This window comes from Betta splendens, chromosome 7 (assembly GCF_900634795.4).
Source record: "Betta splendens chromosome 7, fBetSpl5.4, whole genome shotgun sequence".
In the NCBI taxonomy this organism is placed as follows: domain Eukaryota; kingdom Metazoa; phylum Chordata; class Actinopteri; order Anabantiformes; family Osphronemidae; genus Betta; species Betta splendens.
In genome coordinates this window covers 6,571,734-6,643,168 of record NC_040887.2, presented here as the reverse complement: position 1 = coordinate 6,643,168, position 71,435 = coordinate 6,571,734, and the positions used below count along the sequence as shown (strand labels likewise).

At 50.3% G+C, this 71,435-nt stretch overlaps 2 protein-coding genes across 15 annotated transcripts in view; both read right to left on the bottom strand.

The window, feature by feature from the left end:
- cntn3a.1 (contactin 3a, tandem duplicate 1) overlaps window positions 1–1,659 on the bottom strand; it is a 48,024-nt gene extending 46,365 nt beyond the window's left edge. The window contains exon 1 of one of the 2 annotated variants that reach the window (XM_029155106.3): window positions 1,043–1,659. The gene's annotated coding sequence lies outside the window, so the exon portion shown is untranslated. The remainder of the gene's footprint in view (window positions 1–1,042) is intronic. The other variant, XM_029155105.3, reaches the window with a different exon arrangement.
- Window positions 1,660–34,196: 32,537 nt separating this feature from the next.
- LOC114858885 (neural cell adhesion molecule L1-like protein) lies at window positions 34,197–65,870 on the bottom strand. Of its 13 annotated transcripts, none has more exons than XM_055510333.1 (29): window positions 55,927–56,111; window positions 54,442–54,579; window positions 54,227–54,335; window positions 53,974–54,155; window positions 53,772–53,894; window positions 52,498–52,674; window positions 52,065–52,191; window positions 51,802–51,983; window positions 51,592–51,726; window positions 51,162–51,302; window positions 50,826–50,937; window positions 50,108–50,274; window positions 49,812–49,971; window positions 49,509–49,633; window positions 49,333–49,437; window positions 48,232–48,429; window positions 47,931–48,001; window positions 46,603–46,825; window positions 45,633–45,748; window positions 44,871–45,075; window positions 44,038–44,160; window positions 42,393–42,581; window positions 40,307–40,375; window positions 39,325–39,438; window positions 39,043–39,204; window positions 38,685–38,819; window positions 37,933–38,005; window positions 37,757–37,814; window positions 34,625–34,764 (listed from the first exon to the last, which is right to left on the bottom strand). In XM_055510333.1, exons 2-28 carry the CDS (start codon window positions 54,521–54,523, stop codon window positions 37,757–37,759), a joined length of 3,663 nt encoding a protein of 1,220 aa, XP_055366308.1. In that variant the 5' UTR covers window positions 54,524–54,579; window positions 55,927–56,111; the 3' UTR covers window positions 34,625–34,764. The 13 variants fall into 13 exon arrangements, with proteins under 13 accessions (XP_029012382.1, XP_029012380.1, XP_055366304.1 ...); XM_055510334.1 differs by having other exon boundaries at window positions 34,629–34,767; XM_029156549.3 differs by lacking the exons at window positions 37,757–37,814; window positions 55,927–56,111 and adding an exon at window positions 65,363–65,870 and having other exon boundaries at window positions 34,197–34,767; window positions 54,442–54,597.
- Window positions 65,871–71,435: the final 5,565 nt, after the last annotated feature.

The window sequence follows — 71,435 nt, the reverse complement described above, 5'->3', positions numbered from 1 at the left end:
GGGCACGTCTCTGAGGAGTCGCAGGAGGAGGAGGAGGAGGAGGTCAGAACATGAACTGCACAGCTCCCCTCTGAGCTTCATGAAGTATAAAGAGAAGATGTGATCCAAAATTGGAGTTTTGTGCGGCAGCTATACAGAATACAACCAATCCTACTTGCATACATTATAATGCACATATTCCTGACTGCACCAATTATCTTCAGGTTCTGTTACCCCCCCTTTCTTATTCAAACCAAGCTCTGCTCAGTGGGATGCTCAGCACATGTTCTCTCCTCCTCCTCGTTTCTGGAGACAGTGACATCATCACAAACTGGTCCAGTCGTCATAAGCACATCTCCCCAAAGAGAAGTGGAGTAGGCCACTGTAGCTCCGCTGATCCAGCCACTTGCATAAAGTAAGAGGAGCAACTGCACCCCAGGGCGGTGTAGTGGAGGGAATTGAGCCGCAGCTCGAACAGAGGACGTCCACCTGGTCCGGGATCAGCACCGAAACACACATGCGACACAAGCCCTAGTGCAAATACTGTGCTGCAGGGATCATTAGCATCTATATGGAGCACACGCCTGCGGCCCCGGTGTTTCATCAGCTCCCTCTCAAACATATGGACACTTGACTTTACGAGAATAACTATTTCCAAAGCAGCAGCACGCGCCGGGGCTCCAGGCGCGGTGACTGGCAATCAAGCCCAGAGCTCGGCGCAATCACAGAGAGGAAGAAATGACCGAGCCCAATCCCCCCGTGGACCGCCGACGACAAATGAGTCCTGCCAGGGGTTTTAAATGAGCAGCCGCTGATAGATAGACAGACAGACAGATAGAGGAACCGCGCGACCGGAACCTGACAACGGCACCGTCTCTAATGAGTTGGAGAAATTGCACAACTCCGCTCGGAAGTTGACAACTGGAAATGTTAAATCCATACAGTAGTTGTTAAATTCCCCACAGAGACATTAATATAAGGGTTACAATACGCAATAATTGCTAATATGGAGTAACGGTTCACACTGAACGGAAAAGAAAACCTATTTAATCTTCCTGATTACCTGAGCGCGAGCGCTGCGGTGTTCGCTGATGTTTAGCCCTTCTCCGATATCCATGTTACGCCGCGCATCTCCTCGCGCCCTCGGCGGAGCGGCTCCTTCACCGAGTCGACGGCGGCGACTCTCAACTTCTGCTCCGAGCGCCGACGTCGCTCTCGCGGGTTCGGGTCCAAACTCTCCCGTGTGCCCCCTCCCGCGCGTCAAGGCGGACTGCGGTGACTGCCGACGGTCCCTCGGCGCGGTCCGGTGCGTTCAGAGTCCGAGCAGCAGCCCGCCGTTCCGCTCCGCGCGCACTCCAGGCTCCCGCGCAGGCGTTTGGAGCAGTGCGACCATCCCGCTCGCGCCGCTGCCGGGCTCGAGCTGAGCTGAGCTGAGCTGAGCTGAGCTGAGCTGAGCTGAGCCAACCCACGGAGGCGAGCGCTCACAAAAGGGTCTGTGGCGTGACGGTGTTTTCAAATTCGCTCTATAAATTCACCTCGTCAGGGGCGTTCACGGTCCGGCTGGCGTCGGTGTTCCGTCTGAGCGTCCGTCTCGTTCACAGGATGAAGACCAGTTGCCCGCGCGCGCGGCGGAAATGGCACATGGGACATTAGAGACGGATAGTTTAGTTGTTTTTTCCTTCCTCGCGCTGCAAGTTTACACAACGTCACGTCCCGAACTGATACGAGACTAAAATCATCGTCTCGAGAGGATTTTTATTTCTTTATTTCTACGTCTGCCCTGCATTAAATAGGCCTACGTTTGTTTTTATCACGTATTAAAAATACTCATGATAAAAAGTAGACCCAGTTTATTGACTTCATGTTTTTTTATTAAATTGTAAAGCTTCTTTTTCCAGTTCATGCTATGGATGACGTCACGTAATTACCCTCACGAAAACACCTGTTTAGATCTTCCATTCAACATTCGATATATGTACGTGTGTGTGTGTGTGTATATATATATATATATATATATATTGCAATAATCTGCATATGTTAAATCACAAGGTGGAGTCCTACAGGTTTATAGGACATTAAACACAGATAATGTGATGCCACAACACAACATGAATGTGACTGTGATGTTGTGACGGCGCTTTAGAAACGTTGCCAGCCCTAACAGAGGGCAAACAGGACGAGGTGGGGGCCACACTGGTCCCCACAGGTTCCAGTCCAGGGACAGCTAAGCTGCTGTGCAGGGCTCCTAAGCTCCCAAGCCATAGGCGAACCAAGCTCCAAAGACATAAAGGCCTGTAGGGGTCTTGGTGTAAGTGACGCTTCCTCTTCTCGTACCTCTCACTGTCGTGGGTCAGCTCTCGTGTTCTCTTCTGAGGAGAACATCTGGTTTATTCTCCAGGTTTCCACGTCTGTTTCCTGGCACTTTGTTAAGGCCACAGGTACAGTACGGGCAGCTGTGTTGAGCTTCCCTCCTTCCTTTTGCGTGTCCAATAACTTCCACTAACCTCCTCTTGGCCCCCGAGCTTTTCCTCCATGGAGGATACTGCTCGTTATGACTAATGGTCATCTTAGAGCCATGGATTTCTGGGATCACTGTTGCTGTGGTGTTTATCCACTAGTTGGTCTCAGTGAGGGTGGTAGGGATAGTTTATAACTGCATGCACACACAAACACACTGCTGGAAAAGATGTTTCTTAGGTATACTTGTAATGTGACTCAGGTTTTTGGCTCAGCAAATTAAAAAAACTTTTTGTACACTGGCTGACTTTGATTAGCTTTGATTTAAAATCCCACTGCACAGTATGACTGTGTCCTCAGTGAAATTCCCAGCTCACAAAACTAAAACAGAACCTGTTATGCTGCGCTCCCCCGCCTCGTAATCCACTCATAACGTTGAGTGGGATTTGAGGGAATCTCCGTCTTTTTGAGCCAATGGGAGAGTGATAATTACAGAGGAAATTAATGAATGCCCTGCTGAGCCTTGGAAAAGCAGAAGGAAAAGAAGAATATTTGGATTAACCCACTGAAAGAACATTTAGTATTCCTAAGCCACCCGTGCGCTGGGCTAATAAAGGGAGATCAAAGCTCCGAGGAACACTTAATAGTATAGTCACACTAAATACTAATATCTGCAACTGGGCTTGAATATTTCATCAATTCTTTAATTCTCCAAACTAGAGGGAACATTTCTCATCATTTTACTGTTATGATTTCTTCCCAAGAAAAAAAAAACAACCTGAATTCGCAGCCTCCGCCCTCCCAGGGGCCGAATGCAGCGTGCAGCATCGTCCCCCATCAGACAATGAGCTGCTGATTTGGGAGCTTTTTGTTTGAACCCGTGAGTTGCGCGCGCGTCCACGGGCGGCGAGGGAGCCGCCGAAACGAGCCGCTTGATGTCAGCGGTGCCAGGAGACGGAAAGACAAACATTTCCGAGGCTGCCTCCGTGCAGGAGGAGGCGGCTGGTTGGCTGCGGAGGCGCCCGCGTTCCTCTGGATGCGGGCGACACAGCGGAATTCAAATCAACCGTCGGATGTGACAAACACCATGTTAATTACCTGCAGGCTCGTTCTCTTTACCTTCGTTGTCACGTCTGCGGCGTGTTGTTGGGAAAACTCATCATTAACCAAAAATCTACAGTATGTAGCCAAAATACAGCACCGTACCTGGCCCTCCACTCAATAAGCCCCATGTTCTCCACGCACAATTCATCCCAGCTGTGTTTTTGCTTCAGTGTTTTTCTTTCATGTGTTCAGTCCGTGTTTTGGGGGAAACTGGTTTAATTGGTGCTTGTGAGAAGCATCGGAGATGAAGGGGGGGATTTCAGACTGCACCTGCACTGAGCAAAGTTTACGGCACAGATGGCAGCCTGAGTGTGCATTGACTGAGCCGGGGTAATCATGCTTGGCCTTGTCTCTGCGTGGTGCCATTCTGCTTTAATCAAATAGTGCACAGTCGACAGTTCAGCCGCCCCAGTCTGTTAGTCCAGGAAGACATAAAGCTTGACGTGGGGCCGGTGCCTATAGTGTACGCTCCGCTGCTGACCCACAAAACGGTGGGAGCCATCGAGCTACGACGGGAGCAGCAGACGCCGCCTGATCTGTTATTCTGTCCTTTGAGGGGACAATGGTTCATGTTCGTTTATTGCCGCTGATAACAACCGGCTAAACCCTGGAACCCAATTAGCAATGAACCGGGCTAATCCATTGCGCTCTAAGTGTGTCTGCGGAGATAAACCTCGACTTCCAGGTTCCCCATTGCTCTAAAACCGGCAAATTCAGTTTACCAGTCCAGGGCAATTTATAACGATGGGCTCTTATCTACCAAAGAGAATAATACAAGAGATGAACATCCCCAAACTAAATGGAGGCACGGAGAACAATACACACTGTTCCAAAGAATGATTGGAAGACTCAAATCACGCATCAGCTCTTAATGAGTCACTTATTCATGTTGAAACCCTTTACATACATTAGTTCATTTGTTTACAAACCGAATGACATAGCGGTTGTCAGCGAACAACCAACTCAGGAGCCGATCAGAGGCTCATCCCGGTCGCTCGCAATTCATTACAGCACCTCCACTGGTCCCTGTGTTGTGTGTGTGGCTGCCACACACACAACTGTGTGCACACCTGACAACATCTGGCCGCGCTCCCGATAAGCCGGCGAATGGCGTCCTGAGGGATTTGCTCCCGGACTTGAAGCACCGGTATCAGCCGGGTGTCAGTTTGTGGTCTCAGCGCCGATACGCGGTTGCATCATCATAAACGCCTCATCACGTCCCGCCTCCACTGTTTCGCCTCACGTGTTTGTGCGTGATTTTATGCTAGGGAGGAGAAGCACACGCGTCCGGTGTCACGCCTGTGCTCGCTTCTCGGGGGTTGTGGGGGGTTGTGACAGGTAGCTGCCTTCCGTCTGTCACGGAGCCCCGTATCGGCCCACGCAGCGAGGGCGCTGTATGCGGCAGCAGCACGCGGCTGTGGAGCCTACGGGCCCAAAAGTGACAAGGATGAAAACTATAGGGCTCAGTCTTCGTGACTAAGGTGCACGAATCGAAGGGCAAAAATGAAAACACTGCATGTCGGGAAATAGATAAAATACATGCTTGGGAATAGAATAGTTACTAATAACTTGTTAAATGACATCTACCTTCTGATGTTAGTTTGGAACCGTAAACACAGGGCCTTCGCCATGGGCTCCATAGGTCAAACTGTGTGTGGCCGACATCACAGGACCTCAAGCGGCCGACTTCCCTCTCTCACCGGCAGCCGTCACTCGCTGCGCTAATCACCGTCTTGCCAGAGCGTTTAACCTTGAGCCGACCCGTCTCCTCGCTTCCAAAAGCCGAGCTCCTGAACCATAAAATAGCCGCGCTTGTGTCTTTGAGCGAGGTCACAACCGGGACCGCTTCCGCATTAGTCACGTATTGTCATGTCGACTGTGCCGAGCGTTCGCCGGGAATCAAGAGCGGTTATTTTGAATAGCTCTCGTTCAGGCTCTCGTATCTAAACAGCGGCAGGCAGAGTCGGTGCAACCGCGGGATGATGCAAATGTGGCAAACCGGCCCCGGAATTTTACACGTTCAAAGCAAAACCTACATGAAGAAGTTTCTTCCAAATATTGATTCATCTCTCTCTGTACATGTTTGTGCATCTGTGCAAACGAAGTCTTCTCTGAAGGCCGTCACACACTTTGGAGAGAGACTCTGAAATGCATCACACGGATTTATAAGATGCCCACTCTCCTGAGCTTTGAGTAGGTAGTTCAGAAATACCCCAGATTTAAAGTGACGGCTTCAGAGGAGACAGACGACGACCTCAGCGTTTGTCACAAAGGCGAATTACCACTACTGTCTGTGTTCAGTACTGTACGTGTGGCGATATGCTCGGCCTTGGATGATCTTCAGAAGCGATTTTAGTGTAAATACAATGATGAATTATAATGCTGAATTAAAAACGGTTGCCATGACGCCTACAAAGCACACGTAAGCACTATGCATGTGTAATCCATGCATACAGGGGCCACAATCACATGCAAAGTGTATGTATTCTCACCCCATTGTGCTGAAAGGGGCCTGGTTGTCTCTCCTGTTTCATAAGTACAACATTGTCAGAACCTGTCTAGTGGGAGCAAGACAATCCTAAACACCCGGAACTGCAGTACTCCTGCTCTGAGATTTAGGGAATCATATATTTTAGCTTTCATATGCTCCGTCTCCAGCACCTCTGCAGTGGCAGCAGTTGTGACTGTCTCTCTCCCGTCTAATGAATAATGCACACTAAGACACCCTGAGTTATCCAAAACCAAGCCGCTCTTATCCCTGTTTGAGTGCATTGATTTCCAAGCTCTCACCAGCATCTGCAGAGGCTCAAAGGGCTGCTTCTGTGTGTGGGGCGCCGGGATAAAAGAACAACAACAAGGCGAGCATCAAGAGCGTCGTGCACTTGTGGAAAGTCTGGAGTTCACTACGTGGTGCTCGGATGAAAGCGGAGGCCACATCATCGCACTCCGTGTAATATCCATAATTACAAGTTTAGCTGAACCCACGCGAGGGTGACCGTGTCAGCGCCGCTGCTATCATCTTCGAAGCAGATGACTGACATTTAGCTCCAAGGAGGCTTATTTGATTCCAAGGTGAGAGTTTGCACTAAATCCTTGGTAATTATCTGCCGGTACGAGGAGAGAGCTTTTAATGAGCTGCAGACGAGGAGACTGAAACAATCTCAGCTCTGCGGTTCAAATCAATTCTCATGTCTCACTCATCACTCAGCGACAATATGCAACACCTATGTAGCGAACGTAGCAGGAGGCTCCTAACAGTTTGCATCGTTCAAACCAAGTGTCGGTGTCGCACGAGAAATTATATTTAAAGGACGCACAAGGAGAAGCCACCTCCTTCCTGAAATGTTGCCTGAAGAACTTTTGATAGTCCTCATACGATTTCCACCAACACTCTACAACAGAATTCCGAGGCGTTCCACTCCTCCATCTGTCCCATATGTAATAATATCAGATTAAACCAATATTAATCTTCTACTGACCAAAAGGGACTCATGGAGTTTGATAGAGAGGCTATTTGAATGAGTGCAGCACAAGATATTCTCCGGGAGACGGCCTACGGCCCCATCACCAGGCCCAAAATCTCAGTGGCACCGTGAAAAGTTAACTCGGAATATTATCTCCCCTGGCCGCTCACCCTTAAATGCTGCGAATATTAAAATGCCACAAAGCAAAGTACAGTACAGTATGTGCCATCATCTCAGCTCTGTAGTCAAATTGTCGGAATCTGTAAAATGATGAGTGGGCTCCAGTAACGCCTTGTAATTCCACTCAAGGGAGCATTTGTCACGGTGTTGCAAAACGTATAGGGATCAATATTTAATCTGCACCAAATATTGGACAATGCACAAAACAGGCTGAGATACTAAATGCTAGACGGTGGCAGCGCCAGGCTACACGACCGATTGGAAATAAAGTTTGCCCTTAAACGCGTCATTGTAGCATCAAGTGGCTTTGGAGAATAGGAGAATAGAGTTGCTCAGACGCCAGCAGCCGCTGCGCGATGCAGAACAATAAGTTTACCCTTGACAGCCACTGGATCCCTCATTGTCAGCTGATGAATAAGCGTTTGCGGTGGGGGGGGGGGGGGGGGGGGGGGGGGGGGGGGGGGGGGGGAATGCGCCGCGCGGCTGGAACCGAGCCTCGCGCTCGCAGACAGCACCGCGCCGCACCCAGACGTGCTGTCTTGTCGAAGGTGACCTCGGCGTCGGGCGGGACAATAAGTTTGCGTGCCGTGGCGGCTGGCGTGGCGGTCGGGGGGGGGGGTCAGGGTGGTGTGTGTGTGTGTGGGGGGGGTCTAATTCATGCCTGCACCGCGCGTGTGTGGGCGTGTTTACAGCTCCAGCTCCGTCTTAGGCTTGTTCTAATAGGCTTTGCTTCAGTGAGTGCAGGGCTTACAGGTGTACTATATGAACGCACACACACACACACACACACACACACACGGCCACATTAGCTTTCAGGTGTCATCTCAGCCTTCTTCTTTGCATGCTGCTTAGTTTGTCCCTGCCGTGTTCACACTATTCATCAAAGAGGACTTTATCTTTAATTCAGACACTTTTCAGAAAACTCGTGATATATTGTTGGCTATTTCGTTGAATTTATCACATTTAGCCCTGTAATATAATGTATTAATCAGACCTGCACACATGAATCTCTCCAGCAGCTGAAGACATGGGCACCTGGCAGTCCACCTGCCACAAACGTGTCACACACCTCTTGGACTCGATAACAGAGCGGCCGCACGATCCCAGAGCTCAGAGCCAGCGACACCCTGCAGGGTTCCATCTGTGACCACAGGTGCATCTGCTCCTCAGCACCGGGCCCACAAAAGACCCGCCGATCCAAATTCTGCCCACCGTGGCTGCATTCCATATATTGTATGTACATTAGTGGAAAAAGGAAGGCGCTGGAGCCATTGCCAGGCCGCTCACTTAAGGAAACGGGTCTGGTGAGAGACGGACAGCCGGTGTCACAGTCGGACCGTGCCAAAGCCACGAAAGGTCAGATTCACCACATGCTTCTCAACCTACGCCATTTCACTGATGCACCTTCAAAACCCAAATTAGACCCAGAAACAAAGAGAAGCAGGGCAATACTCAAAATCGAGTGTATGGCCTGAATTTTAGGACTAGAAATGAAAAAAACATGTAACTGTCAGTTTTGAATAATCAATGAAGTGATAAGTTGGAATATTTATAAACCCTGCCCAAATATAAAGAAGGTCCCAGAGCGTCAATACTTGAAACAGTCGCTCTCCGAGCACAGTTGTGTCTTAATGAACGCTCCAGCCCCAACAGTCTCTGTGACAGTGCGTCTCTAATAGTCCGCAGATTAACATTTCATGCATGTTAGAGGCCTTAAATTATGAATAATTGGACTTCGCATGAAGCAGAGCACCAAATACCAGAGCACCCAGAGACAGCTGCACGATTAATATTTTCATTTTAGTTTTTGTAAAACATGTAAGTAGTTGGTCGTCTGCTGCAAGAAAGTGTTTACTGCTGTCGTCAAAAACTAAAATCTGATTAGTGTGTGTTTTTTTTTAGATGAAAAAAATTAATTCAGTATTAAAAATATGTGTCTATTATACAGAAAGCAAAGCCTAGCAGTAATAGGAATAATAATAACTTCAGATCCAGGATTTTAGATAAGTAGAACATTTCAGGCTACATTTATGCTTTTCCTGAGTCAAAAGACCTTCAGCTCCTCACATTTTTAATTTTTGCTTAACAAAGGGGATTCGGTCGTTTTCGCCTCGTGCCGATCGTCAACCACAATTTGGCTAACTTGCAACGAAAAGGCTGCATGATGTCAGTCTTCTTCATCCCCCAGAGCCTCGCAGCTAATGCATAATATCCTGGAAGGAGGGAGGACGGTGAGGCGGCTTGGGCGCGTGATTCACTGGAGTGGACAGTCAAACGGCGAGCGTGCAAACACGGGTCAGCACAAAGATCCAGTCAGGAGCAGAGCCCCCCCCCCCCCACCACCACCCCCCGGGGCTACAGCATGCAGCTAAAGGTGGGGCGCTCATTGGGGAGCGTTCTAATGATGTTTGTCACTGCCGATGATGCTGCTCGAGTAGAGAACAAGAGGGGCGCACGTGGCTCCGCGCTCAATGGAGCAGAAGAATGGCTGAGGGAGGGGGGGTGAGGAGGGGGAGGGGTTGGGAGGCGTTGGTTGCCATGCTAAGCTGGACAGAAATGGAGGAGGCCGGCGTGCGGCGGCCCGAGCGCTAGCATCCTGCTGTTGACCTCATTATAGGAGCATCAGCTAATGGCTTAATGGCACCCAATTAAACAGATGCTGCTGGCGACCGGGTGGTGCATCCGCTACGCTAGCACGCTAGCGCCGAGGCGAGGGCACCGGGTGGGTGGCGTCCTGGCAGACGGTCCCCTCACGTCTACCGTTCAGCCGCAGACACAGTCAAAACAGCGCAGCGTGACAGGGCGAGGCGCCCGCGACCTCGCTTTTGACCCCGTTCAGGCGTGTAAACTGTGAGCTGACCCAGTCCGCGAGTTCCGCGGCCCCAAGGCACGTTTTTTGGCGTCAGCGGCTCGGCCTCGCGCCCTGTAAACGAGCAGTACTTCATCTGAGCCAGCGTGAATTCTCCGACCGCCACCCTTTAACCCGCACCCGCTACAAACGCCCACTCTGCGTTGGCCCGTTCTCCGGCGCCGTGCCTGGCTGGTGCTGGTGCTTCACGTGACCAAGGTGCCGCCATGTTAATCAGCAAATCCTGCAGCTCGACCGGTTTGGAGCGAGGCCGGCGTTTGGAGCCTGTTCACTGGAACCGCTAAGCTGAAAGCGCCACGTTAGCTTTGTGCTTCAATTAGATCCTTCCTGGCCCAAAGTTTCAAGCAAAACTCAATAAAAAAAGAAAAACCCAAACTGTTTCCAAGAGGAAAAATCATGAGGAAAAAGGTCGAAAAAAGCAGCCGGCGTGTGCCGCGATCGAAATGTTAAGAAATGTTAAGGAAATAAAATTGGAAAGCGAACTTGATGTTTTCAGTCCCCGGAGTGTGAAAAAGCGGAATAATTTGTCACATATGATTGTGGCGCTGGTGAGAACACGGCGCCTGGAGATCTGTTGTGCCGCTGTGAAGAGACTGCACCTGGTCACTTGAATTGGCCGGGCTTCGAGTGGGATCAAACGCCGGAGCAGAACAACATCAGAGGAGGCGGCGGGAGCGCCGCTCGGCCAATGACGGGCCGGCGCCTCCGCACGAGAGCGGGCGCGTACCGCTTCGTGCCACAGAAATGAATCGCAATCACGCCTCGGCAGCTGTTCCGGTGTCATTTGGGTTTATTTCTCTCGAACATCTCCAAGTAACAGCTCCATTAGTTTCCAAATCAAAAGCTGTTGGACACATGTTGTTTTGCAGTGCGGCAGCGATCGACCAGTATTACTCTGCAAAACGACTCTGTCGCAGTGGAACGGGACGTGTCCACCAGCTTCCATCTGTTCTTCTGTATCGCTGGAATCAGCGAAGCCCAGCTTAAATATAATTCCACTCTAATCATTGTTTGTCCTCCCGCCAGCGCTAAGTTGGAGTGTGAACATTCATTACATAAGGTGACGCACACTTATTAGGTTGAAATGGGGCGATTCTCGTCGGCAGCCAGTAAAGGTAATTGCCTCTTCTGAACTGAAGGCTTGGATCAAGCAGCTCCAAACGGAAACGGATCCGACTCATCTTCGGCAGATTGCTCCGCGCTGAAGTACAACTGCGAGACAGTGGGAAACATCTGGTCATTACGACACGAGAGGCAACAAGAAGGCAAAGACGTTTTAGCACAAACTTAGCAGAAAGTGCATCTAGACCACGTGTGGAATAAGTGCAACACGCCCACAGGCAGCTTTCAGTAGAATTACAGATAATGCTCCAGGGCCGTGGGTAAGTAAGTGAGGGTGAGGGACACACAGCGATGAAGGCTAAATAATAAAAACGTGGACGCTGACTCCCATCAGGCACAGAAATGGGCTGCTGGTGTTTCTCGGCTATTTGACGGCCCTGACCTTCGAGGCCGACGCTTTCACTCTGCCGCGAACGCCGCTCCATTTCCTGTAGGCGCTGATGGCAGCCATTGAATGTAAACAACACACGGGGAGTAGGGTTTTATCTGAGGCGCGGTGGAGCCGTCAGGCGGCACAAAGAGGCGTCATTCTGACCTCACTCTGGGTTTGGTGAACCTCCACATTAATGCAAACACACTATAAACAACACTAAGATTCCTCCGTGGAGTCTAATTATTGCTCGCTAAAAGCTTGTGACAGCGGACCAGTTCAGGCCTGTGGCTGGTGGCAATTTAAAACCATGTGGATAGATGCGTGACAATCAATACGTCCCCGTAGTGCTTAGAAATAACGCCTGTGGAGACGCTGAAGCAGCCTGCTCACAAACAAGGACTGGAAAATAGAACAGAGGCTGAGCGCTGGGCCTCAAACCAAAGGCCAGGAAACAGGAAGCACCGGTAATGGTCCCGAAGGAAAAGGGGCGTGGCCACGAGGAACACGCACTCTATAGTCTGCACCCATGTCCTGTCTAACGCTTGTCCTGCATCTTCTCCGCCCACACACACACACACACACACACACACACACACACACACACACACACACACACACACACACACACACACACGTCTCCTCTCTCAGGTCGCCGGGATGTTTTGTCGGGACGCGCTTGTCAGTTTCCTCAGCGCTCCGCTCGACCTTCCCCCGCGACTGTCCGCTCTGTTTACGCCGCTCGCTCGTTAATCACCTGCTTGTCTTCCCGGCTCTGCGTCCGCTCGCCTCGCGTCGTGTTGAATGTTCACTGCTTTCAACAGGACTCAGCTCGGTTTAGCATGAACCGGGTGGTGCTGCATATGTACAGGTAGAGCGGGTTTAGCCTGGTTCTACCCAGGCTTCACTGATCCTCACAAGCTCCTGTTTGATTATTTACGTGACAACATCCTCAGAACTGAGCTGCAAAATGAACAAAACCCCTCTTTCCACATTCGTGTTCACTGAGAAACAGGCAGAGTGACAGGATGCACTTGTCTGCGCTCACACACTGCATAACTGTATAACAGAGGCTCCTCTAATGTGCTTCGCATAGATTTCGGCGTTCTCCCAGCGCAGCCTTGGCAGCGTCGGAGTGTCAGCTTCCTGACACGCGGCTTTGATACTCGCAGACCCTCATGGGCGGCGCTGACGGAGTCCTCCTGCAGAGCAGAACAAACAAAGCGGCAAACGCATCGCAGATGTCAGCGGTGACATAATGAGGACAATGAGGGGAGCGTGTCGTACAAGTGAACTCCTGAACGGCCCTGGACGGGTCGGAGGCGGACGGGTCGGAGGCGGACGGGTCGCTGCCTTGAAAATCCATCCGCTGACCTCTGGAGGAGGAAATTAAACACATTATCAGCGCTGATGCACTGTTGGTTACGTAAGATCCAATAATTTGAAGCTTTAGCTCTTCGGAGCGGAGCCTGAGTCATGACAGCGAGGTGGAGATGGTGCACGTTTAGGTGCTGGGTCAGTGGCTCCGTCTCCGCGGCACCGCTCACGTCTGCGCTGATGCTCTGTCTTGGCTCATTCCGGCCCCTGAGAAACGTCTTCATTCAATCCACAAAGATCGGTCTAAAAGTAATCTTCTGCGTGAAATCAGCGTTTGCCCAAATGTTCTGTCACCTGTGAGAAATGAAATACCAGAAAACAAGTGCACCTGCCAGAAGCCCCCATTTAAAGGTAATTGCCTCAAATTATAAAATTTTCCTCTCCAAGTGTAGACAAAGGTTAATACTCACTCGCCGTATCATTACATTGCGAACACATGTCGACTCGAGCCTCATCAAACCGGAGCCAGGAAGTGGCATTTAGTTCAATTTCCTATTAGAAAGTGACTAAACACAAAGTAGTTCCTGCTCAGCTCAGATGCTTCCTGCACCGATTTACAGATAATTCAACTAACGCTCATTAAGATTTATGGCGTAATAATGACCGTGCAGTAACAATGAGCACAGATCTGGTCATAATAGAAGCAATTGTTTGGGTGGAAATAAAGGCGGCGCCCACGCAGTGCCACCCGGGTGCCATCATGATTCACTCACCAAATCACAGCCGTGCCCCCCCCACAAACACACACACACACACACACACACACACACACACACACACACACACACACACACACACACACACACACACACACACACACACACACACACACACACAGATCAGCCTTCCAACCGTTTCCTATACAAACAGGGCTCTGGCTCAAAGCTGCTGCTGCTGAGAGTTAACATTTACTGTAGCTTCACAAGGTGCAGGCATCACCAAGACAAAGGTGTGAACGCTTCAATGGAGGTTGTGACACAAACACAACCCAGCGAACGCCTGGATCGCGGTTCGGCGAGCACGTAAAGGCTGCTAGTGAAACTTACCAGATCGCTCCGCGAACTGTGATGGGAGCAATTAAGTCGGTGAGAACACTGCTGAGATTTTACCGTTTTTTCAAAAGTAGGTTTTAAAGTTGTGAAGAACTGAAATCTATTTTCAGTTTATTTCTCCTCATGCAGATGAAACACTGCTGAAGCTGTTGTTACACGGAAGTAAAAGCAGTAATAGTCTTACATAACGTGTTAAGATTTTAGAATTAATGCAATTACCACCATTTATTTTGGACTTAACCAATTAACAAACACATTTGTTACTTTTACCTATTTTCTCTCTGCACAATATTAAAAAAAATAAGTGCCACCACTCTTCAAAAAGTAGGTAGTTTGTCATGGCTCTGGTGAGTCAGCGATAAGATGAGACTGGATGTGACATAAACAGAAAAATAAAACACTCACACTCACACTTCAGCCACAAGTATTTTGCAGCTTTACTGTTTGTCAGTCTTCAGCGTTCATCGGCTTTTGAAGGCAGCGGGTTCCACGAGGCAGAAGACGGTGGACTGTGTTTGGGGTTAGAGCTCAAGAAGGCAGCGTTTCATGTGTGTGTGGGGGGTGGGGGGGTGGGGGGGGGGGGGGGGGGGGGGGGGGCAACGGGAAAGGACAGCAAAGGCACAGAAGTTAAATATTTAAGAGTGTAAATTTACTAAAATAGTGTAGTGTAATAGTGTAAACTAATGGCTACTAGTTGCATGACTTTTACAGTATGTTACTGCTTGTAAATTGACAGCTCTGTGCTGAGACGTCACAGATAAGATATGATATTAAATTACTGAGTCAACAGTGTGCTACTGATTTCACAGTAAAATTCTTAGTACAGTATTAAACCACAATTAAATCCTGTGAAGTGGCAATATTGTAATTTATTGTGAAATATCACTGTTAAATACTGTAAAACCCTATTTAATATTTTAATATTAAATATTATACTGTGTACGCTTCATGTTTTGACCAGGATGCTTTGGGTTTCTGGCATGAGGTAAAGCAGGTCCAGGTCCAGGTGACGCCCTCGAGCGGTGGCCAAGCCTTTGTTTACGCCTCGACATGCGCTCACTTATCCTTAAACACTCCCACAAGTGTTCCAGATGCAAAAAAAATTAAATGATCAACATAAAACATCACAATAATGAATATAAACCTTATTTATGCTGCTCATTACCGCGCTCGGGCTTTATTAAGAATGTGTCTGCACGCGAGCATAATTTCTGATTTAGTAGCCGGCTTTAACCCAGCCTTCATCCACAATCGCCGTCATTAAAACCCCCAACCAGCCCACATGAGACCACTTGATTGGATTGAAGCGGTGATGTCAGTTTGGGTTTTAGGGAGGATGTCTTGACTTTGTGCGGGGCAAATTGATGTCAGCATCAGTGGGAGCGGGGTGGGACGGCGGTGGTGGTGGTGGAGCGGGGGTGGGGTGGTCTCCTGATGCATACTAAAGTGCCAGTGAGTGGACTGGCATCTATTATTTATCCCCCCTACCCACCATTAAGCCTGTAATGAGCTGGTTTAATTCACTGGGCAAACAGGCTTACAGCAGTCATGTATCAATAAATGTTAATTATCCTGGCTCCTGGTCGCGTCTCAAAGTGCCCCAACGCTGCAGTCCTGGCCTGATTGCTCCAGCATGGAATCCAATATGTTAGATGTCAATGCGGCATCAAATGAGGAATGTGGTGTGTGTTGTTTAGACAATTAGGTCTGCCGTCTCTAGCGTAATGGAGCAAACCCCCGTAGAGCTGGAGCGACGCTAGCTCATATGGATTCTCTGTCATCGAGGCAATTGATCTCAAAATGGATCGGTATCAGATCATTGTCTTATTGCACTGAATCGTGGATCGGGCCCTTCACGTCCCGTTCCGTTTATCCGAGTAAAATCGCTGGGAAAATGAGACAAAAGCTAAATAAATGAACTTTTGTTTCCATTTCCTTTCTCCCTCAGTTTACTTATAATACAGCATCGATTCGAATAAATCACACACATGCATGGCTTCATCTGCACCCAGTCGACCGTTCAGAGTGACTAATTCAGGGGTTTTTACCGGTGGAGCCTCTCAGTACTTCAGTCCCTCTTAAAAGCTGATTAAAAGGCCGCAAAAAGCCACCGAAACAATCCCGGTGTGATAACTCTGCTGCTGAGCCCTAAGAGCCATTATACTTATGTGCAGCTCTCGTCCAGGGTCGGATCGCTACCGAGCCGGACATAAGGGTTTAAAGCAGCAGCTCACAACTCAACATAAGGCCCAACTCCAATAGTCACAATCAGCGCTGAAGGGAGCCGTGCCTTCGTTTAGACCGGGATGCATTCACTGCAGAAGGTGAGCTCCATTTCCCAGAATGCATCAGTCACGTCCTTCAAGGCTGGGTCTCATTTTGGTTCTGTCTGCACAACAACAGCACAGAGACACAACGACAACCTAATATGTGGAAACAAATAAGTCCAACGAGAGGACTCAGCTACGGAGTAATTTAAGGTTTACACCTTGGAGAACCTTCGCTTTATTCGGCGGCGGCTGTTCACTTTAAAAAGAACAATGCCTTCTCCCTGACGTCTGCGGAGGAGACTAGTAGACCATCACTTCTGAAGCGCAATGCGATTTACCTGCGCCCGCCCTACCTCTGTCAATTTGAATCAGCGAGGGAGGCTGTGAAAAAGGCACGCGGTTCCTTCTGGACAGCATTTCCACTGAGACAGCATCACAGCGCACAGGAGCAGCACTTTACTTTAATCTGCCCCACACACACACACACACGCACACACACACACACACACACACACACACACACACACACACACACACACACACACACACACACATGCATATGCGATTTCCTTAACACTCCATTTGGGTCCGGCTTCTCTGCTCCACCACGCTTTTCTCCCAGTTCAAGCCCGGTTCGGGCCTCTGATCCTCACTGCGGTCGATCCGGTGACAGAGATGCGACATGATTAATGGACAACAGAGGAGCCTAATGGGGGCGAGTGCGAAAAAGCCACAAACATCACGTTAGGAGAATTAAAAATGAAGGCGTAAAGTAAATAAAGAGGTGGAAAGTCGAGACAGGTGGAAAAATCTCTTAAGTGTATTTAACACATGTGGTTTAATACACATAGATGCACTAAATAACTGACTTTAACACTAATGAATGATGTTTCTGATACTGTACATTGATTTTAGTGCTGATTCTATGGACTCTCAGTTGAAGCTGGAGGAAGATCATAATTACCAGTATCAAATATAACACAGCGGAACTTATTGATCTCGCATTGGGGAAAATGTCTCCCTGGGGGTGCTAGTGTGAGATGTCTTGCTCAGGGGCACTACTAGTTGTGTTATCTAGTTAACTAAGATACCTTCTGCATCACAACCAAGCACTGGGCCGCATGAAAACGTGTTTCCCGGACAGGGGACGTCTCAGATATTGTACAGTATGAACAGATATTACACTGGATCTTAGCCAAATTGCTGTTATGGGTAGATTCCAACCCAGTGTCAGCTTCCTCGTCCACAGATGCGCTGCTTCTCGTCAGGGCGCTAGAAGCCGCTGGGAGCACAATCCAGTTGGTACTTAATTCATAGCGATCCCAGGGCAGTCAATCGCGCCTACCTTCCTGTCTGACTCCATCGTCCCATTAAGAAACGCCTCCTCCTTCCTGTTACCTGATCGGTAAATGACATTTTCCAGCCCCAAAATTGAGATGAAACATCTCCACAAACATGGCTCTGTTTTTCCCCCGGTGTCGTCTCAACGAGCCGAGGAACATCATTCAAATCAGACCCATTTGCCGTCGCCTCCAGCCCACAAATGTATACCTTTACCGGAGGATGATTCCTCTGAAAGATTGCAAAATAATATATTTTTAGCTTTGTCTCCTGAAAACAAGCCAACGCACCAGCAGCGGGTATAATAATAGAGCTGGAGTTGCAGGTAATTTCAGTGCCTACCTGTGGATGCTGTTGACTTGTAGCTGCTGTTGAATTAATATGTACGTGCGTGCGTGTGTGTGTGTGTGTGTGTGTGTGTGTGTGTGTGTGTGTGTGTGTGTGTGTGTGTGTGTGTGTGTTATATGACAGAGAGAAAGAGACAGGGGAGACAAAATGTTCCCCTCTAGCCTTTGTAATTATCTGCCAATTTTCTCCCCGTCAGTTGCCTTTATCATCCCTTTCAGATCTCACCTAAGGGTCGGAGGCTGTCACTCGGTGGCACCTCCATCTCTCAGCGTGTGCCGGATGAAATGCAGGAGTCCTTGCATTGACCTCTGCCTGCCAGCCCCCCGCGTCTGTCTCGCCTTATTTGTTTCCTCGTAACAGGAGACGTTTGGAGATAAGGATAATTATCAATCAGCGATCTGAGCGGCTATTTATGCATCTGCTGAGACTGTGTGTGGGTGGGGGGGAGGGTGGATGGGGGGCTTTCTGACACCAGCTCAAGATGGCATCGCAGTCTCTTTGTCTGCACAACAAAAAACCAATGGCTGCATATTTCCATGTCATACGCTGGTACATAATCAAAAACATCAAACTATGCAGATCCTTCACTTATGACATTTCATCCCAGCTCGCAAGGTTCACGCCTCAAATCGTGGAGAAACTTGACATTTCGCAGACAGACCCCAGGGTTAAACTGATGTCAGCGGCCTTACGTCCGTGAGCTACGCCAGCGCTTGCCCCAGCATTTTATGACACGGGGAGTAATCCCCCATCTGATGTGACATTTGGATGAGAAAGAGAGAGAGGGGAAAAAACACATACAAGGGCAGAATTAAGAGCATTATTACTGGATGGAGCGCAGCCTTTTATGGCTGGAGTCATACATGAGGAGGTAATCCCACTGTAAGCCTTAATTGTTTGGCCTTCCTCATTTTGAAATGTCACAACTGAACATTTCCCGTCGGCCGACGGGGACGGAGCATAATTAGAAAATATGCTCAAGTTCGGCTCAGCACAGCGGCACGATGATGCCTCTCGAGGTTTTCTGTATTATCCGTTTTCTAAGACGAGTCCAGGAAACAGCTTCATCTGAAGGTAACATGAGATACATCTTTTTTGGCGTATGTCAAAATTTGTGTGATGCTGAAGGACACACCCGGTGGGATGGAACGGATTCTTAGGCCACTACTTATTCTACTAAGTACTTATTAAAGGTCCTTGCCTGAAATCCACTTTTTGGCCATTCTGGTACATTTAAATAACTCGCTGGTTCATGTTAACATGCTCTGGATGTGTTAAACGTGCACCTGCTACTTATTTTACATTTTGCTACTTTAGTCAATCTTGTTTAAGAACAATTTGTGTCATATACAAATTATTGCTTATGTCAGTGGTAAACAGGCCAAACAAAGTATTATATATAAAGGTTCTGTGTGGGCTCAGGTTCTCTACAGTGTCAGACTCTGCAGCCAGAACCGTGAGGTCCATTCACTGCTGCCTGTGACGTTTCAGCCGCTGATGGGCTGCTAAAGCGCTGTTAGCGCGCCGTTAGCTTTTAGAGCGCCATTCGTAGTTAGCTTTAGCCAAACAACAACAAGCTGGATGCTGTGACCTGTGCCCCCTATGATGTCATAAGAGGTGCCACTGACTCCTATAACAGCGTTCTACAGGGCTTTTTGGCATAAGAACTTACAGACACCTTATTACAACATCAAGATCCAATTCTTTAGCATTATTTAGCATGAAAAAAGAATGTGCGGAAACTATTATCTCATTTTTTCCACAAAACAAAAACATATTTTTGCTCCTTTGATTAAGAAGTAAATCATAAAAATAGTGATGTTCTTCTTAGGAGGCAATGACACACAAATAAGGTCAGACTGGAGTTTTTGTATTTTTACACTCAACAAATCCCACTTGAGCAGCGCTTGACAACAGAGGGGAGAGAAAACTCCGCTTCACACAGAACCAGGCTCCGGCTCCACGGGGCGATGGCCTCATTTCTCGTCCGGTACCAAATCTCGCTCCACGTCGGGTAGCGTGGGAGGAGCTCAACGCTGGCTAACGCGTTTGAGTTATTCGGCGAAAACTACTTTGCACACGTCTCGCATCTTAATGGGAACCGTTAATGAAACGCGCGCAAGGTGCCGCGGTTCTGACAGCTTCGCTTTGTGACTGCCCGACTTGAGCCTCCTCGGTCTCCTGGCTTCCTCCAGGAGCCAGCGGACGGGTTATTAAAGGGCCCTTTCTCCGAGACGAGGCAGCGGGGAGCTGACAGCCCGCATTACACCAGGTAGGTGTAGTCCACGTCCACCTACACCATGTCAGGGAGGGTGACAATTAACTCACTCCACATGACAGATCGCTGTTTTTAATTTACTGTTTACGCCGAGACTGTCGGAGGCCGAGAACTCTCCGCGGCGCCAACTTTTACTTCAGAGGGACTTTCGAGAGGTCAACAAAGCCTCTTCTTTCAGTTCGTTAGAGCTTTAAAAATACCTTTATTAGTCATTTACAAAACTAACTGTAGCAAGAAAAACAGTAGCTTTTTATTGGCTTTGCCTTTGCTACTCTGCGTTTTCATGGCTTTTAAAAGTGTTCTCTTAATGGGGGTTTATTATTTAATCAGAGCACAAATTAAAGCAAGTGGCGACATTCCCTCGTTACGTTCATGCCTATAAATGCTAATAAACTCATGTACCATTTTATTCCACCTATTCTTTACGGCGTCGCTGCTCAGAGCAGAAATAGCCAAATGCTAATGTCTGTGAGTTTGGCCCTTTAGGTGAATCATGCATTATATATTAGAGCATGAAACATTAATGCAGGGCGAACACTTGTGGGTCTATTCCAACATGACAGAACAACCTGTTGTGCTGCTGCAGCGCGACAACGATCCCTTTTGTCTCTATATTGTGTCGCCGCCATCTGTGTTTACATCTGGAACTCCGAGCTCCCAAAAGCGGAGCTGTCGAACATTATCTCATCTTTATTTAGCGGGGCTAATATCAGCTGGTGTTGACATTCCCTTCTCTCATTACACTGTTATCACAACCTCACAACCTTTGAATTAATTAGCCGCTGCGAGTCAATTAGAGAACGCGGCCCGCCTGTCAAAACACCCTTCAAAACTCGAAAGAGTTGGGAATAATTACTTCGGAGGGTCAATGTCGGAAACTTTAATTTGTTGTGAATTGTTAGCGCCGCTCAGTCCGTGCACAGCTTCCGACAAATAAGAAGTGATGCGTTTAACATAAACACCAAATCAAGCGCGTCTCGGTGACGCAGAGTCGGGTTAGAAAGCGATGGCGGGCCCGGCCCAGTCGCTCCCCTACACTGTGACAGAGCTGCAGAACAAATGCTGCGACACCCGCAGTGGTGGTGCTGATCTGCATGCTGATGCATATTAAGCACAGTCTCCTGCTTTTAACATGCACGCGAGGCTTCACAGAGAGCTCCCGCTACGAGCTGCAGCTTCTCTTGCAGTTAACGTTCACCCAGGGGACTTCATCTCAGGTGTCCAGCTGTTTTTTTCACAAGGCGCACATCAATTACCCAATTTCTTTTGCTGCTAATAAAAAATTTAAGTGAGAGCTTTCTTTTGAAGAATTTTCTTTTCACTCCAAGCCAGCCACGCTATTTACTGCACGCCGCGGCTTCAGAGAGACTCCTTGAAAATGCTGAAAGATGGTATCATTTAGAAATACAACTGTGTCAAGGACATGTTTCCTTTGGGGTTCGCCCTGTTTTTGCAGCTTTTTCTCCCGAAATGTAAAAGCGCCTTTTAACTTGGTCGCTGGTGAGAGTCGGCATCACGGGGGACGTCTGCAGTGGACCTGCACCAGCTGGACTGGACTGTGCATAAAATCCCTTTGGTTTAAAAATACAGATACTGTAAGTGACACCGTTGGGGAGGAAAATGGTACTAAAAAAAGTACAAGTCATATAACAAAGTCCACAGACGCTGAGCAGAGCTCCTCCCAGATGTGCCGGGGCCACAGAGGGGCTGTTTGGGGTTTCAGGTCATGCTTGCGGTGGATTTTTCTGGCTGCTACAGTCGCTGAGAACATGTCTCAGCTGCCAGGAGGTGGGTAAAGAATGGAGCTCTCGGTCCTACAGCAGCATAAAACAACTATTTATATCGCTGCCGCCTTCACGGCCCGATTTATGATTCTTTTAACCTGTCTCCACCAAAGGCAGAGCCGCCTGAAGACCCGACGTTGTAAAGATACTTCAGACTCAGGTACAGATAGAAACACAAACAGTCTGTCTCTGAGTGGGCATCACTGGACCGGGTCTCGCTGGAGCCAAAACCTGGTTCATTATTGATATAATATTCATCAATGATATGTTGTGAGCATCTGAAATGTCAGTGGGGAGTCTGTAATCTTTAAAGTCTCAGAAAGTCACATTGTAAGAGAGATTAGCAAAGCAAAGAGTGATTAGATGAACAAAGCAAACAGCTGAATTCGCATCAACATCAGTCAAATGGATCCTGGTACAAACCGTTTCATGCAGCATTAATAATAAGGATGCGTTTCTATAATCCATTCTATTATGTTGCACTTCACACCTACTTCACCTTTGAAACTGGTCTCTTTTCGTGAGATTTCAATATTAGAGCCTTCAATTGTTTATTTTCCTTCATCTTTCTTTCCTCAGCTGCCTGATGGAAACTTTTATCCCCACTTACAGCCTCGACTGATTGTGTGATTATGTTTTCTGTCTAGTTCGATCCATTCAATTGGGTTTTCACCTGCCGCAATGCTTCTCAACGCTCCACCACGCCATGCAAATGAGCTGCCGGGACTTCCTCACGTCAGGAGTCACTGAGAGATACTGATACAATGCGATAGCTATAATAAATCTTGACCTGTTCCCCATCCGTCCAAACACGGGCTCCGCGTCTTCCTCCTCCTCCCGACGCGTCCTTTTGTTGTGAATCATAGCTTTGGAGACGTGGAATTCAATCTAAAGCCGACTGTGGGCTTTTGTTTGAGTGAATTCAGCAGCTCCACGCACTCACTGCGCATACATATGCAGGTGCATATCTGTGCTCACGCCTCACGCTGCTCCTAATCGCATAAATTGTGGTATGAGATTCATATCCATATTGTACCCACCCCGCTGCAAATGGCTCCTTTGTACAAACAGCCAGTCTTTCTCCTGGAATATAGATCTAAACGGGACCGACGCAAAAAAAGCACCTTGATGAAAAAATGGCTCAGGAAACGGGATGGATTCACTGGCGAATTTGAATACGTGTGGAGGGGAATGACACAGGTTAATAACAGGGATAAATCATATCTTTCTCACAGCTTGAGGCGGTGGCTTGTCGATCCTTCTGTGTCGTTAGTCATCCGCTCTCAAAGACCTGACAAAAATACAAACGCGTAAATAGAGGAGGAAGAAATCTCTGGCAGCGATTCTGACCTTGCTTCTCACAAAAAATCAAACGCACAAAGTGACTCGGATTCAAAAGCAGAAAGAGCAAAGGCATTTTGCTTATATTCTCATGCCAGTTTTTCTGAACTCAAGAACTTTTTTTTTGAACTACAGTATTTGAAAATCGCAGTACTATTAATGAATACGGAGCACTGTGTATTCAACAAAAAGTTTTTTTGTCTTCTTCATGAGATAGTTCTATTTTTGTGAGAGGAAAAGAACAAAAGCTTCTTTTTCTTTCAGCTCAGACGGCTGAAAATGTGAAACATTCTGCGGGAAGCGAGGTGCCGCTGTGTAATTATACTACACAAATACATCTTACTGTACTGTATCTCTTCCTCGGGTTCGAAAGTCAGCTGCTACGTAGGTCAATACTTGACTCCCCCTATTAATTTTTCATGACCCGGGACTCGCAGGTAGCGGATTTCACAGCTCATCGGCGCAAATATTGTGTTTCCAGCAGGAGTTGGAGCTGGAAACACAATAGCTCCGAGGAGACGTGATCTCCTCTGGGGCAAAACCCGGGTTCATAATGATAATATTCAGTGGCTTTTCTGGGTCTTGAGGTCGGACTTTGTGTTCTCACGTTGGTAGGGATCTGCAAAACCAATTCCCACAGCAGTTGACGGCGAGTGATTTACAGCACGGCCAATAATCCCCGAGCAGCCGCGTTCCAGCATGTAGCACGACGCGCTTCCTGTGGACGCTATCTGCGCGTGTGAGTGATTTTTCTATAACTACGAACCCCCGTTGCTGGAGTTGACTTGATTCGCTGTCGGACGTAGCCGCTTATAGGCTGCCAGGGCTTCCGTGGGGCCGGCAGTGAGGCGGGAGAAAACGTCCCAGGCCGCGTGTCGATGTCACAGAGATGATCCGCGGCAAAGCAAACGCGCCGCAAACACCACAGCCAATTAACTGAAGGTCACGGAACATCGCGTCAAGGACACGTGCCCGTTCGTGCCTGGATTATTATTATGCATGCACACATTGGGGGCGGCAGCAGCCACCAACCATAGGGTTGCTGGTTCAATTCCTGCCAGAGTGTCCTTGGGCAGGACTGTGAACCCCAAGTAGCAGCTCTGGCACCAGTAAATGTGTCTGTGTATGAGTGGATGTGGATGGACCATTTTCCATTATGACTGGCTGCATTAACACTGGTTGTGGTACAGTTATAACGGAGCTAATCCGCAGGTTCTGATCAAACCAGAAAACTTCTGGACAAATCAAATGCATGAAGGACAAATAAAAAGCATTTTCTTGCCCATACAGAGAAAGTTCCATCTAAGAGCAGGTCTGCGGAGCGTGTTAACTGACACATGCTTTTCTCCCGATGTTCCACCCGGGCAAAACAGAAATGTCAAGCACATTGATTGGAGCTAAGGAGAAGAATGGAGATCAGGCACAGAAACGCAGCACAAACTTTTAACAAGCAGGATAAGATGTGGCTGCAGAGTGATGCTGGAGCCATCGCGCCTGCAAGACAGGCTTTCAGTCACACACACGCGCGCGCGCGTACTGAAATTCACTGTTTCCATAGCAACACATCTTTGATTTTTGTGTTGAAAATGTGACTTTTTTTGACACATTAAATAAAATGTCATGAATGCCTCATTCAGCTGAAAGGAGCGGGTGATTTTTTTTTTTTTTGGAGTTGTTGCCTTCGTGAATGTTCGAAAAAGGATCACAATGAGCTCTTTGGGTTTTTATTCTTTTACTTGGCGTCGTGGAGAAATGTGATAGAGTGACTGACTTTAAATGGCCTCCCCTAGACGTGAGATGTGCTACTCGGCGGCCGCGCCTGTCTCTTTGTTCATTTGTTCCTCCCCGACATCCACACATTAGCTGCAAGTATAGTTTACACTTCCCGCGCTTAATTCATCCTATTTCCCACCTGTGCTGGCGGCTCACGGTACAAACACAGCTTCCTGTTGCCACATCCCCCAAAAGCTGACGGCGCCTAGAAGAAGGGCTGACTCCCGGCCAAACCCTGGTAACGACCCGCAGGCTGCGCTCTGGGCCCGGGACCTCCACCATGTGTGCTTACATTAAGAGGGCCTGGCTCAGCAGATGTTCCCTCTTGTGTTTGCACAGCACAAATATGGTATATTGTGTGAGGACTGCCAGCAACACAGTCTGCAAACAATTTACCAGCGCTCGCTTGTCAGTTAACCCTTTAACAGCCGGCTTCTCTGGAGTATTGATCCTCCGCCTCGTGTTAATCATTCTGAAGGCCACGTAATCTATTAGGTTTGACTCTTGCTGTCAGACACCAGCAAAATGCAATAAATTGAATAATCGTTTACATTTATATTGTATTTTTTTTTTGTTTGGAAAACAGAATCCAGCATTTACTTTAGTCGCCTACTGACTCATTTATACTCACTGTGCTGAGGAACGCTTTGATGAGTGATTCACTTCCTTCATTTCTTTTTTTATACACTGCCGGAAGTGACGGAAGTGCAGACGTTCAGGGCCCGGCTCTGGTTTGGCTGCTCTGGTTTTACTGGGGGATCATGATGTAATGTGTTCATTAGCGAACAGAGCTGCGCTGGGTGGATTTTATTACCTGTGAAAGGAGTATTGACCATCGTTCTCTCTGCTCATTGTGCAGTCGATACGCAGCGCCTGCTCGCGGTCGTACAATGCGTCCACGTTTACCTCACACACGCACGTCTGGTGTCGGGTTGCTTAAAGCCTGGCAACAATCCAAACGTCAACTATTCTGATAGCGTCCATGCTTTATGATTCAAAGCTTGTGGACACAGTCAGCATCCGCAGCTGGTTCACGTGTGATGAATTCTATTCAGCGATGTTGGATTAAACAAATACGACAAACAGAGCAAAGCTGCTTTTAAACATCCTGAATGTCGAGGAGGAGGCGACCGAGGTCATTTGGGGCGAAGGATCCGTCCCTCACACTGATAAGACCTCCTGACACGATGATGCTCACAGCTACGGGGCCACGGCATCGGAGGCTGGATGAGGAGCAGGATGGAGCGGGACCTTAGGACGCCTGAGACGCCTTCAAGGCCTCCAGCCTGAACACAGCACCACTAACTAACACCGCTGTGCGCCTCAACGCAGGCCGTGCACGGAGGGACGTGAGCAAAGCTCAAGATGCCAGCTCAGTGGACACACGGCAGGAGTCATCACTGGCTGCCAGCTCCAATTAGCATAATGAATGTAAAACACACACACACACACACACACACACACACACACACACACACACACACACACACACACACACACACACACACACACACACACACACACACACACACACACACACACACACTACTGGGGAAAATAGCTAACCCAGTACAATAAAAGCACAGTCAAAGCATTTCACAAGTTAGGTTTGATCTGAGAGGGTGAAGTGTGATTCCCTCGTAATAATTCTATCATGTTGCCGCCATCTTGAATTTGATTCGCGCTCACAGATGGAAGTAATGATGATGGAAGCGTCGCATCTCTCGCTGAGATATTACCTCTGGGCTCTGTGGGACACACCTGCGATCGCCTCGCCGCTGCGTTTTAAGGCGCAAAGAATCCCAGCGCTGCGCGGCTTCTACGGCGCCGCTGAATAATGCATCTGCGAAATTACGGCTGCCGCGATGGGCCGCGTCCGTTGTGTGGAAGCGCCCCGCTCTCCTCTGCAATTGATCGCGGCCCGTAATTCCCCTCGTCTGGAACGTCACAGAGAAGAGTGCGACGAGAGATTCTGCCTCGTCACCGTTTGAACAAAAAAAGAAACAGTATCTGTGGTGACACTGCAAACAGAGACTGCAAAGTCTACCAGAGCTTAGAAAAGCCCAAAATAACCGAAGCCAGGCCACTTCCTGTTTCCCTATACACCAATCAACCAGGTGCAACTGTTTCATCCACACTTCAAAGGTGGAAAAGTGTATTTATTCCTAATACCTGAAGACATTCATGAGAACTTTCAACAAACAGGATGAAAACCTTTACATCAGCCTGTGATTTAGCCGAACTGGTTTTATTCCCGTCATTCCCACCTTCCATTCACACAGGAGGCTTGTGAGGCCGCTCGCGCCTGTAGCGCTAACGACGCGGCTGTGCCCCGACCGGTCGCCGTGGCGACGCCGCATCACGTCCACCGGTCAAGCTCAAAGCCTCCCTGCGCGGCTGCGGCTTCACATTAAACAGCCGCTCGACGGGGGTCCCGTTCTTCTGAACGCAGACCATAATGCACCTCTGCTAAAGCAGCCAACAGCCCGATTCAGCAAATATTTGACAGCAGATTAGTTAGTTGTTGTATTTTCTTCTTTCTTTCTTGGTGGCACGCGGGGGCGGACCGGAACACGAGGAAGCAGCCCCAGAGAGTTGTGTGATGAAGCGCTGCGGGTGACACCTCCATCTCCTCAACGAGGTAACCAACAGAACTGCGGTTCTGATGGTGGAAAGCGGCTGTCTAACACGCCGCGGGTACTAAAATGGAGCAGGACTGAGGCGTCATCATCATAACAAGGTGCTCAAACCCGCTGTATCTGCACTCAGCTTCACACTGCACGTGCGCGGAGGATGCCCCACTCTCGTCGCCCCGGACGTTCTGAAAAGTTTTCCGTGTGCTCTGCAGAACAGCGGAGCGCATCGCGGCGCGGCGCAGACAACGCATCTCTGTGGTTTTACGACCCGCCGCGTTGTTTTCCTGATTATACGCCACTCAGCGGCGTGGACGCGATCCAAGGCCCGTATATACCGTCCGGGGAGGGAGGAACACATGGCCCCTTCAATAAAAGATAATAGAAGTGACAATAAGATTTACCATCTCCATTCATCTTCTTCATTACTGTCCTCAAAATATTGGGAATAAGCAAAATCCCAGGAGCCTCGCTGTCCCACCAGGTCCACTGGAAAAAAAAAACAGCAGCTGGTAATTCATTACATTTAATAGGATGCTACGCTGCAGTTGTGCTTTAAGGCAACTACTTATTCGCTCCTTGGTGAGATGTGGGGGAAATTGTATACAGCCAAATCCATGAAAAAGACATCTTCTGTGACATATGCATGTTGTACGATGAACCCGATGTACTGCAGCCTGTGCAATAAAATACGGATAAATCCTTCCTCTACTGTATTTTTGCTGTGTGCAGAGCCAGGGAGCGATGCGGCCGCGGTAGCCCTCCTTCTTTCCTGCAGCACTCAGCAGCAGACAGGAGGAAATTGGTCTCTGCGGACAAAGAGCAACATTAATACACCGCTACTGGAAAAAAAGGGTAGAGTACAGCGAAGTTACTGCCCAGAGACGCGGCCCGCGTCGAGGCGCCCGCGAGAGAGCAGCGGCCGCGAGGGGTCGGGAGGTCAGACCTGGCAACCCTCCCGTCGCCCGCTGCGGTTCGTTGTTTGGCGCGAGCGTCGCGTTCATTACATGTTTGCACACAGTCCCCGTCCGCGTCGCGGCTCGCGAGGACCCCGAGGATCAAATGTGCAAATGCATTCATGCCCGCGCGGCGTGTGACTTATAGAACAGACCGCGTCTCGCGCTTGGATTTCTATAGAGCCAAATTAGACCCCATCACAGCTGAATAAGTATGATGGGGACGGGCGGTGAGAGGCTTTCTCGTAATTGCGCGCGTCAAGGGGAGATTTCTCTCAGGCAGAAAATGTGGAGTCAAGACGAAGGGTGAAGTGCGAATAAACGAGGTAGGCAGCGCCTTGATGGATTCCAGAGGAGGATGACTGACCACTAATTGAGGCGGAGGCACCCTGTTGTGTCTCACTCACGCGCCGCCGAGACAAAGGAAGGTTCATACGGGAGATATAAGGCGCGAGGGGTGTAATAGAGGCAAATGGAATGAGGGGATTGGAGCGAAGGGTGCCGAGGACGCGGCTCCTCGGGGGAGCGCGCGACCGCCGGAGTGTGGAAAGTTAGAAGAAGTTCCGAGCCCAGACACGTTAGCGCGTGAGCGTGACGCTAACCTTTTATCATGAATCTGACGTCACGGGTGCGGTTTGTGCAACGCTTACAGTGCAATGCACGAACGTGTGGCCAATGACAAGCGTTGGAACCGTCACCCAACAACTGCCTAATTGCTGCTGACGGGGGTCTCACGCTTTGCAGGGGGACTCGGGCGAAGAGTCTGGAAAAGGAAGGAAACGCGCACGGGGTCGTTGTGCGTTTATTACAATCAGCTGGAGCTTTTAGCGGCGCCTTGAGGCGACGTCACGTGATTATAATAAAGACCGTAATAAAGGAAGACAGTAAGAGACGAAACACCCCACTGGACACGTAATAGCCATCTGTGCTCATTGCTCCAGTGTGTGTGTGTGTGTGTGTGTGCGTGTGTGTGCAGTAATGGCACACGGCAGCACACGGATCAGGGTTTTTTTCACGTATATCGCAGGACAGGGCCATTAGAGTAATCAGTCTGCGTTGAGTGGAAACGAAAGAACCGAACACGCGGCCTTTCATGTCAGTTTGCCGTCAGGATTTAAGAGTCGATTGTGTGATTATTTCTGGCCAAATGACGCCTTTTTGCTCCCGTCGACTTGCCATTTTCCTCCATTAGGCTTCGCTCGCCTCTCGCAAAACAAATTGTGATGTGAAAAGAAACAACACAAATTGAGGAGAGGAAAGAAGGACAAAAAAAAAGCCTAGCGTGTTTTACATGAGCACGGCGCAAAAAGAAGCGCGTTTTTGACCTGACGACGATCCGTCGCTGAGCGCGCGGCCGTTTAACAAACGCATCAAACGGCGGGAGGCGGTCGGCGCGTCCCGCCGTGCGTCCGACCGTTTGAAATCCAGACAGTTCATGACATATTTATTGGAGCTGCCGTTGTCTGGGCGCCGTGCGTTCCGTTCACCGCTCTGAATAGAATAACCTGATTATTCAGACGCGACTCTGCGCCAGTCTTCCACACAAATTATGGAATTACCCTCCGTCTAAAAGTGGCAAATCGCATCAGATTCCTACCTGCGTGGATTCACCTTAGACATTTTCCCAAATGGAGCACCTAATATTAGTGAGGCACGATTGTGATTTTGTGTGTGTGTGTGTGTGTGTGTGTGTGTGTGTGTGTGTGTGTGTGTGTGTGTGTGTGTGTGTGGATGCGCCTGTCTTCCTAATTCAGCCTGATTGTAAACTAACACGTGCATTTGATGGATGAGAGACAGATGAATACAACAAACACTTAACAAACAATGGTCACAGTGAACATCAAAATAATTAGAGGAACACATCACATTGGTGGAGCTTTTCCAACGTCCACCTTATTAAAAATAATTTATTGATTCCAGTGGGTTATTGCACCAAAGGGGTCCACTCTGACCCACTTCTCCGTCTGCTTGATCGTTTCTCAAACTTCGAGCCGAGTCAGGTTTCCGGTCCGGCCTCTGCTCAGTCCAGTTCCTAAATTATTTGAGGCGCGCGCCAGGATCAAGGGCCCTAATACATCTTATGCAGCCCCTGTGTGTTATGCAAATGGGTGTGTTTTAATGAAGGCGTCATGAATAATTCAGGAACAATGTTCCACAAGAAAATGCACCTCGGGAGCGAATTCATAGAAAAAAAACTGAATCGCTTCGCAGGAAAATATAAATGGACGTTGACGCGTCTCCCTCCCTCGTGTTTGACACCCAGGGACGCGCGTCGCCGGCCTATTAGCGGCTGACGGCCGGCTGAAATAACCCGTTTAATTAGTGTGTAACGCGCAGGTGATGCGCTCGCTCAGCGGCCACTCAGCCTTCTGTGCTGTAGACGGGAGCCTCAACTCGGCGGGTTTGAAGCGCAACCTGTCTCTTTGGGGGGTTGTTTGTACCGCGTCTGATTGCTGCCTACAAAGGCGAGGAAGGGAGAATAAAGGAACACACACTGCTGCACTTTGGGTTTCTGACATTTGTTAAAATAGACCAATCGAATTGTTATTAACAAGCATTTTGATGCTCTAAAAATACCATTAAAGCGGCGCCGCGGGAGGGCAGGGGGAGTGCGGGGCGCCCGCTTTGTGGACGCGCATGCGATCGTATAGGCTGCGGCTTGTGCCAAGTTGTTGCTCTGACGCCCCTGGGCTAAGAAAGGAAGGTGAGAATTATTCACCGCCCACACAGCACTTACAAATCTCTCCTCTAATCCTCCACTAGTCTGGATGAAATACTTGGCCGGCTCCGACTCGGGGTGTGTTGACCTGAAGGGGCCCAGACTGCAGCCTTTAATGATGCACCTACGTGCGTTGCTTCGGATCGGTCGTTGCATCGAGCCCCAGTTTTGCTGAGGCGGAGTGCGCACCCCCCCCCCCCCCCCCCCCCCCCCCACCCCCATATGCGTGAGAGATGACTGTCCTGTTGTCCACTCAGTGTCTCTTGCTCCGTCATCGTACTAACAGGACATGTGTCAGTAGTTCCTGCTGCACACACACACACACACACACACACACACACACACACACACACACACACACACACGCAGCAACACCTCAATAGCTGCCTGGCATTTGAGAGTGTTCGGGCTCTTGCATTTAAAGCAGTTTAGCTGTGAAATAATAGCGCTCTAAAAGCATTCTCTGTATGCAGAATCGTCCCGTCCCATTTGCATTCTAGTGAGACAAATTAAATCTTAGCAGAAGGCGAGTACAACACCGTGTTGGGATGACAAAAGCCAGGGAAACAGAGGAGGACAAAGCCTGGGACCTAGATTAGATGAGAGCTCTTCTGGGTGTTAATGTCTGTTTGAGATACGGATGCCGTTACATTTGTTTGAGGTTTCTCTCTTTTTTTTTAAGTGGAACGGATAAAAAAGTTGCAGTGAAAGACTGAAGGTGACAGAAATAAAAAAGAGGCATTTCCAATAACAGCCTGTGGACTGCGCGTCTAGACGTTAACGCCTTGCTCAGCAGCTGTGTCTTTGTTAGTTTGCCTCAGGTTTCATTTAAAAGGTAAGAGCAGGCATTTATCGCACGCCCACCTCGAAAAAACACAGACAAAGGTTGAAGGTCGGGGGAAGAACGTGGAGAATAAAACACTGCGGCTCTGTGTGGAAGTCACGAGGCCTCTCTCCGAGCATCGTTCTCTTCAACCGGCAGCTTCCATCGTCTGCGCCCACCGTTAACCCCTTCCTGTCACACAGCGCCCGCTGCCCCTTTTAAGCAGGGCCTCGTCGTTGGATTGATTCCTGTCCCCATTCCATCGTTAACACCACGAACCTCAGGGCTCTGATCAACTGGAAATGAGGCGTCTATGAGCTGAACGTTAAATGTTCAAAACAGCAGGTAACGTTCTAAAACGGGGCTGTTATGAGTTTTAAAGGGTCACCGCCGCGTCCTCTTTGGTGGAGCATAAAGAAGCTGCCTATGTGACACTCGCCGGAGCTTTGACTAGAGTAATCTTTTGTTGTTGTTTAGAGGCTTTAACGTTCTACGGAGAAAGCAATTTTAAAACGGATGAGGCCGTAATCCCTGACAATACAGGGATTATCTCCTTAAATGACCTTTATCTTGCCACCAGGCATGGAGCACTTTTCAACCCCACCGGCCAGAGTCTGGTTCGATTACAGCTCCAATGCCCAGTCATAATCAGCGGGACGTCCGCGGCGTAAACAGCCGCAACAAGGTCAAGATGGAAGTTCAGAGAGAGGCCCGCGGGCCGGGGACAGGCCAGGCGCTCGGGCCGAGGCTGGAGACGCGAGGGTTCAGTTCAGGTGCAAATAGAAAATCTGAATCTCAGTTCTGGGTCAGTTGAGTTTGGAAAACCAAATAGGAGATTTTTTTAAGTGGCCCAAATCAATGGTTCTTTAGGGGGTTCCACAGAACGATGGACGGGTTCATCATGTCCCACGTTCGTCTGCAACGTTTTGGTTCCGACTGTCGGAGCCGATCCAGAACGAGCCACTACGACGCTGAGGACGCATCACGGCTTCGCTCCGTATGATCACCTCCGTCCTGGCGGGTTTGATGCAAACATTGTTTACTACTGTTTTCTCTTGTTTACTATTTGTGAGGATTTATGTCTTTAATCTCTTCTGAGGCTCTCATAAAACATGCAGCTCCGTCGTTTATGGTCCTCAGGTTTGCGTTTCCATGCACCACATAAATTCTTGCTTATGAAGCGCAGTTCGCTTGGACTTCCTCTAACTGCAGGGTTTTGGAGATTTTTTTATGTTTAAAGCTAAAGCTGTGAATCTTAAAGTTTTTTTTTTTTTTTACAAATCATCTGAAAATGAAACTTTAAGTGCTTTGGAGACAGTGTGCAACTATATCAGTTTTATTACATGTTTAAGTGACATTCCTGAATAGGTCGAACCTCAGCTTCTGGTATTGGTGAAGAACGGACGCATTGTTCATTCCCTGTGTGTGCTGCACAGACAAGTGTTTCCAGAGCTCGGCAGCCTGTGACCTTAGAGAACAGCCGGTCTAATCCACCATGTCTGTATCACTTTACTGTCACCTTATCCTTTGTGGGTCAATTTTGCTGTATGGCTTTTTCAAAGCTGCAAGTAGAAATCACAACATACTCATGTTGTGTTCGCTGGACGTGATGCTACCAAACGCGAGGCTCCTCGCGAGAAGCGGAGTGGAAAAATCAAGTGAATCATTGCACCGCGGCAAAAAAAAAGACAGAGCCCGGCGTCAGGATCTCCAAATATTACACAGCCCGGCCCTGATTATTTGTATAGCGGGATGTGGAGTGATTCACCATGATACGCTGCACACGGTCCAAAACCGTATAAATAGCTGGATGACAAATAGTGGAGCTGAAAACCCTCCAGGGTCTAAACAGGGGGACGTTCTAAGGTGAACGTTCTAAGTGCAGTGATGTCTGTGTTGCGTTCTTCAATAAAAAGCAATAAAATGGTCACGATACATATTTCATATAACTAGATATAAAGGAGGATCATTTTAATAATAAACAATCGTCAAATATTTATACATCAGTATACAGAAGCAATGTAATAAAAATAGTAGTAAAATAATTTTATGACTTGGTATCAAGTGATTTTTCAGTAAGTATTCAATAAATTGTGTTTCTTGCACTTTATTTAATTATTGATGTGATGTTTTTTTACCTTTGTAGAAAATCAATTTATCAACGTATCAACATAAAGACTGACTCATACAAAACACTTTATTGTCATTAAAAAAGCTCATCTCCTAAAGTATGTACAAACGCTGGGCTCCAGTCTGTGCACTGTAAAAACTAAATTTGCTCCATATGAGACTCAGGCGACGGCCTCACGCTGTGTCCTGCTGCGCGGGTCCGCTGGGCTCGCTGGCGGAACCCCTGCGCATGCGTCCGCAGTACTGGCCGATGAACGAGCCGTCCTCGTCGTACTCGCCCCCGCCCTCGGCGTAGTCGGCCATGCTGTCCCTGCTGACGCCGTCTCCGATGATGTCGTCCTCGCTCAGGGAACCCAGGCTGCCGCCCTTCAGCGGCCTCTCCTCGCTGTCGCTGCTGCTGTCGACAACCACACAGAGTAACGGTGGGGGGGGGGGGGGTCAGAGGTGCAACGCACAAACGAGCACGCCGGGCACGTCCGAGCAGCACGCGCAACGCTAACGGGGCTGTTCATGACACAAAGCACTCAGATTATCAGACGTCACTCACAGACAGAAGGAAGAACGAGGACTATTGAAGGCAACGCATGCTAACATACCCACACACTCTCCCAATCACAAAGCCACTTCCTATGGTTTCAATGCATCAGCACGGGCGCGGATGCGGCGGCTGCACAGCAGGGGGGGGGCGCACTGGAGGCGGGGAGGGCTAGCAACAATCACTTCGCTAATTGCTAATTGCCGAGGCTCCAGGACCAAAGGCAATTTCAAATCTCTTTAGAGGCGGCGATGGAAATTGCCCGAGTGCGGCGAGAGAAAGAAGACGAGTGGGAGGCGCGCGCGTGTTTGTGTTTGCGTGCGTCTGTGTTTGCGAGGGGGGGGGGGGGGGGGGCGCTAGGCGAGGGCGAGGTGAGGTGAGGTGAACCGAGAAAGGCAGCAGGAATAGGGGTGGCAGAGGTGGGGCATATGCAATCCCAGACAAACAGCCTGTCGTTCCCCGTGTTCCCAGGAGGCCTCACGCAGGAGGAGGAGATTAGATGCCAATTTAGGGCCGGGCAAGCGGCCAGGCTGCAGGTGCCCGGCTGCAAGACGCGGGGTCACCTCCAAACACGCGGGAGACTTTCCCTCCCTGTCCTCTCGGCTAATTCGCTAAACCCTCCGTGTTGGGCCCCACCCCCGCCTCCGCCGGCTTAGCATTCCTCACACGCAGCGTCTGCGCTCGTCGCCGGCGCTCAGGTGGCTGCCGGATGATAGCGCCGTTTGAGGCGCACGGTAGCTGACACCGCGAGCGGCGCTTCAGCGCCGACACCGGGTTCGAGCCGAGATTACGGATCGCGTCTCCCTTTCGCTGGGATTTTAATAACCAGCCTTATCTGCCCCCCCCCCCGTTTTGGAGGGGGCCGCTTGCCATGCGAGTCACGTCCGGGCCGCATTTCAACTCTTATCAAGCCTCCTTTCTCTGACGACTCCAGCGCCGCAGATAAGTGGCCGTTATCTGAGCGTGGCGTTCCGCCGCTGCCGCCGCCCTCCCACCGCGTCTTTGAACGCGCCGATGAAATGGGGCTAAGTGCTTTCGAGCTCGGGCTCATTCGAGACCTCGCTCCAGATCGAGCTCAATCCCAGGTGTTGCAGCGAGAAGGTGTTGCCTTAAATTTCACACGCAGCTGCGAGATGCAGTAACATCAGCAGGTAAAAGGTGCTGTAATGGAATGTGTCTTGCCGGTGACCCGTGGATTTTTTTCCCCTTCCTATTTGCACGTGAAGCTGTTTCCATTCTACTTTAAAGATGCATGAAGGAAAACCTCCCCACATCTGCCGTCGTCTCTGAAACTGCACAAAACACACGAGAAGATGAGAGCCGCGATAAGAACCGGGCTGAGAAAAGGCTGCACCGCCCCGCTCCGGCTTCACTGGATGCAGTGGACGGGGGACGCGGGGGGTGGAGGGGTGGAGGGGTCGTCTCCGAAGAGAAATCGTCTGAAGCATAATTACCACTTGTCAGCTCCCCCGGACACGTGGCAGACCGGTGGGTGGTCCGCTGCCTTGGGAGATTCAAAGGGCACCAGAGAGCCCTGTATCCAGCTCTAAAGCCAGAACAACAACATCACGGCGCGGCTAAGGGCACTCTGGGGGGACAGCAGTCAGAACTGCCCCATAAAAACAGCCCACGAGAGGCATTCTGAGCAGAGCGCTGCAGCCAGACATCAACACCAACTCCCTCGCTCGCTCGCTCACACGCCGGCTGACAAGCTCCAAAGTTTCCAAGTTATCAGAAACTGATCAAAGTCAGTGGATAAAAACCTTAAATTATAAGAGGAATTTGAGTCTAAAGCACCTGGTTAGCAGCGACTGAGTCACTAATATTAATAGACAACCTCATCAATAAACACACTGAGTCATTTACATGTGCGGGACGTTAAATACTGAGTCATTACGGCTTTAAGCTATATAATCTATTAACAGGATTGCAGACACTAGATGTTTTTTTCCCTCTGTTTAACAGAATTATAGTCTTGGCAAAAGCCACAAAACGCAATTGGCAGCAAGCGCACAACTGTGAGTAATGATGCTCTGAATAATATGAATACGAGCAGAATCTAAACAGACAAAAGAGGCTATTTTAGGTGATTTCTGTTGCGTGCGGCGCAAACAAACGAGCCTTTGTCACAGAGTTGCTGCGGCGCTGTCAAGCGGAATAAGATTCGGTTGATTTTTCCTAAACTGTCATCGCGGCGGCGAAACGAGGCAAACAATGGGAGAATTCGGCAGTTATTATAAAAGAACAGCTGCGGGCTCCGGGGCAACGGCGATGCCCCGGCGCGCTCGCCCGATTGTCATATCCAGGTTATGATTGTTTCATTGAGTACAGGCTAGTTCCCATCAGCAATTACCGCTCCGTCTATAATCAGCCTGGAACATCTGCGGCGGGAGATTCCTCCGCTGCCAACAGACGCGCGGCCTCCGCCGAGGAGGAATTTCCACTTTGGGCGTCTGTGTTTGAACAGAAGCCTGTCGGCATCCTGAGGTGAGCGGAGGCAGCGGCGACCGAAAATAACTTCTGCGACGTCCTCCCACACCAGAGGTTATCTGAGCCGGAGCGCATCCGGAGGCCTAAATAGCTAATAGTATTAGTCGCTGTCGTCTAAGAAGGGACTGGCTCCAAATAGTCATTCTGACCCCGTAAACACACGCGTCTTGCTCGAGCGGAGGTGTTTCCCGGTTCGTAAATGTAAATTTGACTTCATGCGTTGAAAATCAGCCTTTTGAGCCGTATTCTGAGAGAACGTGCAGATATGCAGCACACTGCTTACACACACTGGGAGCAGGCACACGCACACAGCGGCGCGCTAACGAGGAGCTAGCTAAGCTATCTGCGCTGCTGCGATTACCTAGCCCGTTACGTGGCCTCCAGGCTCTTCCTGGGGAGGCTCGCCAGTGCTCGGCTTGCTTCGAGACGGGAGAGAGAGGCGTTACTGTGACATGTGCTGTTTCTCATCATGGCAAGCGTTGCCGCACAATGCATTCGAGAGAGATGTGGAAATTTGGCCAGCGCCGCTTGCCTCACCTGTATTTACAAAAGGTGTCATCATCCGCGCGCTGCGTTTCCGCGTCGGTGTGGAGGTCCTCCTTCTCCTTGACTGTGGGGGCACAGGACGGACACATCTGTCACGTTCAGGGAACTCTAAATGCTAATGGCGTCCACATTGCTCCAGAAGGAAATAACACCGGCAGCATTTTGTTGGTTTTTCAACCTCAGTGATTTCCTGTCAAGCGACGCTTGGAAACTGGAGAAAGGACCAACATTCAACATTTGTACTTGAAGCGAAGCAATAAGTGATCTGAAGTTTTACATCACCTGCGAAGGAGGAGGATGTGTATCCACAGCTGAAAAGCTTTTGAAAGTATGACTTTGTGAACGTTATATGAAATCCATAAACTGAAAGCCTCTGCGCAGAGTGCTGCACGTCAGGTCTTTGTGTACACACGCTTTAAAAATACCGGCTGCTTTTGAGAGACAAAAGATGGGTTTTCATAAAAAAAGAGAAGAGTCGGATGGGCAACGGGGGAATCCAAAGCATCTGATGAAATATTCAACGCTTCGTGTCAAAAACCTACTGCAGGCGAGGTGGCGGAGTTGTGGAGAGGAGGAAGGGTGAGTTGGTTAAAGGGAGCAAAAGCGAGGAGACGCCAAGCAGGTGGGAGGCGAGGTAGGTTTCACCAAATCAGACTCATTCATCATATACATCTACTGTTAATGTTTTATTTGGCCGACCCTGGTTGAACCCTGAGTGACCTTTCCTCGAGGAGAGCGCGTACCTGCATACTTGCCGCCTTGCTTGGTCTTCACGAAACAGGCGATGACGGCGATGAGGGTGAGCAACGCCACGGCGCACATGGTCCCAATGAACCACCCCTGAGTGGAAAAGCCCCCGCCCCTCCGTCCTACAACACCTGAGGAAGAGCACAACAGAAAGGCCACGTTGGCGCTGGCTGATTTCAGAATGACAGTCCCCTCGAGCGCTGCCTGGGCGACTTTATCTCTGCCTCGGAGCAGGAAAACACGACGCATTCCCGCCCTGTGTGTTGGCTTCCCTTCAAAATAAGAGACCACAAAGCTGTGAAGACAGTAATAACCGTATCAGGTTGGACCTCGGCGACCTCCGTCGTCGCTCACCTTCGTCTTGAGTCTGGATAACGCCCTCGAAAAGGCTAGCGTTCTCCAGCAGCCTCTGGGAGAGGAGGCGCACGGTGTACGCCGTCCCCGGCGCCAGCCCGTCCAGTACGTGGAAATTTCGAGACGCGTTTACAGCCTGTGAAATCTGCCAGATACCGTCACCTACACAGCCAAGCACAAGAGGCGCACAAACAGCGCGTGAGGGAGCCACGCCGACACAAACGTGTGCATTTCCCACCTAAACACTACGCCGCCCTAAATGTGGGGGGCGACTTGGCTTACGGTCATTCCTAAAAGCCACGTAAAGTGGTGGCTGCCGCCGCCCGCCGCCGCCCGTCCAGCTGATTTTGGCAAAGGTGTCACTCACATGAGAGCTTATGTTCAACAGGGCCGGAACTGATGAAGAGAGAGAGAGAGAGAGAGAGAGAGAGAGGGGAGGAAAAAGAGAAATCAGGACGAAAGGGAAACACAGACAGGCGCAGAAGAGGCAGGAAAAGCGGATTAGTGGAGGCAAATAGGACCCCCCCCACCCCCGGCCCCCCCGGGCCCCAGAACAGAACAGAACCACGCAGCGCAGCGAGCAGGAACCCTTCAAGACGACAGTTCAAAAGCCAACGCCGGGGCCCGCACTTAATTGAGTGGAGCTGGATTTGAGCTCATAAAGGGTAGATATAGAGATCGTGGGTGGGAGTGACATCCAGTCTTCACTCTGTCTTAAGCAAAGCTGGCATTTCCCGAAGCCCCCCCACCCCCTCCCTCCACTGTGAGCAGATATCATAAAACGTCGCCGCGTGTTCAATCCCATTGTCAGCTGAATGTTCAGGTGCGTCAGAGATGAGATCACAGGGATGTCATACATGTATCGCCGCCTGTGCACGTGTGAGCCGTGCACCTAGAGGAGAACGAGTGGCAGGGGCTGCGATAGAGCCGGGGGGGGGGGGGGGGGGGGGGGTGGGGGGCTTTTTTTGAAAAAGAAGTTTCAGATGTTAGAGCTCCGCGGCTCCGTCGCCTCTAATATTCGGTACGGGGGCGAGGAGGCGTCACAGGTTGCGACTAGAATAATGAAAGTCACCGTGCGAGAACGGCACGGCTCAGAGGGGGTTCTGCTGGTTCCGTCTCAGCCGAGCCGGCGTTCAGGCGGCGGCTGACGCTAGAACGGCTGACGCTAGCAGCCGCTACGCTAGCAGCGGCTACGCTAGCACGCCCACGGTGCCACTCTGTATCTACAGTATCTACAGGAGCGGCTGCAGGCGGCGATACCTACGCGTGTGAACGGGGGCCTCAGACGGAGCCGGAGCCGGTGCCGGAGCCGGTGCCGGAGCCAAGGACAGATCTCCAGAGGGATGAAAGGAAAATGAAATACAGCCAAAGATTATGGAGATAAGGAAAGGCAGCTTTAAAGTTTAGAGCGCGCGCACACACACACACACACACACACACACACACACACACACACACACACACACACACACACAGTATGCAGCAGTACTGTACTACAAAGTGATTAAAGAACAAACACAAATTAAAAGCACCAAAGCTAAAAACTGACTGAAAGCTCAGTGAGTGGAACCACGTCGTCTTCATTTCTATCAGACCGTTCGCTGTTGTTGGATTCACATCCCTCATCGCGTCCTCGCTCGTGCGGGTCTGTAAAGACGCTTCCTGTCTGGTTTTAGCGGCACCAGCCTGTTATCGGCCTCTGATCGCTGCATCCTGATCTGATGAGAGTGATTTATTACATCTCCCGCTAAACTTTCTCAAACAGCCGAGTTCAAGCAATTAGCGGATTTGCGGGTGAAACCGCCCCGGGTGTTGGAGCGACGCGCCGGGGAGCAAATGATTTAATCTCCGGAGGAGCCGCTGGTTATTTTTGTGACTTTGGAGGTATCTGCTCCTCGGCGCCGCCTCTCTAGTTCGCAGCCCGATTTATGTCGGCTGCTTTGTTATCTCATGAGACCCGACGGAGGGAAAAACAGACATTGTCGGCTGCCTGTCACACTCTGCGGTGGCTGTTAACGCTTCCCCTCAGTTTTCCTGCCGCTCCTTCTCAGAGGGTGCTGTACCCCCTCGCTCCGTGTTCTGTTGCCTCCTGCAGGTGCTCTCGTTGCATTACGGGCCTTTGAAACAAAGCCGTGCAGACTCACACACACACACACACACACACACACACACACATGCATTACTGCTGACAGCTACAGTGTTTTATTCTGGTGTGTCAACCTGTGATTTTTATGTAAAAAAATAAATAAAAGGGAAAACAGACTAACATAAAAAGCACATTGAGCCACAAAGGTGAAATCGAAAATAAAAACCACTTCAGTTCGTGCCTAATGACTGACATGAATTCACTCCATCACTCCCCATTAACGCCTGTAATTCACGGAGCGCCTGCTCGGTGCTGCCGGCGTCCATAAATCCCCGCGCTGCGTCGCGGCTCACGCGCCCCGAGGACCGCGCTCCGAAGCAGCAGCGTTTCATCTCCGTTCGGACGTATTTACACACAATGCCTCTAATGGCTCCCGGGCCGGACTTCCACCTACGAGGAGCGCGGCATCTGAAAGGAGCTGCGAAAGCCGCAGAGGAGCAACCGCCGTCATCCCAACACCCAGAGACGCTTATTAGGAGGTTCCAGGAACTTTGAACCGTCATTAAATTCTAGCACTTGTTCCCGCTGGAATCAACACCTGTAATAGATAATGCTTCATGTGACATATACATATATATTTAACCTTAAACAGGAGAACAGCAGCATAGGAGACGCAGTAGTTTTGACCTCAGAATCCATTAGCTCATTCACTGTGAGACCAGCTCCGCGGCCGTTACCGACGTCGCCCCTAGCAACAGCCCGACCGACGCCCGGTGTCATTAGCGAGGCCGCGTGACGGAACCTCGCTCGACTGGAACCGGAGAACGTCTGGAGCCGCTGGAAGCCGACGCGGCGCTGCGCTACAGGTGGAGGTGTGCTTCACAACGAGAGAGCACTGGACGACGACCTCTGAGGCCGTCAGGTAAACGCAGTTCACTGCATTAAGCCAAACTGAACCAGCTTCTTTAAATCCACCACTGGACACAATCCTAATTTTGATATTAGCAGTTCTCCTGTGGATGTTTAGACCTCACACGCTTCCCGGAGTTTGTTTTCACATTTCTATGCAGATCACACATATTTCGACGTTTCTGTAGAAGCCAACCAAAAAGGCTTTGTTCAGATCCAGCAAATCCGCAATAAATAAACTAGGTGTTAAATTCCCAACTCCAAACAGCAGTGAATCCTCCAACCACGGTTAGTCGCACATCAGCACGGCCTGTCGCGTCAACACCACTGCACGTCTGCCATCCCATCTACTCACCAGCGGCTTCTGGGGCGGCGGTGCTGCTCTCCTGGGCCCGCGCGGGTCCGCAGCCGGCCCGCGTGCAGGCGCTGAGGTGGAACCGGTACAGGCTGCCCCCCTTCAAGCCCCCGAGCTGCCACTGGGTGGTGTCGTTCCCAGAGATGTTCCTCACCTGGGAATCGACCGTCTCCCGCGTGCTCTCATTAACTATAGATGAAGCAGGGAAAAATGTCAGGTCAGCGCGCGAGGCGTGAGTGAGCCTTCGGCGGATGCACGCCGATAAAGTCGTCGCCGCGGGTCGGCGCCGCGCCTTAATGGAACAGGGCTATAATAAGGGTCAATGGCCAAGGGAAGGGGAGATGAAGAGATGCCATGGCAGCTCATGCAGAAAGTGGATGTAGCAGATACGTGTGGTGACAGGTGAGCTGAGGAGGAATACATTAGGACGAGAGGCGAGCGGAGATGAAAGGAACGATGGAGAACTGAAGGGGGGGGGGGGGGTAAACAAGCGGCAATGGGTGCAAAGACAAGGAGGAAGGAAAGCGCAAGAAGGAGTAAAGTGAATAAAAGGAGAGGGGGGGGCGGAAATGAAACAAAGAAACGGGTGAAAAAGCAGAAATGTGAAGAGCAGCAAACACAAGCAGCATAAACTATCACCCAACATGCATTATAGATCAAAGCGCATTATCCGCGCGGGCTGTAGAAGCAGCCCCCCCCTCCTACTCCTCCCCCCGAAGCCTTTGTTGGTGTCATTATTGTGATGCAGGTGAGACCGGAGCGTGCGCCGCACCTGCTGCGCCAAATTTCCATTTGCGCATTAAAAAAAAAAAAAAAAAAAAGAAAAACGACGCGCCACGCCTCTTAACGCGGGGAGGCGCATCGCTCATTGGCTAATTACGCAGCTGTTGCGCGACTCGACGGGCCGCGCGGACCGCGCTCATGGCGGGGCGCGTGTCTTATTCAAGGAATTCACAGAAGACGCGCGCGGCTCCTCTTCGAGATGAATCGATTCCACTGTAAATCCTTCGACGCCCACGGGCTGCATTGTGTGGGAATATCTGTGTAAAGCCTGACATCTGATATGGGAAAAGGCAGAAAGGAAAGAGGGAGCGCGCGCGCGCGTCGCAGCGCTGGACCAGACTCCGTGGGTGCGGGCGGAGGCGGCAGAGGGCCGTCTCTGCCTTCACATTTCACACAAAAGCCTTGAGAAATGTCAGGCAACGAGAGCGTGGGCTTTGAAAACACAGAGAGCGTAATGAAAGCCCCATCCACGCGCTCGTTCGGCCGGAGTGCGCGCGGGGTGAGATTTTTACACGCTGAGTGACGAACGCCAGGGAGTTCGGTAGGGATGTCACACGCGTCACAGGCGGCGGTGACTTTAATGACCCCGGTTGGAGCGGAACGCGGAGCCCGGGACGGTGCGAGATGAGACGCGCCGAGGGACGCGTCGAATCGAAAGCTGAGGCGTCCTGCGCGGTTCTGTGTTCAACAGCACCACCTAGTGGCCGACGTGAGAACGCAGGCGGGGTCAGGCCGTGCTTCCAGACGCCAAAGGCCCAGGGTGGTGCCATGAGGGGACCTCCCCTCCACCACTGCTTCACCCGCAACAAGAAATACGTATTAATGGAAAAATTTAAAAAAACAACAGAATAGTCATACATACTGAGGTGGTACTGCAGCCGGTAGCCGGTGAGGATGCCGTTGGCCACCAGCGGCGGCCCCCACACCAGCAGGACGGAGTCCGTCTGGGCGTTGGAGGCGGTCAGAATGGGCACCGGTCCAGGAGCTGCGGGAACAACAGGGGCGTCAACAGCTTATTACAGCTTTTTACACGGGGTTTAATCAGTCACTCTGCATTTCTGTCCCTCGTGTCGATTGGTTTTGATTTTGTCCACGTATATTCCCTTATTTGTTACAGTGATAAAAACAATATGTGACAGATTGTGTTTTTAAGGCACAGTCGCTGAGCAGACACTCGCAGATGTTCCCATGAAAAGCTTCGTCGGGCTACTTTGATGATTCCTTCTTCCTCTATGAGTCCTCAGTAAACATTGTGTACTGTAGCTACCGGCGCTATTTAAAGCCTCCCTCCAGGCACGTTGTGAGACGCCAGTACGAATTAGAACTTCAGTCCAATATGGTTTTTATTTCCCCACAAAAGGTTCAATTACCCTTTTATCTCATCTAGTCCTTCTCTATCCTATAAATATGCAAATGTTTTTCATTTCCCAACTTCCACCGCTGGACATATTATCTGCTGCTCCTCTCCGCGTATATGTGCAATGGCAATTTTAATTTCCCACGCGACGTCCCTGGGTCTCACGTCGCAAATGCTTTTTTGAAACAGCGGCGATGTCATGAAATCACCTCGCACACCGGCGCCTTCAAAGCTCCCTCAGCCTAATCGCGCAAGAGATGCAACAAGTGTCAAAGGGCACTTTCATTCTGAAGGAACGGTTCAGTGCACGTGCTCTGGGTGCGTTTCCTTGCGTTCACCTCCTTCCGGCATGTCGAAGGTGACCGGGTCGCTGCTGGGTCCGTTCCCCTTCTTGTTGTAAACGTTGACCGCCAGCGTGTACTGGGAGAACGGCTGCAGCCCGGGCACGACGGCGTGACTCCGCCTCCCGGGGAAGGGCAGCGAGTGGCGCTCGGCCAACGGCTGCCGGGGATCCAGCAGGCTGCGCCTCCTGATCCACTGAACCTGTTGGAGGCAGGCATCACCTATTAGCTGTGAACAGAGGTATCACTCTGCAGTTATGGCTCGATGGCTTTTTCTCTCACACCGTCGCACTGTCACCGGCTCAGACGACACCTTGACAGAGTGAACGTATGAAAAAAAAAGGCACGACTTGATTTTACCTTTCTCTTTTTAAACGCTCCATTTTCACGAGTCTAGGATCGCATGACTCGCGCCCTACGTCCTCGTTACCAAATGACATGATTAACGCGACGTTGCAGTCCTGCTGAGACCGAGGCTGTTTGCAGTGACACTCACAGGCTCACACGGGACAAAACGGAGGAAGTCACTGTCTTTGGTTATGTCACGCTTCGAACCGCGCACCAGGTGACGCACAGTTCTTCGCTCTGAGTCAACCTCGAAGCAGTTTTAGCACCGAAAGCGATTACTTACAGAGCACAAATATGCAGTTGAGCTCAGAAACAACCAAGATCTGCGGTTAACCTGTAAATACAGATCAGAGTCCCGGCTTCTGAGTCCAGTTGTGGGTTTTCGGAGCGGTAATTGGAGGACAAACTCACATTGTAGCCCCCCAGGTGACCCCTCACTGTGGCGGGTGGAACCGGGGTCCAGCTAACCCTCACAACAGTGCTGTTGATCAGCTCCACGGCTACGTCCCGCGGCGCCGTGCTCGGAACTGCAGGGAAGCGTCAGGAATACTGATGAACGGCAAACAACAGGCTACCTGTGCAAAGACTCTTTAATGCTTCACCGAAAGATAAGGACAGAGGGATTAACAGAAGAAAACGCTTAAAGACACATAAAAAAGGGGGGGGGGGGGGGGGTGGTTAATACCATCTACTGCAGCAAAGCCGCCTAATTAGATGGCCTGAGGTGGGATTCAGGGACAAGGAGGAAATATTTCACTTCTTTTCAGATGGTGTCGAAGCGAGCGTTGGCCGGTTGGGGAGGGAAGTAAGCGCAGGTGCTGCATAAATCAGCATAAAGGCACATACGCGCTCAGCCGGTCGACGGACTTGGCCGCGCGCTAGCGCAAAAACCCTTTTTCTCTCTCACTGGGGGAAGAAGTGGCACGAGGCACGAGTTAAAACGCTGTAAAGGCCGTGGCTGCGTGTAGCGGTGGTGGGAAATGACAGACGCACAGAGGACACTGGGAAAGGGGGGGGGGGGGGGGGGGGGGGGGCAGCCATTGTGCCTCAGTGGGCTTACAAGTGTGTCGTGACCTGTCAAACATCCCACAGCTCCTGAGACAGAAGTGGAAGCTTGACATCCTTACCAACCAACAAAGGTTATGTGCCACCCGCTTGACTTGGACCCTTTTTTTTTTCTTACGAGCGACGGAAAGTGACTACTGGGGTTAAAATGGTGGGCAAATGGAAAGAGTGAACCCCAACCTGACACATTTTCCCGCCGACAATGCCAAAAGACGACTGGAGGCGAGAAAAGAAAGTGCAAATAACAGAGCAAAGTTAGGGAAAAGCAAGTGGAACCAGGTCCAGGTGTGTGGTCTGGATGAGGTCCGCAGCTCACCGTCCTCTCCAGAGTAGCCTGTCACCACCTTAGGCTCCGGGCCCCACCCGTGGCTGTTCCTGCTCTGAACTTTGACCTCATAGGGGATGAAGGTGGACGTGTTGTCCACGACGAAGTACAAGCCTCTGACCAGCTGCGACTTCCACGCGTCCTCTACGCCCAGTTTGCGGTAGCTCACGTTGTACTCGAGGCCCGGGCCGTTGTGCTCCACAGCCAGAAGTGGCTACAACAGGACAAGGCCATTACTTAAAAATGTCGGTTCACAGTCAGTCCGTAGAAACGTTCTGCTGCCAATCCAGGTGGTTCTTCAGTCTGAGGAAAGTTGGCTGAAGGCCACACATTCATCCTTCTGAGAGCCCATTGTTGTGTGAACAAGGGGTAGTGAGTAGGGGTGAACTCTAACTTCCTGGCTCCTCCTCCACAGTTATAGGGTCATTGGGTGTGCCATTGTTGGACTGGTGATGTGGTCTTGATTTTCTTAGAAATAGATGAAATGGCAGCATGATAATTAGTAGACAAATAGTGTCTGTACCAATGTACAGTACAGCTCTGAGCCTGTCTGCACTTGACCGCATAAACTATGCTCTTCTTCTTGTGTTTTGTTGTCTGATCCTTTGGGTGATCGAGTTTCTGTTTTAGTGTATTGGTGGGTTTGAAATAAACGGATATGCAGTAGTTTCCAAAAATCCTTTAAAGTTTTTCAGAAATGCTGCTCATACGAATGAGGAAAGGCCAAGTTCCTCCACTGGTCCTGAGTCTCAGGCTGTTCTGTTGTCCTTCTTTTGGACTGTGATGCTGCCTTGTTGAAGGCCCATCAGGGGCTGCAGGTCTTAAGGGCTGTTTTCAGATCCCTGTCTTCCTTTTTCTCCTAGTGCTTCAGTGGATGTTCTGTGCTCTATGATTCAGGACCCTGATGACTCCCAGTTTGTGCTGTAGTGGGTGATGAGAATCAAAGTACAGCCAAACTGCCTTGTGTCAGCGCCGTCCCTGGATAGGCTGTGTCACAAGTCCAACACAAAGGACACACCCAAGGACCCTGTAACGATGGGGGAGGAGCCAAGTAGTTGAGAGTTCACACCTACTCACTACCCTCAGCCCTTTGATCACATAACGAGCCCATCGTTCACAGGTGGGAGGGGAATCTCTGTGAAGGATAAATGAGTGGCCTTCAGCCACTTTTCTTTAGACTGAAGATGCCACCTGGATTGGTGGAAGAACGTTTCCACGGAAACGAAGAAATCCGGTTGACTCAACCTTCAGACTACTTACAAGTATTTTACAAATATTACTACTTAATGCATAATCTTATTGAAACGGGTTCTTCTCACCTCCCAGCTAATGTACATTCGATGAGGAAGATGACCCTGAATTTTGATGTTCTCTGGGTTCCGATCAGGAGCTTTGGAGAGTATTGCATTATATGTATTAGTGCAAGTAACAATGTAAATGTCTTCTGACATTTCTGATATAATGCTGACAGGCAGATATTCAAATAAGATGCAAGACTCAACCAGCAACACGTGCTGCAGCTATTGTTCACACGCACACCAGTGCTGCAGGGCCGTAATCCCTGCGCGACGCACAGCTAGCCACAGCTAAAACATGCTAATTGAAGGGAGTGGGCCTTACCGGCAGGGGGTGTCCTGTATTGCTCGGTGGGTTCGCTGGGGGGTCCGGGTCCGACAGCATTAACGGCGTACACTCTGAACTGATAGTTAAGATGTCCATTCAGCGCCAGATCGGCTGTTGCCTGGTTACCAGGCACTCTGTGCAGCTCCCTCCACCTGCCAGGCTCCCATTGGCTCTCCTCATACTCCACTATGAAATCTGCGTTCATGGAGGACACGCGCATGTTCAGTCGTCAACAACCTCCTCCTGATTAACACTGTGTTTCTGATCACAGGTTTATGATTCATACAATAGGTGCTTGTCGCTCTACAAGCTGCTTTGGTAAGATCTGCTACCTGTCTGACTCCATCTCTGACTTTTGTGTTTACTGTTTCATCCAACTCCGACTAGAGGTTTCAAACTACAGGATTGTAGCTGATTATTAACATCATTAACACGACCTCGCAACAGTATCATTTGCACCGGGATGTTTGATTAAACTGCTGTAAGTCCACATTTCAGCCTCACGAGAGAGTTCTTCGCGTCCTGTTCTCGCGTCCTCTGATCACATCAAAGGTAATAAACATTACATCTAATTCTTACCGTCGCTATGTTCCAAAAATAAACAGGGCCCCGTTTGAAGCGCAAACAAGAGACAGCTCTCCCGCCAGCACTTCACAGCTATTTGCAGCCAGCGCTTGTTAATGAACTTTAGCGTGTCGCTAGCATTCGACAGTGATTACAGCAGCAGAACCTGTTAATTCCCCTTCTCACAACAAAGGGGGATGTGTCGGTTGCAACAGCTGAATTAAAACCACATCAAAACACTGCTCGGGTCCATTTTTACCACTAACCTGCAGACTATCAGGGACAGGGGTCCGCATCCACTGATGCTGTGAGGGGATCCAGTAGTTTATCTATCAAATGGTCTCTGCCAGGTTTTCAGGCAATTTAATTATGACTATTTCGTAGAGCCGCTGTAATTATGCAGCGCATGCTTCATTACAGGCTGTAAACTAAAGGGTAATGACAGAGAATCCCAACCTATACATTAAACAATCACTGCTAATGTCCACTTCCAGAAGCAGTGTGCACAGAATTCTCACGCGTTCCTGTTTCTACCTGTGACGGAGCTGTTGTGATCGCTCCCAGGGACCCAGGACAGACGCACGCGTCTCGGGCCGTCGACTTCCACAACGTCTAAATTCGTGGGCGCATCGGGAACGTCTGCGGGGCCAAGCGCAAACATCAGCTTGGTGTTCATCAGCGCCTCGTGAGGTAGCTTTTCGGCCTTTTACCCAGAACTGTGAGCAGTGCCGTGGCGTTGTCCTCGTCAAGGTGTGTTCTAGCCACGCATGTGTACAGCCCTTCGTCGCTCAGGTTCACGTTATTGATCCGCAGCATCCCATTGCTCACAGAGTGTCTGCACCAATAACGACTGTGATTAGGATAATGAGACCTGAGGAACATGTGCTGTATGACAGCGGGTCTTTATCCAAGCACCTTTATTTACAGATAAAGACGCTGAACCCAGGCTTCATAAAAAAAAAACACAAGCAACTGAAAAATTCTGGAGGAACCATCAAGCTCCTGCCGCCTACCTGGAACCGTCCCCGGAGAACACGTCCTCCCCATCCTTCCTCCACACTACCTCAAAGGTGCTCTGCAGGCTTTCATCGTACGCCGCCTGGCACCTCAGCTGGGCGGTGGTCCCGCTCACGATCTGCACGTCCTGGGGGGGGTGGTATATTTCTGTAGGGTCTGAAGATCAAAAACACAGTGTAAATAACAAAGGCACGTACACCAAGCTGCTAAGACGATCAATATATATTTCATTATTTACATCATTATTATTCACATAGTGACTCTACAGTTCGAGCTCCACATGCTCAGGCACCTTTCACATCCAGCGAAGCAGTGACTGTCGAGTTTCCCTCCGTGTTTAAGGCAACGCACGTGTATTTGCCTTCGTCGTCTTTCCCTGCGTTGGTGATTTGCAATGATCCGTTCTGGAGAACGCTCAATCCCTCGCGCTCGATGGCTTCTCCAGTCTCACCTTTGACCCTGGGAGAGAGCGTTGCACGCGCATGTTAGAGCGGCAAAGTGGGTGAAATGTTCCTCAGTTTGAGGGTTGGACCTGTGTTAGATTTGAGCCATGTTTCCTACATAATGCTCCCTGTCACTTTGTTTATCTGTGCTGTGAATCTCCACCTGTATATCAAACTGATCCAATAGAAGTCAATCCTTTAATCTAAAGCCCGCATGCTTCGGCTTGTTGATCAGTGGCATCTGGAGCACAGTCCCATTATTCTGAGGCTCTGTACAGAGTGATTCTGTCGTGGACCGTCTGAGATCCTTTTACCCTTGGTTGCAGCGCTGCAGTTGCAGATAATAGGATTTAATTAGCCCATATTATCTAATTAAGCAGACTTAAGGGACGGCATCAGACTAGATCGTGCAGGCTGTGAAAGCAGCGTGGGATTAATGGCATGACTCACTGAGGTGCGCTTTGAATTATTCCGTCTACTGCAAACTGCCCAGATTTCGTGCAGTTGATGAATGCATTAAAGGAGCTTCGCACGGATAGATTATTAATTTTGCTGGTAGTCACTTGCCAGTCGATGCTTGACGGAGGGGAGCTGAAAACCCTGCAGTTGAGGAGGATGCCCCCTCCCGCTATCACTGCGTACTCGAGGTTATCCGTTGTTAGTATCAGAGGAGCCATCTCTAAAGGAAAAGGGAGAAAACGGAGACGTTGGAGCTGCCAAGTTATCGCCCACGAGGCCTTTTTTCACAAATGGAAACAGGAGGAAATACAAATATATATCACAACCTCCTGTAACACCTCGAGAGCTAAAAAAACAGCATGCGCCACGAGGTTGTGTAGACAAGAACTGTGTTTGTAGCATATTATCGGTGCACAGGGGACAGAGTCTGCCTCCACTACTCACTCGTGACCATGATGTTGACGTTGGCCAGGATGCTGCCGTGACTGTTGGAGGCCTCACACTGGTACACGCCGCTGTCCTGAGGTCTGGCGTTATGGATCACCACCGTGTCATCGTGCACGCGCCTGTTGCCCCCCGCGTCGTCTGTCGGGAAGCGACGCCTTAAATTACCCGCGTGCGCATTAGACGTCGTGAAATCAACATGATATTAAAGCGGGAGCCGTGTAGATTTCAGCCCAGCGCACCTTGTAGTGTAAATCCTGAAATAATACAATGACAGGCTGCCAAGTGCGTCTCAGGAGCTCTGCGGAGCAATTAGCCAAACAGCTGCTGGTCGGATTGGAACCGGGCTGGTTCTCTTGTAGCCGCCCTGTCGCCGTGCCAACTGGCAGCACATGCACTCAGCCGCGGCTACAGCGACTCTCCCGCTCACCTCTGAGAAGCTCCCCGTTCCTCCTCCACGTTATGTCCGGCGCCGGCTTTCCACTGACCGAGCAGCTGATGTGCACGTCGGACCCGGTCACGGCCAGCTGGCTCTGGGGAGGCCCCGTCTGCCACTTGGGCGGCTCTGTGAGGCGTTAAGGAGGCCGGTGATGGCTGTGTAACGCCAACGCACTCACAACGGCATGATTGTGAGACCCACCTTCCACTGTCACGTCAAAGTAGTGGACCGTCTCCCCGGCGGAGTTGCTGGCCGTGCACATGTACTGCCCCTGATCGCTCTCCTCCACCGCCTTGATGGTCAACAGCTTATCAAACTTGCTGAATTTGGTCCGAGGAGGCAGCTTCTCTCCCATCTTCATCCATTTTACGCTTGGAGTGGGACTAAAAGGGGACAAATCGTGATGGAGACGTGTGGTGATGCTGGGCCATAAGCAGTGGTGGCGACTGAGCGCGTGCACCTACAAGCCCTCTGGTATGCACTCGAGGCGCAGGTCCTCTCCCTTCAGGAACACCATCTCTGTCTGAACCATCTCAGTCCGACCAGCAGAGGGCAGCAGCAGGCCAGGTTTTCTCACTGCGGGGGCTCCAGCTTAATTGAATACAAGAGAGCGGTCTTGATCACTGACGTGTAAAAGCAAGGATGGCTTTTTTTGTCTTGTAGCGCAGCCTGTGGGTTGTTTGTGCCGTACGTACAACAAGCGTGTGACCTGTTCACATAACACAACACCACCGCAGAAGGCTTTGATGCCGACGCGGTGGCATCGCTGTCATCGGATTTGTTTTCATGTTTCACTCAGACATGCGGATAATGATGCTCGGTCTTTACATGACAGTCTTTACAATCCGATGTCACGAGACGAGACAAGCCGCGTGCCTCCTGGGATCGGCAACTCACCGCTCTGGGCGGCGACGACGACGGCCATGGCGCTCTTCTGGACGATGGTGCGTATCCTGGAGAAGGCGGCGTGGCAGTGGTAATCGTCGCGGCTGTCGCTGCGCACGGCGTTGGAGACGTACAGGTTGCCGTCGAGGCCGGTGGTGACCCGCTCGTTCTGCTCGATGTGCTGCAGGCCTGCGGGGGGGGGGGGTGTTAACAATCAGCATACAGTATGTTACTACTCGTGGCTGGTGCAGAAACACAAATTGACCTTTTGCCCAAACGAGCAAACGCATCATCGGGTTCTCCAGAATCGAGGCCGAGTGCTCGGCGGCACTCGGTTGCCATGGAAAAGCGGCTGTGGTACAGTATGGCCTGACATAGACAGTGGAGGGGTTTTTACACACGCCCTCAATGAGCCGCCTCGTACACGGTGACCTCATTAGGACGGTGCCAGCGTATGTGGTTTAAATAGAGTCCGTAACGAGTCGGCGATGCGTAATTTATCGCGCCTCTCAGCTCGTTCCATTATTTAACAGCTTCATTTAAGACATGGCCTCAGGACATTAGTTCTCCTTGGAAAATACATAGATTTGGTGTCAAACTGCTCTTAAAAACGTGTCTCCAGCACCTTCAGTCCACACACAAGGAGGCAGCACAGTGTCCGCTGATGCGCTCTGTCTTTCACACATCTGCTCCTCTCTCGTTCCTGCAGGAAGCAGGTTTTTTTGTTGTTGTTGTTGTTGGAGGCAGTTGAGAAATCTCCCAAGAGGCCGGGTAGAAAACTGCGCTATTGACAAAGCGCCTCACACAGAACAGAGGTGACCTTTTGCACGGTGAATAACTTCATATCTGTGGCGGTGGAGAAGGGACTGTGCTGTGGGACCGACCCACGGATCCTATAGCTCTGTGGGTCCCGTTACCTGGCAGTCTCTGCTGTCACGGCTGGACCCCCCACTGAGGGAGAGAACAGGACGTTCCGAGGCAGCTCACACAGACCTCCACATTATCAACGCTGCTCCACCGCTGGGTTTAAGTCTCCTCCATCACCTCGCGCTGCTTCTTGTCAAGTGTCTGAAGCCGTGATTTTCCCCAGGGGCTGGACTTCAATCTCTGAACACAGTGATTCACAGCGAGGACAGACTGTCCAGCCGTTAATGCTGCTATTCTGGCTCACATCTCAATTTGAAGACACCTTGAACCTACAAATCAGGAACAATCCGCCCTAACCTCGGCTGATTTTCCCATCAGCCAACAGGCAGCCGGGCTTAAACGCATCTGTCTGCACTTACGATAGGACATCCAGTAGATCTGACGCGGGGCCACGCCCTCCGGAGGGTTACACTTCAGGACGAAGGGATTTCCCTCGTTCACCTCAATCAGCTCCATCGCCTCCTTCGGGAACTTTGGGACGCCTGATCATGAGCACACGGTGAAGCCTCATTGTGAAACGCAGGCAGAGCGGGATGAGCTGCTCGGGTGAAGGTTACTCACTGCGAGCGATCAGCGTGATCTCCTCCGTCATGGCAGTCCCCCGCTTGTTAGAAGCGTAGCATCTATATTTACCCTGGAACTGGGCGAGGTGTTTGCTTTGCAGCACAAAAGTGCCAGATGTGTTCTGTGTTGTGTTGACGTGAGGGGGTAGAAATTCCTCCCCGTCTTTTGTCCATCTGTATCTGTTGGAACAGGACACTTAGTAGGTTTCTGCTCAGCTGTTTTAATTGGTGTGGATGTGCAGGCGTCTTACTGTGGCGGTGGGTTGCCCCGGGCTTCACACCTCACAGTGACGTTACTGTCAAAGGGAAGAGCAACGATGGGGCCCGACGTGTGGCGGATTATGGTCGGAGGCTGCTCCACTACACACACACACACAATGAGAAACATTGATAAATGCTGGTGATCCTACGATTTTGAACTTTGGATGAAAAGAAAAATGGCGCCGCGAGGTCTGGCTCCGCCCACCTTCCAGAGGAACAGTCAGGGCTGCAGCCGTCCAGCTCAGGGCGAGGAGCAGAGCGAGCTGCAGGCTGCCCGCCGACGCCATCGCCGGCACCGGTCGGACCGAGACGGCGCGAGGAGGCAGATGATCTCACCTGGAACCTTTAGGGCACAAAAGACCTGGAATCAGGTGGAAAGCCAGCGTCACTCACAGGATCACAGAGACGCAGCACTGAATGTAATGTAACAGTGAGGGGAGCTGGAGATGTGTGGCTTCCTGCCAAGTCGGACCAGTAAGAAGTACTGTAAGTAAATAAGATCTAACGGCACTAAAACCCACAACATTAAAGATCCATTCTCCTAATAATAAAAAGTCCTTTACTGCAGCCCGTGTAGAAGACGGGGCTCAGCTGCTGAACACCTCCCACGGCCGGCGCCAGCCGTTCACGGGCCCTTGTCCGGCATTGATTGGATGTCGTGGCTCAACACAGCAGAGCGCTTGTCTACAGATTACCCTTTGAACTGTGGAGCCGGGCCGCCGGTACCGCGCAGCGTGTCTACACTCAACCCAACCGGCACCAGGACCGAGTCGCCGCCCGCGAGCGCGGCCCGGTCCGAGCTGGCAGCCCATGAACCGCTCCGAGCCCGGCCGCATTCCACAGCTCAGCTCTGTCACGGCGGCAGAACCAAGTGGGTTCACGCTCCAGCTAATCCTGCTGCCGGGACGACGAGGCCGCGGAGGTCCAGCCAGTCAGAACCACTCTGACACCTTCTGAGGGCGCGCGGCGGGCGTTCACCTCCGGTCCAGTCAGTGCCGTAATTGTGGTGGACTGGGTCCAAGATTAAGCTGCTGGAATTTAGAATCAATTAAACAAATTGAGATTGTGGCGGAGCTTTTACGCTGAGAAGTCTGTGTGATTATCCTCTGCTGCCGGACTGTGCGTGAAGCCGGTTAAAGGCTCGCTGGGCGAGAAACAAAGCTTTTCCAGTGTGTCTGACGCCGCGGCCCAATCACACACACACACACACACACGGCGACCTGGGCCGGATGCTGTCGGCCTCCACGTGCGCGGCGCCGCTCACCTGAACCCGAATACCACTGACAGCGCCTGTTTAAAGCCCAGATCCTTGGCCCCATACAAGTGGGTGGAGCCGCTGTGTAAACAGACAACAAAGCGCACGCAGCTCTGTTACCTGAGCACACGACCCGTCGCGGCCGCGGATCCGCGGGGATTGTGTGCTGTAAGCCAATAGTGCGCCGTGGCACGAAGGGTGTGATTACTACTGCGCTAATCCCGGCTACAGCAGCATCCGTTCTATGCAACGAGCTCCTCCGACCCAATAAAAGTCCCCTCGGGCCGAGCGGCGCCGCTGCAGGTCACGTTTGTGCAGTGAAGTGAGTGACACCTGATGCAGAAATGACAGCCAGCGCTTCCAATCCAACAGAGTCCCAGTGCGGTGGTTCCCTCTAACCAACAGCATCCGACTGATGATGTAACCAATACTCACGGAGTCCTGAAGCTCTCTACGTGTCAGACCTGAGGCAGAGCCCACGGCGGCGGCTCAGCGCGTCCACGAGGACACGCGTCTGGGCCGGAACCATCGGGGGATCATCGCTCCGAAGCAGCACCTCTGACACGTCCGTCCTCCTCCACCTCGCGCTGCTCGGCTCCTCGGTCCGATGACACGCCCCCCCCCTCGCCCCCCTCACCTCCACTCAAGCGGCTAAAGGGACTCACTCAAGTGACATATGTCGCCAAAGCCAAAGACGCTCCCTAAGCCGGTGACAATGACGGGGACAAAGAGTGAACTGTGGGGTCACTCACTCACAGTTAAAGCATGGGCGGGAGGAAGTGCAAGCACCCCCCCCCTCCCCTCTTACTCACTCACTTCTGCCTTACAAACATCCACCCACACCCGTTTACACCCGACTCCTCAGCGATTTCATTGCATCATGTCGTAGCTCAAACACATGAGGGGAGTTGTCTTTTCTCCGAGGACTCGCGCTTCATTTCCAGACGTCGCTTCGGGGTGTTGATAGATGGAGGCTCGGGAGAACATGAACTGAACTGATATCGACATGATGTGGTTGATAAAAGACTAACAGGATCGCGTCTTATCTTCCGCCACGCGATTTGGCTTTTAGTTACATTTCATCTTCAGGTTTTGTGAAAATAAACGCCAGCGTAATTTCTCATCTGGAGACACAGAGAACTTCATTTAATGCGGGTCTATGTTGGAATGATCTCTTCAAATTGTAAGGTATTTACAGGATAAGCAGCATGTGGAGTTAGTCAGTCAGCAGAAAACACAGTTGATATTCACAGTCTGCTCCTTTAAATCGTGAAATTGACTAGAACAAGCTCCTTGGTCGTCTTACACTGATCTATTCTATGAGATTTATAATGCCAGATCAAATGAATCACAGTAGACTAAGGCTTTAAAGCTTCAGCGAGCCGTCCCGGGGTGAAAATAACCTTAACCTCCTCCTCCTAATAAGCCTAAGGAATCCAAAACAGAAATCTTGTTTTTATCGTTCCTTATTTGCATCCGCTGAGAATCCTCCAGCCTAAACACCGTCTGATCCGGAATCGCCTGCACAGCTCACTAGCGTCAGTGCCGGGGCAGAATCGCCGGGCCTAATTACACAGTCCATTTAGGACTGTTGTCGTCGTTTCAAATTGACCCTCTCCGTGTTTAAACCAGCGAACGCTTCTATAAACACGATGGGACAGAGAAAAAAACCCGGAGGCAAAGTTGTGCGTTCACCGTGTTTAAACGTGCTTCACGTGTTTAGAATGCTCCTGACACACGGTCAAATGTTTAGGAGGTCCCCAAGGAGAATGTTTGAGCCTCAGTGACTCAGCTAAAAGGCAGCCAGGCCCGTTTCTTTGTGCTAACATTCCCCTGGTACTGGACCTTTTGATAATTACAACCTCTTCAGTCTTGATGTGACACAAACACACAATTACAACGTTGCGAGGAGCGTGGCATGCAGCAAAAACAGCCGCGCGTCTGCGCGAAGAGCACACTCACGCCAACAGGAACACGCCTAAGCACGAAATGTGAGCCTTCCTGCACCGGCAGCCGAGACTGCGCTTCATTCATGGTTCCAGTACGTCTTCAAACGCCGCGTCAGATAACAACAGCCTGCGAACGCACAAAACCAGGGCGGCTTCGCCTGTCAACGCACACGCCGCACAACAATGACGGAGGAGGTGCCAGCAGCATGCGCTGGCGCTGACGGAGAGGAAGTCAACAAAGCGCGGGGCACGGACGCGTCCTCCAGGGCTTCAGCAAACAGGAACCTGGGTTTCGGCAAAGTACACAAACCAATTTAAAGTCAAGGAGCGGCTTAAGTTCAGGATGTTGCTCCAATGTTTGCGTAAAGATGAGCAAGGTGTCAAACCCACTGAATGATGTCAGTGGCCAACAGTAGCTGATACAGTAGAGCTGATATGATCCATCAAAGTGTTGGCATGCGAGTGACACAAATCATTAGACTCAAGCAGATCGTTCACCCTCTCTTTGTTCTCTCCTCTTATTACCTCTTATCAGGAAAGAACAAAGCTTTGCAGCTGTGTCGCATTTCCAGTGTTACAGGCACCGTAAAGCTATGATGCTAACACAAAATCCTCGTTAATATCTCGCTTATTTTGTGCGTGGCCACATCCATCCTGGATCAGAACCGCTTCCTCCGTGGTGTTGGTCCAATCACAGGGCGACGCATCCTTGAGGTATTACGTAATTCATTACTTTTGTTACTTTTACAAGGTTGTTTAATTGGAACCTGTCAGACACATGTTAATTCCACTGTGCGCTTGTGGAGGAGAACACAGTGGATGCCGGAGTTCTGTTGACGTGCATGGTTCAAATGCTCTGAGAACCTGCTGGCCAAAACATTAGAACCGCCTCCTACGACGAACTCTGGAACGACTCCAGCTGCCACAGTGATGAACCCAGCGCATGACTATCACCTCATCACCTCAGCCTACGTGTCCAGTGAGTGGAGGCCGCGGTGACACACTTGGATTCATCCACAAACGGGTCGAGATTTAAAGTTATGTCCGTAAAGCACGCGTTGCCTTACCTTTAGGGTCCCCGTGACTTTTTGTTATCACTCCTAGATGTGGTGAGGCGTGCGGTGTCTCTGCAGGGCAGCAGGCATCAAACTTCAAAGGCATTCACTTCAAACCTGCGCATCCACTGTTACGTAAGGCGGCAGCCAGACAGCGCCGCACTCCTTTACATCGCACACAAGCATAACAGGTTTAAAGCAAACACTTTCAGCAGGCTCGTGTTTCAGTGTGTGGAGGTGTGTTGCTCATTAAAGCGCCGCTGAGCTCACTCAGTTGGGGTTTAAGTGGCTCCCGTGCTCTCGCACGGTAAAATGAGGCTTTGTGGAGCGACATTTGAAGTGCTGCCTCTATAAATTAGAGCTGGCCTGGCGCGCGATAACACCCTTAAACTCCTGATGCCAAAGCACAGATGGTGGCTTCGGTATGTTCTGCGCAAATAGAGTCCCTGTCCTGCACAACTCAGCGAGTGTTGTGGAAATGTTTACAGCTTCATAGAAAATAGTTTGGATCAAAGGCTGGAACAACAATAAAAAGTGAAGAGTGACAGATTGGCATCAAGAACGGTAAAGTTACAATAAACATCAATTTAGATTTATTAACAAGAGTTATGTGTATAATCTATTATATCACCATTAAATACTGCATTGATACGGAAGCTATACTACAATATACTCTCATATTCTTCATATCTTCTATATTCACTTAGAAGAAGCCTTAAAACACATCCATTTATTTTGTAACAAATTATCGGTTAAATGAAGATTTCAGTCCTGGAGATTAACTTTCATTTTCACTGATGCTTCAAGCTCCAAAACTCTCGAAGCCTCACTCGAGGGTAAGACCTGCCTGATCTTGTAGCGCGCACACGCCTTTGTCTCTCTCCCACGTTTCCCTTTTCCCACCCCATTATCTAAAATACCCAAAACACGGATTGTGAAAGTCAGTGTTTAATCTTCTAAGAGACTTTCACCAGCAGCAAAATCCAAAGAATGGAGTGAGAGTCCTCTAGTCCCACTTTGACGCGTCTTCGTGGACGTGTGATGCTTTTAGAGGTTTTATGCACAGGGTACCTTTAAATCACTGTTGGTGATTTGAATTGGTGGCAATGAATGGTTCAAATATTTCTAAACAATCCAAGGTGGACTGAAAGAGATGTTGTGCTGGATACTGCCAAGTAATTGCTGAAAAACTCTAAATGTACTGTACCGCGTTCTTTCTGGGGGAAAGAATTCAGCCAAGGAAATTTCCTGGCATCCGCCGCATTTAGAAAATAATCACAGTTGTAAGAAACTCATCAGAAACTAAATTACTTATCCTCCCACTGATGAGCTGGCAAACAGTGGGTTTTGAAGCATCTGCTGCAACATGTCAAGAGACTAGGGCTCATGAGTCACCTCCGGTGTACTATCAAACTAAATCTAATCCTTTAACTTTAAAACATCTGCACAGAGCTCTGTCAGGGCTCACACGGCAAAGCCATCGCATCCGAACACAGCGTTTAAACACAACACATTTTAAAACGAATCAAAGAGGCCACTTTCGAGTAAGAGAGCGTTTTTCTCTGTCTCCGCTGCTGCTTCTTGCTTGTTTTACCCTGTTTGCCCTTTATTTGCAGCTTCACCGCTGTGGCTCAGAGCCAAAGACGTTGGCGGCTCGGGGAGTTGAAGCGACTCCGCGACAGCCACCATAGGAGCGCTACCTTGCGTGGCGCTGTTTGAGCGATTGCCCCGCTGGTGGCCAACACAGACCCGCGACAGGGCTGCCCTTGTGACAGCGCCGGGGCTTCGCTTCATTTGCATTTCTGGAGCGCCATGAATGAACGTGTTTGTCCTGGCCTGTGCGGCCCCAATCAAAGGGTCCATTAAGGAGTGTTTTAGAAGTTCCACAGCGCCGGGTCGGACGTTTTGGGAGCTGGTGCTGCCGAGGAATATGCCAGAGCAGAGGCAGCGATTCTCCTGTGAAAGGCCCGGTGGCCCGGATCAAGCTGTATGCAGATGATCCGCCGCTTGACATTTTCTGCATGAGAACAGGTGGGAGGCTCAACAAGGGAAAAGATGAATGGGGTTAATAGCGTTTCAGCGCAGACACGGAACATGTTGGCAGGGTGTTATTAAATTTAATGCTGCTGGTCTCACATTCGGAGCCAAGTATCAGGCACAGCGTGTCACAGATAGCAACACCCACGCCCCCCCGGCAAAATAGCTGACTAACAGCTATCACATACCTTCGTTTTCCACAAACACAAAGACAGAAAGACGCTGATTGAAACTGAACATATACTGTTTAAAAAGGAAATCTATGATCACCGAGCTCAGATAGGTGTGATGTGCACTTACTGCTTTAAAGTGTTTATTCACTGGCTATAGGCCTAATAAACGAAATGCTGAATTGGTATGTAATTTATATTACTCATATATCACAACTGAAGTGGTCAATATGCGACAAGCACAAACCACAAGCACGATAAACCACAAGTGAACAAACGCTGTAGCGCTGCCAAAACAAATTAAGGTGTAGAAGAATTCCCCTGAATCCATTATCTACTGTAACAAAACAGAAATGAGATGAGATGAAATGGAAACATGTTGCTAGTTTGGAATGTGGCGTTTCCACTACTGGTAACCGCGTCAGCTTACATTCAGCACCAGGCTGAAAAAGCTGCATAATGAAGCAGATATTTCATGTGTTTTGTTTCCTGGAGGGGCTCCAGTTGCCTGCTGACCTCAAAGACATCCTGGTTAAATTAACAGGTGACTAATTATTTAATTGTCATAGTCTAATCAAAGCAGGAAGTATAATATATCCTTATTAAAGCCACTGAAACAAATAGTTATGAAGAGTATGACATTTATTAGGCCCCTTCAATTGATTCTATGCTGATTAACCTAGAGCTCACACCCTGAGGGCAACCAGACACATACCTCCACCTGCGCGCCATCACATAAAGACAGGAGGTTGTGACCCGAGCGAGCACGAACATCACTGTGGGCAGAGAGACAGAAACAGACAGCGAGTGGAGGGAGATGGGGGGGGCGTACAGCACAGGAGAGACAGAAAAATCCATGGGAATTCAGGCCATTAGCATATGAATTGAATTCCAGCAGCAGGTCGGAGCTGTTAGGAAAAGCAGCAGTAGAGTAAAATCATCCCACAGAGTGCATGGGTCAGAGATAATCCTCCCACGGTGAGTTGCGAAAGCACAGCTAAGGATTCTGAAAAACGCTAAAGAGGAAACAATATATATTTCTATGACACTGAGGGGATTTGAACAAGCTCGTAGCACACGTGCAGTGACACTGAGAGATGGAACGTCAGTTCATCAGCTCGGACAGAGGAATGCTACGAGGCTGCTGCTCATTCCTGGGGGCTGTAGGGACCTGTTGCTGCTCAGGTGCATCATTCCAGACCAGATGGAAGCGAGTGTGAGCATGAAAAGCGCTTCGCGGGCACTGACGTCTGGGACAAAGCGGAGCCGTGGATGCGATCGGCGGGAGGCGACCGCACGCCGAGAGGATGTTTACTGCGCTGTCGCCGTGTGCGCGTCGCGGCTTATTTCTGTACCGCCGTCTCAGAGTCAGTGTTTGTCCCAGAAGACGGGTCCGAACAGTGAGAGCACTGTTTAAAAGCAAACGTCCCGCTGAATGCGGTGAAGAGCGTTTCGAGCGCCAGCAAACCATGTTGCTCACTCGCTCGGAGGAATGCGGCCCTTTTGTCAATTGAAGTTGTGCAAAGAGCCTCTGAAAGGGCGGCCGGGGGATCGGAGGGAGCCCCCCCCCCCCATCAAAGCCAGAACATCCCGCTTCTCTCGTGCTCACTTCACCTGCTCCCATTCGGACGGGGTGCAAAGTTATTTGTGCCCCCGCGTGAGGCGCTGATTTCACCAAACAGTTGTCGACCGGAGGGGTCGCGACCTCTGCCCTCGGTCGTTAGGAACCGCCGGAGCTCGGGGGCGGAAGTCCGGGCGCCATGGCAACGAGGCCGCTGGGATGTGCGCTGGAACATTTTGACGGAATTTTCATCCAGAAGGTTAATGTGTTGGTGCCGACAGATCCGTCGGCAGACGTTTGAAAAGGGAGGTGGGCCGCGTTCCGCTTCTGAGTGCGGCTCCTCTGTGTTTTTTTAAGTGACTGCGTCGGGGAATCTAGTAAATCTTTCACAAGCGTTCCCAACGTGGGCCGGCCTCCGGAGGAGGAGAGCAATAAATTCCCTTCCACACACATCGGTGCTCGGCCCCTTTGGTTCCTCGTCCACGGAGATCCTCAAATCAAAGGCAAACATGCATCATTAAAATATCAAGCAGGGCGTGAGGCAGAGAGCTGCTCTTTGCTTTTCTGTCACACAAGCAGGAATCTCCCCTTGTTTCATCCAACACTTTCTCACTTTCTTGTTCCACACATCATTCAAACGTGCACATCCATCACGGCCCCATCGTCCATCCTCACCAGCCGGTCCAGGGGCGCCGACACCTTTATTCGTGCAGGCAGCCTGCTCAGATTATCGTCTTAAACAGCACTTGAACACTTAATCCCCGTGAATGCGTTCTCTGACGCTATTGATATGTAAAAATATGCGATTACTCTGCTCCTCAAACAAACACACTCGCATTTATTCCCCAGATTCCTTCTCGTAGGACTTTTAACAGCTACCAGCTCCACTCTCTGTGGGGGAACAGTGCTCTTAGTTAATAGTTGGTCCAATTAGTGACTTGAATAATTTATATGATATTATAATAATAATCATATCATTCAATATATTAATCTTTAAGAAGCTGGTGTTAAAGTGCTCCCCCACCTTCCTTTGTGCTATAATTAAATGCAGCATTAAACCCACCCCGTCCTCCGTGTGGCGGCTGCATGTTTACACTCCTCAGTTGTTGAATGTATAAGTGACAGACATGGAGTTGATCTGTTCCCAGCACACCACTGATTAAGTGGCCGAGAAGCGCCCCCCCCCGCACGCTAAGGCTCTTACCCCGCAGTCGCTGCCGCTAATGGATAACAACGAGGCGCTCAGATGCTGACAGCAGCTAAATGCGCTCCGGCCTGTCACAACACATTACAGGCGAAGCAACACAACGTTATGTGGGAAGACGCGGGCCATGATATTACACAAACATTAACTATAGCGCAATAAGGGTTTTACAGGCTACGTGTTGGGGGGAGGGGGGGTTCCCCCGTCCTCCCATCGCGCATGTGGAGCCAAGTTTCGGCACAACACTGTGGGAAGTCAAAACTCCTCTGACAGGCTCCAATTACACAATTACGAGGCCGCTGAGAGGCAATTATCTCTCCTCTTCCTGTGGAAGGAGGTGGACACAACATGCCGGGCCTGTGGCAACGCATGCAGGATGAACCCGCCCCAGGGGGGACACGGTCCAGCACCTGTCAGAGCAGCAGCGCTGGTCCACTGGGTCCGTGCCGCACGTAGGCGCCGCCGCCAACGACGTCTTCACGCACTGAGCGTTTTTTCATCTCGCCGCTCTTTAAAGCGCATTCAGCCACTTGCTTCGTGGGAAGTGCACTCAGACGAGCCACTCAGAATCTGACATTTAGAGTTTATCGCCCTTCCTCTGCCTCTAATAAACCAGAAAATGCCAGTGAGCCGTGCACGTGGACGCTTTTATTCACTTTTTTGTGTGGAGAAACATTTAGTCCAAACAATCTGCATGCGTGAAAAAAAAGATTTACATGTTACGGAGCTGCAGCTTGAAAATGTGTGATTAAGTGGACTGTAGGGCCGCATTTACAATTATAATAAGAACAGATGCAGCTCTTTGGAGTTCTGAAAACTGAGGGAAATGTTAATAACAACTTTAGAACCCAAGAACCGTCCTCAAAGAACAGTCTTTAGGAACGTCCATCCTGAGGGAAGAGGACCTGAACACACCACGCCTGAACGGACACAAACACGCCGGGCCCTTTTCAGCAGTTGGAATTAAACGCTGACCTGTTTCTCATGTGACGGCTTGTTGCGCAGTAAATGAGTTTATTGAGAGATTGGGCCGAGCATCACCGCGGGGAGCGCCCGCCGCGGGATTTCGCCAATTACCAGTCCCTTCGCTCGACCCATTTCATTGTGACAAAGCTGCCGGGGCTCCGACGGGTCCGGCTTCACCAGACTGAGCCTGGCTGGTGGCGCTGAGCGGACAGACGCACACGCACATAATCTCCCTGCCAAAGAATTTACACATGGAAGAAGTTCCAACTTTGAGCCCGGCACGCGGGAAATGAGTGAGTTTTGATGATGGGCTCAGTCTGAACATCTGAGGGCGTGGATCGGATCTGTGAGCAGACAAACCCAATCACAGCAGAATAAAGAGCTTGAATACCATGATCCCAGCATCAATACTCTAATTACATCTGATGCAAATACAAATGCCAAGTTTTAACAAATACCTATAATCTGAATGAATAAAGTGAGTGAACACATGTACTTCACTGTAAGTTGTTTTAGGTCACACTGAAGCTTTACTCTGTGACGTTACACGTTAAAAGCATCTTTGGCACAGTTGCTGACTGAATGAAACTGGTTCGGTTCATGTTAACAGACTTGGAGAAAGAACTGACCACGACTTTACCTGCGGCTGGTTCTGGGGTTCTTGGTCTGACTCAGTGCCCGACCCACAGAACCTGCGCGGTCGCAGGCCGTGGGTTTTCCTCACAGCTCGCACGTTGTGCGTCCGTTTAAAAGCACAGCGTGCACCGCGGCGTTCGGCTTGTTGAGGCACCATTTAACAAGTTTAGGCCTGACGCAAACGTCCCGGTTTTGCACAACAAGCCTCTTTCGCAAAGCCCGGACGCATCTCCGGGGACGGAGGTGGATACAATAACAAGTACAACTTAAAGTAAACAACTTCTGCAACTCACCCATGAGAGAACAACCGTTCTGGAGAGCTCGTCTTGTGTTTTGTCAGGAGAAGCTCGCCGTGTCCACACTCCGGGAGTGATGACAACCTTCCTGTCAGTGCGCGCCGACGGCGTGACTGCCGCAACGCGTCTCCTGCACGAACGCTGAGACTGGTTCACGCCTCGCGCGCGCACTTCCCCGTCGCAGCTGGCCCGCGTGCGAACGCCTTTGACTGACGGCCAAAACTGCGCCGTCAACAACTGCAACGAGGACTCAAGGCTCCGCGAGGTCGTTCGTCTATTTTGGAAGAGCGGGGGTCAAAGGACGCGCGGCGGCTGCGAAGGCTGCGGGCGTGGAATGAGCGCCGTCATGTACTATAACCAGCCTGCGCCCACGGGCTGCGGCTGAAGAATGTGTGTTTGCAAAAATATGGAGACATATTTCATTCTGCGCCTCAACTCGCGCTCCAAGCATCCAGAGAGCGCGCTCGTTACGCACCTCACGTGCATTTGTTAAAGGAGCGCCACTGACCGCTCATGTGCGTAATTGTCCTGTCGCGCAACCTGAGGATCAATCACTACTAAGTGAACTTTCCGTTTCTCGTCACGTGCCCCATCCGCAGTCTTAATTTTTAGACTAAGACAGAAAGCGATCGTTTAGACGCACCGCGCCTCCCCTGCTGCGGGCGCGCGCACACGCGCACGTAGCGCTAGTGCGGGCCCGGAACGACACACAGCTGCGGTGTTGGTGCGCTGTGACTCACACGCGCCCCTTCGACTTCGCTAAACAATCCAGCTGCAGCCCAGACACGCGAGCTCCGACTCGTATGTGTCAGTGAGCTGCAGCACGCGGTCACGTGACCAGGGGACGGGCAGGTATGAGGAGAGGGGCCGGTGCAGCTGGATCACTCAACATCTGTCGTGCTGCCATCAACGTCCGCATTCGAGGCTGGAATCGCCTAGTAACGTTTTCTCGCCTGTAAATGAATGAAGAAACTTTTATTGACAAATAAAAAATAAATCTTTGTTCGGAATCCTCGACATAACCTGACAGTCAAGGCTGAGCCTGTAAATGCATGGCGCACTATACTGAACCTCATCTACAGAAAACAATCGCAGTACATTAGGTGCTGCGGGAAAACGACCCCATTCATTCGCTTTAATCGTTTTCCTACATTACATTCTTCGAATTCTTGATATTATCTGCCTCCCTTTATTTACAAGCGTGCTCTAATGTAACTTGTGTCCTTTGTGCCGACTAGAATGGAACTCGGTGCCAAGTGGTCGATGGCGCGCTCCGTTCCCCGCAAGGTCCGCTCTTAATTGTGAGGCGATAGAGGAGAAGCCTGCATTCCAATTACCACTCGAGCCGGCGGTGAACGGCGCGTCCTGGACCCCTGACACCGCCCTCGGCTGAGAGACAGACGCGCCGGCGCTGCTTCCAGTTCGCACATCTCCACCTATTATGAGAGCATTGTGCCGCGCTGACCCGTAATCTTGACCTTGTGTGTTGTTTCTCTTTGGCTTAAAGCACTTCACTGCTCATAAGTGAGATCTGTGGATTCTCCACCACGGCCGAGAGTCAGAGTTTGGTCATTAAAAAAAAAAAATTACAATTGTGTAGTAAGTGGGGAGAGGAGGGAAAAAAACGACTGCTCATGTTGAAAACACGAGTGTTGAGACGCACACATGCGGGTTGTTATTATCAGTGTGTACAGTCGCTGGCTCAGTGCCAAAATATACGCCACACAGGGAAGGATTGTCGAAAACCCAGTTGCCATGGTAATGTAAAGCGTGTGTATGTCGTGCGTCGTCCTGTGGTCTAACAATGCCCCCTAGTGACACCTCGGACGGCGTCGCACGCCGGGGGAGCGGCGGAGTCATTTCACGGTGACGCTCCGCAGGCTGAGACGTCGGCAGAGCTGGAGCGACTTCATTTTAAATCCAGTCTTTAACATATTTTTGCAGAGTTCCGCAGTAAATGTGTGCTCTCTGTATTCTAATACGCAGGGGACGGGCGGTTGCTGCCGTTTCAGTGTGCTAATGTGACTCACTGCGCCATAACTGCGTCTAATATAAGCCTCTGTAAATGCGCGAGCACAAATTAGTCACGTATTGGCGCAAACGCACTCTTCGGGTGGAGACGTGTTAAGTTTCCTAACACTAGGGGGCGCACGTTTCAACGAGGTTTCCACATTGTTGTCTTTCTGATTGTCTCTAAGCAGAGAAATTAAATCATAAAATAACACACATCAACCCTCGCTTTAGGAAACTTCAGCCACTTGTAAACAACCGTCAGAAACCTTCAGTGAAATGGGAGTTTTGGTGGTCTCAGAATAAAAGTGGCTTTTAATAACCTTTAATTAACAATTTTTCCTGTAGTGTGTTTCCTGCCACACAAAACACAGTGACATTTAATTTGAAAAATCTAAGCGAATGTTGGTAATCCTCCCTGATCTGTATTAGCCTGTGTTTTGATTCATCACTGACCCTCAGATAATTAATAGTGAAGGTGAAGGTGAAGAGACTGAATGAGAGCGAGGAGAAGAAATAGGCAGCGGAAAAGGGAGCAAAACAGAAATGAAAAGGTCACAATTATCTTTTCAGTTTTAAGGTTGTGATATTAAAATGTTTTTCCGTGTCTTTCATAGCCATCTTAATATTAACGTGCTGCTGGCAGATTTACTTAACGAGTCCCGGTGTGGTGTTAAGTGTGGTGGATCTGGAGACAGCTGTCATTCGGCTGCAGGTGTAACGACGCTCGCACTCGCGCACGATGCGAGAGGTGAGATTTGAATTCACAAGATGGGCTTCGCGCCGCGGAGCCGCACCGCGACGCGAAGCCATTTTGCTGCCGGCTTCGCCTCCGAGTCCTTCTCCCGTCATTCAAGCTGTGAATATTAGCAGCACTTCAGGATGATCCATAGTACAAGGCTGCACCAGCGCCCGCTGTATGAAATCATCCAATTATGTGTCTCTTTGTGTTGAGCCTCAGCATGTGGGCACATTGACCCCAAGGTGTCAGGGATCTTTCTCCGCATCCATTCCCTTCAGCGCCCGTTTTCAATATCTGCCTGCCATCCAGAGCTCAGGTGTTTCTTGGCGGCGTCTGACTCCGCCAACCTCACCGTTACGGGTCGAATTCATAAAAGAATGCCAAAATGGGAGAAGAAGGCGCCGTGTGCAGCGCTGCCCCTCGCGGAATGCAGAACACGCGTCCACAGGCGACCGTGGCACTAAACAGAGACGCACGAGGAACAAATGTTGACTGATAAGTACAATCCAAGCGAACTGCCTTTGTGTATTGACTCGGGGCCGGGGATGTGTGCAGCATCGGTGTTGCAGTGGAACAAGAGGAGTTACATCACCACCACTTACACACATTACAGGCAGCTCCAGACTATTGAGGCCCGGGAGAAAGGCTGCGATGAATGAAAGGTTGAATTGCATTAATACACAGGCGCACTGGGTTTGGGTGACTAAGAGTTGCATTCGTGCCCCGTCGTGTCGATCCCTGGTCCACGCGTGAGTCATCGACACTGAGCGTCGGTGCAGCGTAGCCTGAACTGAGCGTCCTGAGCCCCAGTCGGCTGCTGCCGCTCCGTCCGTTAAGTCGAAGCCGAGCGCTCTCAAACCTTGAACAATGCGATGCCATCGCTGAGCAGAGAGCACATTCAAACGAGCTCTTTGTATGTAATGAGTCGTGTTGAAAGAGAAATGGATCTGCGTTCAGTTTAGAAGGTGAAACCTGGCGTTATTATGAATTCACCCAAAAGCAAATCTTATCACTGTCTATCACAAAAGTAAATGGAGTGCTGCATTTCTGTACATACAGTGACTTCCTGCTTCATACGTCAGCGTGTTTCTTTACGGTAATTAAAATGTGTGAATAATGCATGTCGTACGTATTCACGGTTCACCCTGAACCGGCTAATGATTATCGATCCGCACGCGGGAGCCGAGCAGATGCGTCGCAGTCCGACGGTCGACGTAATGAGAACAACTTTTGCCTTTTCACACAATTTCTGCATCATTTGTCACCAAAAAATGTGCAAGTTAACACATTGCGTTCTGCAGAGTGGTCGCCCATTACCAGCTGTTTGAGGCTGATTGTGTTTTCGCAGCTTCTTGAATGTGATGATGTGTGTTTTTTCTTTTTGTCCTTGTCTTTGCTCTTTTTTTTTTCTTTTCAACGCACCAAATGTTGCGCGTTGAATTTCATCTGCTAATTGCCGCCAAAAGCGCATCTTTAAAAATCTTACTGGGATGAATTTTTGTCTTTTATACGTGAGCCAAAGAGGCTTGTGGCTTTTAATGTATGCTAAGAGCAGGCTAATGGTCGGATCATTGACAAGCGGAGAGTGAAAACATTCATTAGGGAGACACTATTGAAAATCCATACAGCCGTCTGTACCTCAGACCTAAAGTGTACATATCTAAATTCCAATCACCTAAGACGGATCCGCCCATTGACCACTTAAGAACAGAGTGTGAGACAGATGCCCACGGTGTGCGTTGACGGGCCCTAGAACCCGCTGGGGCGCCATCGGCGTTGTTTGTTCCACTCCTCTGCAGGGTTCACTTAGGAGTAAGCCTCTAATTCTCTCAAAATGAAAGCAAACACGGCTCCCGGCCGCCTTGTTTTCTCATGAAGCGGGCAAACATTTCATCTGAGGGGGCGCGGCGCGGCCGGTGGCTTGTCAGGTTAAGCGGGCCGCGTGACGTTAGCGGAGCCTCCCGCCAACGCGCGCCCCTCGCTAACGCTAACGCTAACGCGCCTTAGCTCCCGCTAACGTGCGGCCGGTCTTTATGCAAACATCCAAGTGACAGCGGTTGTTTAACTCAGCAGCGACCCTCGACGAGGCATTTAGAAGACGCCCGTGTGATAATACACACGTAAGCTGATGCTAGATAATAAATGGTTTGCTCAGTTCATTGCATTTTTTTGGGGGGTGGGGGGAGTAGAGTAAACATTCGTTTTATCTTGTCACCGGTATCTGGTCTCCAGAAAGATTAAAGAGAAGAAAACGCGACGCTGTAACCAACCAGGGACCGCGTGTGATTGTGTAGATCCAGGCAGCTTCTCGCAAGAGGAAAATTGCCAATCTCATGTGAGCTTCAGTAGCTTTATTGATTGGAGATGTCAGACAACCTAATATTGAGCAGCAAAATTGAATCCTGAAAAGATCACACACACACACACGCGCGCGCACACACACACACACGCGCACACGTGATGAGCCGCTGGAAAGCGGGTGAAATGAGAACTAAAATATTTATGGGTAATGAATATTCAGCTGAGAGTACGTTTGTATCATCCCCCAAACAGTTTTACAATTTAAATATTTATAGCTGCTTAAATAAATGAAACAGTCACCTACACATTGGGGACTGTCCGTGCGAGTGTGGACGCTTGATATATGAGGCTTGTTAGGCGTCGTGGAGGCGCGTTTTTAAAATCTGTGTCTGCTTCGCGCTGTCAGATAAAATCTCTCTCCAACGTGCGAAGCCGGATAGACTTCCTGTCTAAAAATTCATAACACATGGCGAGTTGTTCCATTTAACAGGCTCCTCTTGCCACCCTTAACCACGCTTAACGCCCCCCCTCCCCCCTCCTTGTCCCGACTCAAGCGGAGGCATTAAAGCAATTTGGACTCGGTTATCACCCGACGTGTCGCCGCACTGGCAGATCTCTGTGAGCAAATGAGCTGCGCTGGAAATGTCTGTTGAGATTGGCGTGCGAGGACGTGGGCAGCCGTGTCCGCTGCCACCTGCTCGGCGGCGCGGGGCTGCGCGGCTAATTCTGTCTGCAGCCGCCGAGTGGAGAAGTGAGGCACCTTTTGGCAATTTCATCTTGGCCCAACTCTTCTTTGCCGCTGGCCTAGAGGTGCAGACGCTGTGGAGGCCGTGAGCAGGTCCGGGTCACCGAGGGGTCGCGTCTGGTGCAGGTGATGCATTTATGTTTGCATTATGTGGGCTGGATTGAGACAGCGTGTGTGTGTGTGTGTGTGTGTGTGTGTGTGTGTGTGTGTGTGTGTGTGTGTGTGTGTGTGTGTGTGTGTGTGTGTGTGTTCGAAAGGCTTCGACTGTGTGG

Coding starts and splice junctions, on each gene's coding strand:
- LOC114858885 (XM_029156549.3), bottom strand. CDS start 54,523: ATGGCGTCGGCGGGCAGCCTGCAGCTCGCTCTGCTCCTCGCCCTGAGC. Junction 49,634..49,811: donor TTCTCCGGGGACGGTTCCAG/GTAGGCGGCAGG, acceptor TTATTGGTGCAG/ACACTCTGTGAGCAATGGGA. Junction 45,076..45,632: donor GTCACCTGGGGGGCTACAAT/GTGAGTTTGTCC, acceptor TGCCTCCAACAG/GTTCAGTGGATCAGGAGGCG.